At 40.3% G+C, this 59657-nt stretch overlaps 1 protein-coding gene across 2 annotated transcripts; it reads left to right on the forward strand.

The window, feature by feature from the left end:
- The first annotated feature begins 3911 nt into the window (after window positions 1-3911).
- Window positions 3912-56149, forward strand: NUP155 (nucleoporin 155). 2 transcript variants are annotated; one of them, XM_059694918.1, is made up of 35 exons: window positions 3913-4214; window positions 7002-7139; window positions 7932-8028; window positions 8753-8823; window positions 11196-11288; window positions 12041-12207; window positions 13724-13829; window positions 15146-15219; window positions 17854-17945; window positions 19507-19604; window positions 20083-20235; window positions 21571-21671; window positions 24302-24472; window positions 25659-25769; window positions 26128-26222; window positions 27260-27348; window positions 27800-27862; window positions 28542-28683; window positions 30164-30230; window positions 31233-31348; window positions 32977-33074; window positions 35494-35624; window positions 36806-36997; window positions 38215-38353; window positions 38996-39131; window positions 40264-40417; window positions 40614-40718; window positions 41473-41627; window positions 43311-43440; window positions 44320-44433; window positions 45600-45720; window positions 46390-46500; window positions 48890-49026; window positions 53467-53573; window positions 54165-56149. In XM_059694918.1, exons 1-35 carry the CDS (start codon window positions 4058-4060, stop codon window positions 54301-54303), a joined length of 4170 nt encoding a protein of 1389 aa, XP_059550901.1. In that variant the 5' UTR covers window positions 3913-4057; the 3' UTR covers window positions 54304-56149. The 2 variants fall into 2 exon arrangements, with proteins under 2 accessions (XP_059550902.1, XP_059550901.1); XM_059694919.1 differs by lacking the exon at window positions 27800-27862 and having other exon boundaries at window positions 3912-4214.
- Window positions 56150-59657: the final 3508 nt, after the last annotated feature.

The raw sequence follows: 59657 nt of genomic DNA on the forward strand, positions 1-59657 counted from the left end.
AACGCCCTGCATTCACTTCATTGAATTTTCACTTTTCGTTGGTTTTAATTACTTTATAACATGATTCCTTGTCTGTGCTCTGAACGAATGGCATACTACGTATCTCTGTATTTCTGAATTCTAGCAAAATCATGTCTAATCCTACTCGATGCTGCTGAATGCAAATATTTTCATGAAATTACTCCTTCCTCCCAGCACTACCTTAATCTATCTCAAATTATGCTTTACCTACAAACCCTAACTGTTAATGATCAAGTGTACTATCCTTTCCTTTGTTCTTAAAATAAAATACAAAATTAGCATGCCCTCCAAAGTGTTTCCAGCTTCAGTTTTTCTATTCTCTACCAGGTGAGTCTTCTTCAGCTGTAGAAGCAGCCCCAGAACAGGACATCCTGAATGAAAGTTCTGACTCTTCACCAATCCCCATGCCCTTCATTTAACCCTATTCACCTTCCAGGACTCAAATCTCAGTCTCCTGTAAGCACTTTACAGACCTTTATACACCCCAAGTTAGGCCCTCCATCTGTCACGTAATCTAATCCTGGGTCTCAGTACTAGTGAAACGAATAAAAGAATGAATGAATAAAAGAAAGTAGGTGTGAAAACAAAAGCTACTCCTCTTATCTGCGGGATGTTATGTAATTTGGCACAACAAAGTTTGGTTTCATCCCAACAGATTACTGAACCACAAGTGTCAAAAGTCTATGTGACCTCACATTAATAAGGCTAGTTCATTGCACCTGTAACAAAATAAGCTATTATTAATGCCACTGTCTCTTTTCTGACTTCAGATAAACAGGCCTTAGGCAATAGAACAGAACTTTATGAATACAACTTTTGTGTATTCCACACCCCAAGTTTATAAATAGCTATTTCAGCTCCTCAGTAGTCAAGGACTTGAAAGGGCTTAAGATGATACTTTCTTTTCATTAAGACTTTCATTTTTAGAGCAGTTTAACACTCACAGCAAATTGAGCAAAAGGTGCAGAATTTCCATTATCAACATCTCCCACCAGAGTGATACCTTTGTTATAGCTGATGAACCTACATTGGCATGTCCTAATCACCTTAAGTACATAGGGTTCACTCACTGTGTACAAATGTATAATGACAGGTGTTCCATCATTATGGCATGATACAGAACATTTTCACTGCCCCCAAAATTGTCTGAGCTCTACCTATTCATCTCCCTTCCCCACATCACCAAACCCCTGATATTTGTACTATCTCCATAGTTTTGTCTTTTTGGATGTCCTACAGTTGGAATCATACATGTAGTCTTTACAGATTGGCTGATCTCAATAATATACATTTAAGGTTCCTCCATGTCTTTTCATGACTTCATCGCTCATTTCTTTTTAGCACTGCATAATATTCCATTGTCTGGATGCACCACGGCTTACTTATCCTTCACCTGCTGAAGGACATCTTGGTTGCCTCCAAGTTTTGGCAATTATGAATAAAGCTGCTATAATCATCCATGTGCAACCTTTAGTGTGGACATCTTTTTAGATCCTGTGGGTGATCGAAAGGAGCAAGGTTGCTGTATCATATGGTGAGAATAATGCTTAGTTTTGTGAAAAAACTGGAAAACAGTCTTCCAAAGTGGCTGCATCATTTTGCATTCCCATCAGCAATGAATGAGAGTTCCTATTCCTCCACAGCCTCACCAGCATTTGTTGTTGTTAATGTTCTAAATTTTGGCCCTTGTAATAGGTATGCAGCGGCATCTCATTGCTGTTATAATTTGCATTTCCCTGATGACATACCATGTGGAACATTTTCCACATGCTAATATGAAAGACTTAGTATTACCATATGTATACTTTGTCAAGGTGTCAAGGTCTTTGGCCCGTTTTTAAATCAGATTGTTTCTTATAATTGAGTTTTAAGAGTTCTTTGTATATTTTGGCTTGCTGTCCTCTGTCAGATGTTTTTCCAAATATTTTCTGTTTGTGACTTGTCTTCTCATTCTCTTGACATTGTCTTTCACAGAGCAGAAGTTTTTAATTTTAATAAAGTCTAGCTTATCAATTATTTCTTTCCTGATTTTGGTGTTATATCAAAAAAGTCATTAATTTACCCAATTTCATCTAGTTTTTTAGATATATTTAACTGAAAATTATATGCAGAATTTATCTCAAAAAGTCTCTAGAGCATTTTATGTAGGAACATTCTTTGGACCATCCACAACTAATTTGTTTTATAGTTGTGCACTATACATTTAGGTCTGTCACCCATTTTGAGTTAATTTTTGAGAAGTGTATACAGTTTATGCTTAGATTTTTTATTTTTTGCATGTGGATATCCGGTTGTTCTAGCACCATCTGTTGGGGGAAAAAATCCCATTGTAGCTATATAAAATTTTAAACTACTAAGTGCTAGCGGGGAAAAAGAAAAGAAAACTGGAAATCATCAACCAGTGGGAATGATCATGACCATTAAAGAAAAGTCACAAGAAGATGTATTTGCTTTTGATAAAAAGGTCGGGGGAATAATTGCACTACTGGAGACTTCCATACTGAACTATTTTTTTCCTGTTTTGTTTGCTGAAACATCTTCAGAAGGAAATTGTTAAGTATACCAGGGCAACGCTGATTTTCTTGCAGCAAAGTGGATTTTTTCATAAATTTGAGAAGCAGAGTAGCACAGTGTTCAGAAAATGAGTTCCAGAACTAGAATGTCTAGGTTCAAACCTGATTCTGATCATGTGATCTTAGGGGAGTTACTTGGGCTTTCTGTGCCTCCACGATCTCATCTGTTAAGCGGCTAAGGGGAATTAAATGAGGAGGACTGCGGGAAAAGCCTGCTTTCATGTAACCTCCCACGTTGCCTTCTCTATCCGATGAAGCCTATCCTGCCCCTCCCTGCTCATTACTCCCGTTTCAAATGCACGCCCTAGACAAGTTCCGGTGCTGCACTTGATTGCTTTGCTGGAGTGCCTCTGCCCGAGGCACCCTTCGCGGGGGAACGCTGTCAGTTTGATGTTGCGGGCACTGGGCCACAATGCCCGACACAAGCGAATTTCGTTTCTGCAGGACTGGGGGGTCTTTTTGGTAGCGTTAAAGCTGCCTCTCTGCTATGAATGCAACGACGGATTAGAACCGTCTGCTTCCTCTCTGTAAGGAGAAATAAGGCAAGGCAGCAGCGCCCTGACCGCCGCGGACGATTCTTCACGCACATCATTCTTTTTTAAGTGTATGTTTTTATTGATTTCAGAGAGGAAGGAAGAGGGAGAGAGAAACATCAATGATTAGAAGCCTTGATCCGCGCGGGGGACCCAGCCTGCAACCCAGGCACGTGCCCTGACCGCCGGGTTCACAGGTCGGTGCTCACCCACTGAGCCCGCATCCTTCTTCACAGTCACGGGCCACAAGGCCAATAGCAGCAACGCACAAACAGAGCAGCCTAATCCATTTCAATTTACACTGAAGCCCGTAAGAAGTAAGGTGACATTTTGGCTCCTATGTGAACTGTCTCCGACAACGCGGTACCCACCCCCGTCCACTCTCAGCTCCTTGGGGCGCCCAAGACATGGGCGCGCAGACGCTCCTCTCCAACAGCTGCAGCTGCACCCGCGAGGCTGCAGACCCCCAGACCCCGCGCGCGCCTGGGCACCGGAACCGAGCCGAGCGCACGGCGCGGCCCCTCCGCCCGGCGCCTCCGCCCCAGCCCGGCCCCTGCCCCGCCTCCCTCCCGCCCCTCCCGCCCCTCCCGCCCCTTCCCGCCCCTTCCCCGGCCTCCCTTCCTTCCCCAGACCCCCTCCTGCTTGTCCCCTTCCCCACCCCCTCCCCAGCTCCGCGCCGCCGCCGCCTTTCCTTCCCTCCCCGGCCCCGCCCCCAAGGCCCAGCGCCCTTAACGACTTCCCGCTCCGGAAGCCGCGACGGAGCCTGCGAGTCCCGCCCCCGAGGAACCGGAAGTGCGTCATGCGCCAGCGCCGAAGCGCTCGTTTGGCGCGCGCGCCGTCCGTGCCGGGGCTGCGCTAGGGGCTTGGTTTCTCGCCTCTTTCTCCGCGGTGCTCGGCCTCCTCGGGACGCTGGTGTCTTGGCTGTCGGGGATGCCGTCTTCCCTGCTGGGCTCGGCGATGCCGGCCTCCACGTCGGCCACGGCCTCGCAGGAGGCGTTGGAAAGCGCGGGGCGGTTCATCGACCGCCAGTTGCAGGATGACCGCATGTACCCGGACCTCTCCGATCTGCTCCTGGTGTCGGCCCCGAGTGAGTGATGGGCGACTCTCGCCGGTCCCCCTCCCCGGGTCCTTACCCCCCTGGCGCCGTGTGCTGCCCATCGAAGAGCGAGAAAGCGCCCATGGGCAGCCCCCTCCCCCCCCTCCCGCCTCCCCTTCTTTACTGCACACATCGGAGAGGGTAGGAGTGGGGAGCCGACGCGGGGAGGCAGAGACCCCCACCTTCATCGGCCGCTCCCGCCTCCTCGTGCTTCTACCCCAGGCGGGGTGGGCAGGAGCGCCAGGTCCAAGCCTCGGCCTTGTTCATTACTCGTGTCACTATTAGGGAGAGCAAACCAAGTTCATCTGGACGCGGGTCATGTCCCCTCGGAGACGTGCTCTGCCGTGTGTAGAGTTAGTGTAATAGGAAGTGCCGGGAGGTGGTAAAAGCTGCCGGTGGAATGAAGGCAGAGAAATCAACCAAGATGATGGGCGGGGAGGTTAAGGGGAAGCATGTGCCAGTAAGGAAAGGGGCTGGGAAAATGTTTAACGGTTCATGGCTCCTCGAGGCATGTGGAGTTACATAAATGGCTAGAACAAAACAAAAAAAGTGGCTCCTGGGTGAGGTGGAAATGAGAGAAAAGCAGAGAAGTGTAAGTAAGATAGAGACAAGATAGTTGGTGAGCAAGAACCAAGCTAAACAGGATGATCTGTGCGGTGTAACCCTAAAAGACACCTCTGGCGATTTATACGATGTGTTAGTTGAGTTAGACTTGTAATCAGAGAAAAGACAAAAAAAAAAAAAAAACACCAAAACATAGCAACGGTAATATTGGTTCCTGACAGTTACTTACCAGTGGGCCTGTCCTCTAAGAGCTGAGCGGCCTCTTGGCAAGTCTGCTCCTGCACAGCATGACGCACCTTGACCTCCTTAGGTGTTTGTTTGAAGGCAAGATATTAATAGTCTGTACATTCTGGCCTTTCATCATATCTGAGCCTCATCTTCCCTCTTCTCCGATACACACACCTGCCTCTTCCATCTCATCTCTTCCCCTCCTTCCATTCTGTTCTCAGCCACAGGGTTCCCGCCACACTGAATGCAACCGTTTTCCACAAGAAGCCCCCTCTTTGGGATTTTATTTTGCATGCACTCTTCATCATTTCCGGAATGTCCTTCCCTCTTTGACAAACAATTCTTGCAGACTCCCTTAAATATCACTTTCCTGCCTGACCAGCGAGCTGCCTGCGAGGTTGAGCCTTGCCCCCTATGAACCAGGAGGTCACAGTTTGCTTTCCTGTCAGGGCTCCTGCCCAGGTTGCTGCACTTGATCCCCAGTAGGGGGCGTGCAGGAGGCAGCCGGTGGATGATTCTCATCATTGGTGTTTCTCTCCTTTCCTCTCTGAAAGCAATAAAAATATATTTCTTTAAAAAATATATGTCCCTTTCTTTGTGAAGGCTTTCTTAACCATTTACATCTTCACCAGAGCTATTAATTCCGTTCTTTGCACCTCCACTGCCATTTAACAGGTGCCATGTTCTATTAAAATCGGTTTTAAGACTAATTGGGATGTCTAGGATTTGCTTCAGAAGATGCATTCGGGAAGGAGCAGACAGTGATGTAAATGAAATGTGATCGGGCATGATATTGGTAATCGTTGAAGCTAGGTAATTAGCACATAGGAATTGCTTGCATTTTTCTCTCTGGTTGCATATATTTTTAACATTTCTAAATACGTTTTAAAATTGTCTCACATGTGAGTTTCCCCAACATCTTTGTACTTTAGAGAGCCTGAAAGGGTGCCTGAACGAAATGGTCATCAGATTTAAACGCTTTGTTCAGGACTAGGAAATACAGGCTGAAGGGACCAACCTGCTCCTCAGTGTCTGGCTCCTAGAGTAAGAGACATGACGTGTTTGCAGGGAGAACCCTTTGTGGGGCAGTCTGTGGGTTCTGCCTCAGTAAAATATTGCTTCTGTCGTATTGTTTGTATTTATCTTGTTGGTCTAGGGCATTGGTCGGTAAACCGCGGCTCGTGAGCCACATGCGGCTCTTTGGCTCCTTGAGTGTGGCTCTTCCACAAAATACCACGTGCGGGTGCACACTTACAGTACGATTGAAACTTCGTGGCCCATGCACAGGAGTTGGTTTTCGGAAAGGAGATAGACGAAACAAGTATACAAGACGAGTGTGGATGGGAGAGTTGGAAGGGGTCGACCTCAGCGAACGTACCTCAATCAGATTGAGGATGTTTTTAGCAAAGGCCAGCTTAGGAGTACCCTAATTAAGTTAATAACAATGTACCTACCTATATAGTTTAAGTTTAAAAAATTTGGCTCTCAAAAGAAATTTCAATCGTTGTACTGTTGATATTTGGCTCTGTTGACTAATAAGTTTGCCAACCACTGTTCTAGGGGGAAATCTAGTGGAAAGGGCGTGGATTATTTTAATCCATAAATGTTTAAGTGAGAAAGGAAGTAGCTATTTTTTCTCCCAATCTATATTTTATTTGCCCACAATTGTTAGAGCTAATAATCACAAAGCAGTTTTTTATATATCCCATTTTAGATTAATTAATAATAGAAAAACACTAAAATATTGAACCAACCATTTTCTTGTTTATGGAGTACCTGGGAAAGATAGCCTTGTTTGGTGCCCCCACCTCAACACTGAAATTTCTCAGGTCTCCTTTGCATCAGGTTATAATTGCTTTATTCTCTCTATACTTTCAGAACCACCAGAAGCACAATTTTGTTGTAGCTTGCAGTGCTTTTGTATGCCCACTTGATGCCCAGACATGAGTAATGTTAAGTGAATGCTGCATTTGTTTATTTCTTTAGATAGTCCCACTGTTTCTGGCATGTCGGACATGGATTATCCTCTACAAGGACCCGGCTTGCTGTCGGTACCCAACCTTCCAGAGATCAGCTCCATCCGAAGAGTTCCTCTCCCACCTGAACTTGTTGAACAGTTTGGACGTATCCTATTACTTTGTATTTAATGCTTAAAAACACTTTTTAAAGATGTTTTATTGATTTTTAGAGAGAGAAGATGTGGTCAAATAGCATTATTTAGAAATGATAAGTTATACGTATTTCTGTCCTATACTATGACTTTCATTAAACTCACCACTCTTTGATAGAATGAAATATTCTATCAAAGAGTGGACAGGTCATGATTTTTTAATCATAAATTTTAAGATTTTAATGTGTTTTTTTTTTGTTTTTTGGTTTTTTTTAAATATATTTTATTGATTTTTTACAGAGAGGAAGGGAGAGAGATAGAGAGTTAGAAACATCGATGAGAGAGAAGCATCGATCAGCTGCCTCCTGCACATCTCCCACTGGGGATGTGCCCGCAACCCAGGTACATGCCCTTGACCGGAATCGAACCTGGGACCTTTCAGTCCGCAGGCCGACGCTCTATCCACTGAGCCAAACCGGTTTCGGCAGATTTTAATGTTTTAAAAAATATGTTTTTATGGATTTCAGAGAGAGGAGGGGAGAGGGAGAGAGATAGAAACATCAGTGATGAGAGGCAATCATTGATTGGCTGCCTCCTGCACACCCCCGACTGGGATCGAGCCCACAACCACGGCATGTGCCCTGACTAGGAATTGAACAGTGACCTTCTGGTTCAAGGGTCGACATTCAACCACGGTGCCACACTGGCCAGGCAGTCATACATTTTATATCAAAGTCTTTTGAAACAAGTTTAAAATAGAAATATATGAGATGGAAATATTTTTACCTTACATCAACACAACTCAGATATGCAGTGTAACTGCATGATGGGTGTGTTTCCTCCTATCAGCAGAGCTTGGCTCACAATTGACAGTGACATATTCATGTGGAACTATGAAGATGGGTATGTATTTAAGGCTGGCCTGCGTTAGCATGATGAGAATTTAGATTATCGTATTGCACTTCGTGTTCTTATTAGACCTTGCCTGATGGATGTTTCATTCATCTAACATCTGGGTCCGTGCTCCTCAGTGTGCGCCCCGCCACCTGGGGGTAGGGTCAAAGTAGGGACTGCTGGAGCAGTTCTGGATGAGGTTAAGAGTTCATTTGTAATAAGCTCTGGTTGTCAGTGTAGGTGCCACTCTGAGTGGCAGGGGTCTAGGTCCCAAGCTCTTGATCCTGCAATAAAGATGATCTATCAATACCTCTTTGAAAAATGGTTTGACATTTTTAAAGACTTCTGTTTTCCTTGCATTTCTACAGAATGGGAGACTTGATTTATAGAAATGACTTTTGTGGTTCTGTGCTTGACCTGTGTGTAAATTAAGCGTATGTAATAGAGTCTGAGTGAAGGCCCAAGGCTTTTTGTGTAGTTTGTTGATCTCGTAACCTCGCCCATAACTTTTTGGTCCTCTCTACACTCCTATCTCTGCCCCTACAGTAGATTGCTGTTAGAGACCTACAGCTTGGGTGGATTGTTTGGAATGGGGAAATCCATTCCTGTTTTCCTGGTATCTGTGTAGCCTTAGGCAGGCCTCTGTGCCTGGGTCTTGGAACTGAAACAGTTTGTTTGCTCATTTATTTTCCATTATGTTCTGTATAACATGTTTTTCTTCAACGATCGACAGAGGAGACCTGGCCTATTTTGATGGACTTAGTGAAACTATTCTTGCTGTGGGGCTTGTGAAACCAAAAGCTGGTAAGAAATAAAGAACAAGGATTAAAGTTATGTTTGTATACACACAGACTTCAAATACTTTAGGATTAAGTGACAACACATTTTAAGTCGGTGAATTTCCTATTGAAATTTTTTCTAAATTCTTATCTATCTTCTCTCTATATAAAAGCCTAATATGCAAAGTGTCCCCTGAGGACTTCGATCACTTGCTATGATGTGTGCAGGCCACCAGGGGGTGGCGCAGCATGAAGGAAGGCCCTGGACAACAGCCAGCAGCTGCTAGAAACCCTACCTTGCATGAATTTTAGGCATTGGGCCTCTAGTTAGAAATAAAGTAATTAGGAATAGTTAACGGTTTATTTACTTTATGATAGCATAAATGAGTCTGCCTCTAAAGTTACTAAATTATAGTTCTTGAATTTGACCTTGCTTACCATTTGTTACTCTTGATTTACCTGAAGTTTTTTGCATTGTACATTTTTCATTACTTACTATAAAAACCATTTTTGTCTCTGCATTTCTCTAGTAGTGGTAGCCCAGAAAAGTAAGAACAGAGTTCAGAATAAATCTTAGATAAGTCACAAGCATTGTTTAACTTATAATCTCATTATGGCAGATCTTTTATCAGAGCTATTGCCAAGCAGAATTGATTGATTGAAATTTAACATGCATCTCTTGAAGGTACCTTCCTACAAAAGGAATAGTAGACAAAATTAACTTGTTTACAAGGCCTAAATAAAACTGTTCTAAGGTCACAGAAGTTTTGAGATTACAGTAATTCACCTAAGAACAAATGCAGTTTTATGCAATTTTTAGATGATTACTTTGGAAATGTATTTTTTTTACATAAAACTCAAAAGCATTCTTTACCCAGATATGTGTATCTCTGCATTTAAAAATTATTAATATAAATGTCAATAGCTGTTCCTGCCCCCTATTTAATAAATATCAATTGTCCATCTAAAATAAATAGTAAGATTTTGTTTTACTTAAATAGAAATTTCATCGCAAAATTGAAATTATGATGTAGTCTTTGATTTGGCAGCAAAGGTGTCATCTTTGATAATTAAGCAATTCTGACTTTGCTGTCAGCAAATCCTGAAAATTCTGACTCTCAAACATATGTTAAAGTCATTAACTTTGAGGTCATTAAAGTAGAACATAGGACTTCTGTGCCTTCAGCTTCATGGTCTTGAATCTTGATACACAGAACTGGCTTTTAAGCCCCTTGATATTCATTAGTGAAAGTAAAACCAAGTCATGAAATTAGCTTTATTGTATTTTATATGACATTTAACCCCCTTAGGTAGGCTAAATGCATATGTATAAAGAGTTGCCCATAATCATAACATAAGATATTCATTTTATTCCTACCAGTGGGACACTATTTTTGGACATCATAACATAATTCCAGTGACACTTATGCATAGCATCTCATGCCATGCCACACTTCTCAAGTTAAACAATACCTTAGCAAGCATTAACCAAAAAAAGTTGTACTTAGGAATGTCCCCTGTGTTACTGTAAATTATCCGGTTTTGATATATAATCTCACTTGGGAAACCCATTGACATATAAACTCATTTCTGTTTCTATGAATTTGACTACTCCAGGTACCTGATACAAGTGGAATTATATACTCTTTATCATTTTGCCACTGGTTTATTTCACTTCGCATGATGCCTTCAAGGTTTATCCCTGTTGTAGTATGCCAGAATTTCCTTTTTTATTTTTATATTTTTTAATTTTTTAAAATATATTTTATTGATTTTTTACAGAGAGGAAGGGAGAGAGATAGAGAGTTAGAAACATCGATGAGAGAGAAACATCGATCAGCTGCCTCCTGCACATCTCCTACTGGGGATGTGCCCGCAACCCAGGTACATGACCTTGACCGGAATCGAACCTGGGACCTTTCAGTCCGCAGGCCGACGCTCTATCCACTGAGCCAAACCGGTTCTGGCAAGAATTTCCTTTTTAAAAAAAAAAATTTTTTTTATTGATTTTTTTTACAGACAGGAAGGGAGAAGGAGAAGGATAGAGAGTTAGAAACATCGATGAGAGAAACATTGATCAGCTGCCTCCTGCACATCTCCTACTGGGGATGTGCCTGCAACCAAGGTACATGCCCTTGACCAGAATCGAACCCGGGACCCCCCAGTCCGCAGGCCGACGCTCTATCCACTGAGCCAAACCAGCCTCGGCACTATTTACTTTTTAAGTGGTCATAGGTAGTAATATTTTTACAACAAAGTGAACTAAAGTGGGTGCAGACTTTTCATATACTATTTAATAACTAGCGCATTGTAATGGCAAAACCTTATTCTATAAATGCTTCCATACTGGATTTTGGTGGGGAAAATAATCCCAAATCCATGTCTACTTTATCTTAGGCATCTTTCAACCTCATATACGACACCTCCTGGTTTTGGCAACCCCTGTGGATATAGTGATTCTTGGACTCAGCTATGCTAATTTGCAAACAGGTATAGCCACCCACATACTGTGTTTTTTAAAACAAAAATATGTTGGTGAATTTAATGTTATAATTAAAAACCAATTCATTAATTTAACTTTCTGTGCTATTTGCTAACCAAAAAATCATATTTCCCTATAAATATGGCTTATTTCAGGATAGTAGCTCCACAAAGTATTTTGGATGTATTTACCACATTAATGTGCACATTTTAAATATACAATATAAATGGAGGGCAGTAGAAGAAGAATAGTCTATGCTAGTGAGATTTTCAATAATGCCTTCAATGTCTTCATTTCTGATTCATTGAATGGCCATTTTAACATGAAACACTGAAATATAAGGCACTATTCTTTACCTTGAGGTAAGAAGCTCTCAATTTATTACAAGCTCATTCAGTGGTTTCTTTTTCATTGTTTTGGGTGAAACAATATTGAATCAGTGACTCAAATTTTATTACTGCCACATTCTTAGACTCTTTTCTAAAATGTAATAATTGGTTTAGTTTTTTTATTGATGTGTTATAATGCTATGTGTTATAATTATATGTATATAGAACCTATATGCTATAGGTTCTATTTCACTTGAATCATTGTATCGGACTTTTTATACTACTTTAAAAATGTATGTCATAGAAGCTTTTAAGTATATCAGTAAGAATGCAGTAAATATTTCAGTTCTAAAGATAATTCAGTGACTATTTTCAAACAGCTAAAAAGCAGATAAAGTGATTCCTGTATTTTTTCTTTTAAAACAAAATAGGTCCTGGAGTTCTTAATGACAGTATGTGTGGTGGAATGCAGTTGCTTCCAGATCCTTTGTATTCTCTTCCCACTGATAATACTTACCTTTTAACAATAACTTCCACTGATAATGGCAGAATTTTCTTGGCTGGAAAGGACGGCTGTTTATATGAAGTAGCCTACCAGGTAAGCCTGGCATTTATAGACATTTTTTTCTCTCTTTGGATGAAGTAGGGGTGGATTTTGTTTTTAATTTGTAATTATATAAGAACATGAATATATTCTTGTAGAAAGTATTCAACCATACAGTTAAAACCATAGTCTTGCATGACTACACCATACCTACAAAACCCAGTCCTCTTTCCAGAGGTAAAAGCCATGATGATCAGTTCTGAGTATGTCTGTTGAGAACATGATACATTCATTGATAAGTATCTATAAATGTCTATATGTGTGTTCATGTGTATATACACATATAAAAATACATAGTGTACTTTTGTGTGTGTATGTTTTTACTTGAATTATTGTTTTGTTACATAATTGGCTTTTCACTTCACTGTGTCTTGAAAGTCTTGTTGGTGTCTGGTGGATAGATACATGTTATGTTTGGTGATTGATGCATAGTTATCCATGAAACGGTTATACGTGGTATACTTAACAATTGCTTCCATGATGGATGTCTAGATTTTCTGCTCTTCTTTTTACAAATAAAGTGTCAGTAAGTGTTCTTTTGTAGGTCTCCTTGTGCACAAATAGATTTTTGTGTGTAGAATCTTAGAATTCTAGTAGTTGAATTATGATGTATTTGCATTTAAAATTGTATTTAATATTTTCATATTGCCCTATAAAAATTTTAGACTCTTAACAGACTTCTATGAATGTATTCCACCTACACCCATTCTCACTGACACTGGTATTGTCCAACAATTTTGGCCAATCTAATGGAGGGAAGTTATTCTTTTTATGAATGAGATTATCAAATCTTTTCATGTATTTATTGGTCATTTATGTTTTTTCTTTTTTTTTTTTCATTTATGTTTTCTATTCTGAAATGCCTTTTTGTGTCCTTTTCTCGTTCATCTTCTCCCTCCTGTTGCCTTTTGCATAAGGTAAACCTTAGAAAACTTATAAAGTAATATTTTCAATCTAATTAGTGGCAGAACTAGGGTTAGAACCCAGATCAGGTGTGTTTTAATATTACATTATACCTCTTTCTTGCCCAGTTTCTCTTAGCTTTGTTCATTACCAGGAAATGGTTTTGTATGGCAAAACTCAACCATTGAAAAGTAGATTATAGATTATGATGGTGGTGGCTGCTCTTGTTAAAATTTCCTTTTAGCAGAAGTGGGATACGATGATATCGACCCTATGTATTTGGGCACTTACAAACTCTGCTTATTATGTTCTTTATACTTCCAGATAGTTTTTAAGAGAATTAAAATGTGAGTTCACTAGCATAGCACTATTGAGGTTTCTGGAATAGACATAGATTTCATTGAGGGCAGTAATTTAGTTATAGCTAACTACATGTTCTATTTCTAATTACAGAACTAAACTCAGTGCCACTTTTGAGTATTATGTCTTCATTTACAATTATTGGTATTTCACTAAGATCTGAGGTTTTTGTAAACGTGGGCATGCAATAGTTGCTATGACGGAGGTATCCTCATTTACGAGTCTTCTCTCAATTTTTTCTTTTAAGGCAGAAGCAGGTTGGTTTAGCCAAAGATGTAGGAAAATCAACCACTCAAAGAGCTCACTTTCTTTTCTTGTTCCTTCATTGCTTCAATTCACATTTTCAGAAGATGGTAAGTAGAAAACAAATAAACTTGCCAAAATTTTTTAGCAGATCAGTGACCTAACATTTCTTAAGAAATTCTTATTCTTAATTGAAATTTTGTCTTACTAAATACATTTGTTATATATCCATAAAATCTCTTTTTTTTTAAATCTTCACCTGAGAATCTGTTTTTATTGATGTTTAGAGGGAGAGGAAGGGGAGCCGGGAGAGAGAGAGAGAGAGAGAGAGAGAGAGAGAGAGAGAGAGAGAGAGAGAGAGAGAGAGAAAGAGAAAGAGAAAGAGAAAGAAACATCAATCAGTTACCTCCCGTATGCACCCCAACCAGGAATCTATTGGGTATTAAACTCGAAACCTATGCCGAAACCGGTTTGGCTCAGTGGATAGAGCGTCGGCCTGCGGAATGAAGGGTCCCAGGTTCAATTCCGGTCAAGGGCATGTACCTGGGTTGCAGGCACATCCCCAGTGGGAGATGTGCAGGAGGTGGCTGATCGATGTTTCTCTCCCATCGATGTTTCTAACCTCTATCTCTCTCCCTTCCTCTCTGTAAAAACTGTAAAAAAATCAATAAAATATATAAACTCGAAACCTACCTATAGCCCTGAACAGTAATCGAACCTGTAACATTTGGCATAGGGGACGATGCTCCTACCAACTGGGCCACTGGCCCAGGCTTCACAAGGTCTCCTGAAGGAAGAGGGGATTATAAACATGGAAACAGTGTGGGTGTATTCCCAAGTTCCTATATTGTAGCATCACGGAACATGTTCTACAACAGTTGTACATAAGCTGTTAAAAGCATAGCATGTGGGTGTTTGTGTGAGAGCTAGACAGTCACACATCTAATATGTTTTGCCTGGTCTAGAACAAGTTCTGGCACAAAATGAATATGAGTTTTTAATAAAAATAGAGGCCAGTGAAATAATTTTAAAATGCTTCAGTGAGATAAGGTAAAAAGTTTTTATGACTAAAATAAAGTATTGCCCTTCACACAGTGAATCATCAAACTAAACTGGCAGTTTCTTGATGGAATGGACTGAGGAACAGTTGTTTCATGTGTTCCTAGCATATAGCAAACACTCATTAAATGTTAGCTAAATGAAGAAATAACATAGAACTTGTTTTAGGTTTGGTTTAACATTTATTTAGATAGAACAACTTATTTTTCATGCTCTTAACCCAGTCACAGTATTTGACGTCTGCTTTTACAAAGCAAGAGGAAAGCCTCTGAATGCAAAGTTCTAATTTGACAATTTTAATTTAAGTGGCTACTTACTGTATTTGATTTGTTAATCTTTGAGGGGTTTTTTTTTGTGTGTCTTTCAGATCCTATTGTTCAAATTGAAATTGATAATTCTAGAAACATTTTATACACACGATCTGAGAAAGGAGTAATACAGGTAAATGTTAATATTATACTACCATTTAAGGTGGGAATAAGCCTCCCTTTTTTGTTTTGTTTATTAATTTTTAGAGAAAGAGAGAGAGAAACATTGATTTGTTGTTCCACTTATTTATGCATTCATTGGTTGCTTCTTGTATGTGCCCTGCTGGAGATGCAGCCAGCAACCTTGGTGTATCAGGACGACATTCTAACCAACTGAACTACCCGGCCAGGGCCTAACATCCCTGTTTTTAAAAAAGATGATTTAGTCGCTCTTTACACTTTTCCTATGGACTGTGTGATTTAAAAAAAAAAGAAAATCCAGATCACTTTTTAATGAAATTTCAAATCTGTGAATGTTTCCAAACCTATACGAAGTGCCAAAGTTAAAAGATCCCCAAAAGGGAAAAGTCTGTTTAATAAAGTTGTAAAAAAAAAAAATAACAACTGACATACAAAATAGAAACAGAGGCAAGGGTACAGCTGTCAGAGGGGCAGGGAGTGGTGGGACTAGATGAAAGAAGACGAAGGGATTGGCCAAAGAACATTTATGCATAACCCATGGGCACAGACAACAGTGCGATGATGGACAGAGGGCAGCGGGGGCTGGGTGGAGGGAGTGCAAAGGCGGGGAATCTGGGACATCTGCTATAGTGTCAACAGTACAGATTTTAAAAACTGATTTCACCAGTTACCATTCTGAATTTTGTATACTACTAGGCTAGAACCTTGTTAACCCTTTATAAAATGCATTTACATGAATAAGTACTCAAATTGTTGGATTTTTTAGAAACTATATCTGACATGACTTTTTTTTATCAATTATATTACACATTGAAGTTAGATTTTAAGCCCAGATTTCAAATATTGGAGGAAGAAAGAAACTATATTACAGGGTAAAACCTCCTAAAAGAAAATAGAAAGAATAGTAAACACACATGCTTGCAAACAAACATTAGTCGTGATATCCCTAGCAACAAGTCACTGAATTTTTCTGTCAGTGCGCATGTCAGCTGCCAAAGAATATATTTAACCGAAGAAGTGCCCACACGCTGGCAGGGGCCAGCCAGATTCTGCTAGATTTGTAATATTTAATGTCAAATTTCAACCTGTAGTACATAGCTGTGCTGTGGCGCAGTCCGCAAACTCAGAAGCCTGAAAAACAAAACACACAAAAAAGAAAAAACGTGGCGCCTGTTTTGTCTGTGAATAGTGAATGTAAAAGAAAAAAGGAAAAACTGAAAGCTTGTTCTATCACAGGTATGAGCTGCTGTGATACATGAAGAACATTCCATGAAGTCTGTTTTAAAACATATCTGAGAGGCTTTAAAAGCTGATTTAACTGTTTCAGGACAGGCGCAGTACAGAAGTCTGAGACTTCCACCTGACTCAGTTTTAAGTGGTAGGAACATTGTGCATTTAATGTGGAAGGACAGTCTGCAATAATAAAGTAGCCAACATGGGTGTCCAGCAGTGCTGAGGCCTGGCTGCTCTGTCATAACCTTTTTTTTTTTTTAAATATATTTTATTGATTTTTTACAGAGAGGAAGAGAGAGGGATAGAGAGTTAGAAACATTGATGAGAGAGAAACACTGATCAGCTGCCTCCCGCACACCTCCCACTGGGGATGTGCCAGCAACCAAGGCACATGCCCCTGGCCGGAATTGAACCTGGGACCCCTCAGTCTGCAGGCTGATGCTCTATCCACTGAGCCAAACAAGCCAGGGCACTGTCGTAACCTTTGAAAACAATTTATGCAACAGATGACCAGATAGGATTCTACTTATGGAAAAAGTTTATGTGTGTTTTACCCTCTTCTATTAAGATGACCTTTTGACAGGTGTGCACTGTTTTGTCTCCAGTGGGCACATACCATGTGGATTTTACATGTACATCAGTAGTGTGAACTCACTGGCACAGTGTATATAAATGCCAAGTAAGGTGAGAGTCTTTCTTATAAATGTGATCAGATAAAATAACTCGCCAAATCCGGTTTGGATCAGTGGATAGAGCGTCGACCTGCGGACTGAAAGGTCCCAGGTTCGATTCCGGACAAGGGCATGTACCTGGGTTGCGAGCACATCCCCAGTGGGGGATGTGCAGGAGGCAGCTGATCGATGTTTCTCTTTCTCTCTCATCGATATTTCTAACTCTCTATCTTTCTCCCTTCCTCTCCGTAAAAAATCAATAAAATATTTAAAAAAAAAAAAAAAAAGAACAGCTTTATTGAAAAAAAAAAACTGGCAGAAACTAAGGAAACCAGCTGAATGCTTGACCTGATGACTGATGCTATATGGTGTGTGTTAAAAGTATATTTTTTTTTGTAATTTGTTTTGTTGATTTTTTGAGAGAGAGGAAGGGAGAGGAATAGAGAGATAGAAACATCAAAGAGAGAGAAACATCATTGATTGACTGCCTCCTGCACACTCCTTTCTGGGGATGGAGACTGAGCCCGCAACCCGGTCCATGTGCCTCTACCAGGAATTGAACCGTGACCTCCTGGTTCAGAGGTTGACGCTCAACCACTATGCCATGCTGGCTGGGCTAAAAGTATATTTTTTTAAATTAATGAGTAAAGCATTAAAAAGTGAAAAAATTATTAAATAAAATGTATACAGGTTATAGTCATGGGTACAATTTCTGTTTACAGGTTTATGATTTGGGCAGCGATGGACAAGGAATGAGCAGAGTTGCCTCAGTGTCGCAGAATTCTATAGTCTCTGCTGCTGGAAACATTGCGAGGTGATATGTAACTTATTGTCAGACATTTCATTTGCAGGCACAATTATACTATTTATGTGCAGCATACTAAAATTACGTCTCAAAGTATCTCTAAAATAGGAATGTTGAAGGACGTGAAACTGGTATACCCTGGATCTAAATTCACCAATTAACATTGCCTCAGTTGCTCACTCTGAGCCATTTGAAAAGTCAGTTGCAGAAATCATTACTTTTATCTTTAAATCCTTCATCTTCTATCTCCTAGCTACAATATCAATTCCACACCTAAAAATTAATAATATTACAATTATAGTAGAGGCCCGGTGCACAGATTTGTGCACATTAAAAGTAATTAGAGCCCTGACCGGTTTGGCTCAGTGGATGGAACGTCGGCATGCGGACTGACGGGTCCTGGGTTCGATTCCGGTCAAGGGCATGTACCTTGGTTGCGGGCACATACCCAGTGGGAGGGGGTGCAGGAGGCAGCTGATCAATGTTTCTCTCTCATCGATGTTTCTAACTCTCTATCCCTCTCCCTTCCTCTCTGTAAAAAGTCAATAAAATATATTTTTTTAAAAAAGTAATTAGAAGGTGGCCTGGGGGGCAGGACTGGGTGAGATGGGCTGGACATGCCTTGGAGCCAGCCTCCCGTTGTCCCTCCCTGGTCGGCCACACCTGGGGCGGTACTGGGGCTTGAAGGGCGTCTGTGGAGTGAGCGAGGGAGGTCCCTCTGGCAGGTGGGGTCCCTCGGCCTGGCCTGCGTGGATCAGGCTGAAACCGTCTCTCTGACATCCTCGGAAGTTGTCCCAGAGTGCGAGAAGACACTCTGCAAAGGTGCTGTCGCTCGGCAGCTCCTCTGTTGAGCGTCTGCCACCTGGTCAGTGCGTATCATAGCTGTTGGCCAGTCAGCCGGTCACTTAGCCTTTTGTATAGATGGATAGTTCATATTAAATTACTCACTGATTCCCAAAACTCTCTATAGCTATTTTTTTCTTCCTATTTTTCTCCAGGTTCAGTCAGAGCTCATGAATCAAATTGGTCATTACTCTTTTTAATATAGAACAGAACTTCCATTACAGTTCTTTCAAAATGTTCACATTTGGGAGGGAGGGGCAGGAGTTTTCTGAATTTGTATTTTTTTCCATACTAGATTAAAGGTAATTTTTCTTTAGCTAATATTACATAGGTAATGTGAATTTCTTATAGCATTACATCAGGAGGCATAACACCAGTTTACCATTCTTGAAGAGTTGGTTAAGATGGTGTTCACCAGATCTCTTCATTTAAAGGTTCATTTTTTTCCCCCTTTTTAATTAGTGGTAACTTTTACAATGCTAATTTGATGCTCTGAGAACATCTTGTTCCCCATTAGCCTTCTTTTATATCTTTGAAAAAAGGTTACTCTTAACAATATTAACTAATGTAAACAACACACATTCAAGGGATTTGCCAGTTCTTGCTGCTGTTGTGTTACTTTCCTGTATATTTTGACTTGTAAAATTGCTGGTGGAAAATGTTCCTTATAATTTGGTAGACACATTTTAAAAATATACTAGTGTGGTTTTTTTTTTCTTTCTTGTAGGACTATAGATCGTTCTGTTTTTAAACCAATTGTTCAAATAGCAGTGATTGAAAACTCTGAGTCATTGGACTGTCAGTTATTGGCTGTCACACATGCCGGTAAGTTTTTATTTATATGTTTGTTATTGCTTTTGTAATTTAATAACCCTCAGAATTGGAAATCTATGATTAGAAATATGAGAGAAATTTTTACTTCTGTATCAACTATAAAGCCATATTAATGATTTATAAAATTAAGGATTTGGAAAATTAGAGGACTCCTCAGTTCTGTTTGCTCATTTTATAGATGTAAAACCAGCTGGAAGCTAAGGTGGCCAACAGTCAGGGACGGAGCCTGAGGCTCAGCACTTAGAGTGGCAGGCGCTTCCTGCTGAGATTTGTTGATCCACCTCTCCATGTCAAGTGATATTGTCATGGAAACCCACTTCTCCTGTAGTAGCCTGGTAACTTAAGATCAGTCAGGAAAGTGACGTGTGGCTTTAACAGAGTTCTCTGTTTCTCTTTGGAATTGCGTTAATAACAATGCATATGTACCTTTTATTTTCTGTTACTGATATATGATTTTACCCATCATCAGGTGTAAGGTTATATTTCAGCACCTGCCCATTCAGACAGCCATTAGCACGACCTAATACATTGACACTGGTTCATGTCCGCTTACCTCCTGGGTTCTCAGCATCTTCCACAGTGGAAAAGCCTTCAAAAGTACATAAAGCTCTCTATAGTAAAGGTAAGTTCTAAAACACTACCATATTGAAGATTGGGTGCTTAAAATTATTATAATTAGGATGCACTGAAGCATTTGGAAATAAAGATTTTTCAATAAAATTTAGAATGTTTTGATTTCTTATTCAGGAACTTTTTTTAATGTTAACATATTTTAAGCATTTTCAATTGGTAAGTATACTAAATTTTAAGAAATCTTTTCTACCACTTTAAATTAAATTACTCTCAGTTTTTCACAAACTGGTTATACATTTTAATTAATTATGGTCCCATTAACTATCACCATCCAATGAACTTAAGACTGATATCTCACCCTAACTGGTTTGGCTCAGTGATAGAGCGTCGGCCTGCGGACTGAAGGGTCCCAGGTTAGATTCTGGTCAAGGGCATGTACCTTGGTTGCGGGCACATCCCCAGTAGGAGGTGTGCAGGAGGCAGCTAAGAGATGTTTCTCTCTAATCGATGTTTCTCTCTATCCCTCCCCTTTCCTCTCTGTGGAAAATCAATAAAATATATTTTAAAAAAAAGACTGATATCTCTAAGGTCACTATAAAGGGAGCAAATTAGTGGGAGGAGCTGGAATTGAGCACAAGAGAATATATTTAAAAATTATATATCTCTGCCGTCCACTGGGAGCTTCATCTTTATTATTGATATGTTTCAATTAACCAGTATATGAACTGCATTTCATTGAATATTAGATTGATTGTAAGTCACAGAATTTATGTTTTCAAAATTGGTAATTAAACAGATAAATCCATTGATGGCAGAATATATTCTAACTTTAAAAATGTCAAAGTCTGAAAAAAAGTAAGTGTTTACTTGAAAAAAGTAAAGTAGAAGATCTGGAACATTTAATGATCCTACCAATAATTATAAGTTCTTTTAGAGCAGTGGTTCTCAACCTGTGGGTCGCGACCCCTTTGGGGGTTGAACAACCCTTTCACAGGGGTCGCCTAGACCATCTGAAAACACATATATAATTACATAATGTTTTTGTGATTAATCACTATGCTTTAATTATGTTCAATTTGTAACAATGAAAATACATCCTGCATATCAGATATTTACATTACGATTCATAACAGTAGCAAAATTACAGTTATGAAATTGCAACGAAAATAATTTTATGGTTGGGGGTCACCACAACATGAGGAACTGTATTAAAGGGCCGCGGCATTAGGAAGGTTGAGAACCACTGTTTTAGGGGATTTATTTTTATTTTTGTAACTTATTTACCTTTAATGATTTATGATGTATGTATATTAATGTTAATTGCTAAGAATATTTAGGATGCATATTATTTGGCATCATAAGGTTTTGTGTATTAAACTTTTAGGAATTCTATTGATGGCAGCCTCAGAAAATGAAGATAATGACATTTTGTGGTGTGTCAGCCATGATACATTTCCTTTCCAAAAGCCAATGATGGAAACCCAGGTAAGTTATCTTGAGAATTGTAAAGAGTTTTTTATGTAATTTTAAGTGAAGAATAAAATTGTAAGAAATTTCACCTTTTGATTTATTACTGTTTGCATCTAACAATCTCATGATTAGAAATCATAATGGGGAAAAATGTATCCTGTTAATTCTTTGTTTTTTGTGAAGTTAGAAGTCATAGTAATCATTAAAAATATCTTTAAAGTAAACTTTGAAACCCTTGTAGTATATTTTTTATAGTGAATCCAAAAGTGCATATATCCATATAAGCATAACCAATGGACATAAGACACTGGGTGATAGGGGAGGCTAGGGGACTGTCTAGGGCGGGGGGATAAAATGGATACATATGTAATACCCTTTGTAATACTTTAAGCAATAAAAAAAAAAAAAAAAAAAGTGCATATATCTTTTCTGAATTATCTTTGCCCCATTTAAATGTATTTTTAGTTAACATGAGGCCATCCATTATAGTTACGACTTAGGAATTTATACTAATCTAATTTATAGTCCTTCCTAAACTAAAAAAAAAAAAAAAATTTATTATAGAAATTTGCAAATGTGCACAAGAATAGAGAAAAGGGTAACTTGAACCCCCATTAGCAAATTACCAACGTTTTCCCCATCTTGTTTTCTTTCTTTCCTGCATAACCAAACGTATATACACACACACACACACACACACACACACACACACACACACACTTGTGTTTTAAAAGCAGATACCACCACGTACTCCATGAGGTCAATGTCCAGGCTCTGAGTGAGGAGGCGACCCCGCTGTCCTTGCCCAGCCCCGCATCTGGCCTGCATCCCAGCCCCTGAGGACTTAGGGGAGGCTGGTGCTGCCAGGGGTGTGGCCCGGGGAAGCCATCCACTCCCTCCTCTTCCTGTCCCCTATCCCACCCCCATCTGTCCTCCTAGATGCCCTAGCACAGTCCATGTTGCCTGCCCCAGAGGGTGCTGATCAAACAGATAAACCAACTCCCACTGGGGTGTGAATATGGGCTTTTTGGTTCCAGCTGTCACTGCTGCTTCCTGGTTATCCTCCAGCTTAAGCCCTTTTGATCAGAGCAGTGGGAAAAGGTGTGTAGATGGGAGGAGGAGGAACCCAAACCCCAGGATGGGTTCATGGTTTGTAACGGCTTCTCCAAGTTTCTGGCCTGGACCAAGTTTCTGCTCCTGGTAGGAGCAGAAGGTTGGTTTGGGGTCAAGGAGCACCTTTCCCAAATTCTTTCCTTTGTTCTTTGGACTTTACTGAGCGCCTACTGTGTTTCATCCTGTGATAGATGAAGGATTCAGAACTTAGTAACATATAAACCCTTTCCTGATGGGAGTGCAATGTTAGTGGTTGCAGGTTTGCATTCTGGCTCCATTTTCTCGAAGCTATGGTTCAAAGGACTTAACATGTCTCTGGCCCTCAATTTCCTTGTCTGTAATAGTTATAGTTCCTACTCTATGGGATTATTGTGGGATTAAATGAATTCATGTATGTAGCACTAAGAACACTGCCTGGTACATAGGAAGCACTCAACAAATGCTAACTATTTTTTAAGCAAATACTTTATATCTTTTTCGTTTATATGATGAGTGATTCTTAAACAAGTATGGACTTGTTACAAAAACAAACAAATATAAATGTAGTTCATAAATTTTAGCCCAATTCTAATCTCCCAAAAACAGCTTTAAAAGACATTGGAACCATGGGGAAATTCAGTATTGGCTGGTCATTAGGTCACAGAATTGTTAATATTCTTAAATGTTATAATAGTATCATGGTTATATAAGAAAACTTCCTTACTTTTAGGAGATGCATGCAAAAGTATTTAGCAGTGATATATCCATAACTTTCAAGTGGTTTAATAAAAGAGAGAAAGCAGATATGGCAAAATTCTAACAATTATTGAATCTAGGTACTGGGCATATGGATGCTTGAAATTTTTTATAATAAAAGTATTGGCCGAAACCGGTTTGGCTCAGTGGATAGAGCGTCGGCCTGCGGACTGAAAGGTCCCAGGTTCGATTCCGGTCAAGGGCATGTACCTGGGTTGCGGGCACATCCCCAGTGGGAGATGTGCAGGAGGCAGCTGATCGATGTTTCTCTCTCATCGATGTTTCTAACTCTCTATCTCTCTCCCTTCCTCTCTGTAAAAAATCAATAAAATATATTTTAAAAAAAAAATAAAAGTATTGTAGGAGAAAAAAGAAAACAAACAAACAAAAATATTTTAGGAGATTAAAACATTTTTTTAAAAGAAATAGCTTTGAAGAGAGTAGAAATCTACATGTCAGCAAAATGTAAGCACTGAACCTACATATAGATCAGTCGGTCCTGGAAAGATGGTGGAAGGTAGTTAGTGTTTGGTTATGGAAAGAATTGTAATTCTAGTAAATACTACTTATAGTTTACCAGGAAAAATTTCCTTTATCCTTTGGTATTATAGAAGATGCCTGATTGAAATAATTAGACAATAGAAAATTAACACAGACTTTTGAGAATATTTGTTAATGTATTTATTAAATTCTACACTTAATTACAGATTAAGTCTATATAACTTTTCCTTTTTAAAGGTTTTCCTTAGTATTAACTTTAGTACTATTAATATTAAAAGTTTGTTTCTTTTATATAGATGACGACCCGTGTCGATGGTCATTCCTGGGCTCTTTCTGCAATAGATGAATTGAAAGTTGATAAAATAATTACACCTTTAAATAAGGATCATATTCCAATAACTGACTCACCAGTTGTTGTACAGCAGCACATGTTGCCTCCAAAGAAATTTGTTCTCCTCTCAGCACAGGTATGTACATACTCTATTAAGGTGAAGACAAAAAGAAGGGAACCCATATTTAATGTTTTTATATTCAGAATAGTTGCTTGGTAGTCATTTACTTAAGTAATTGGGAATGTTTACTCTTTTTTTTACTCCTCACCCGAGGATATTTTTTCATTGATTTTTAGGGAGAGTAGAAGAGAGAGGGAAAGACTGAGAGAAACATCGATGTGAGAGAAACACATCGATTGGTTGCCTCCTGAATGAACCCTGACCAGGGCCCTGGTTGGGGAGGAGCCTGCAACCAAAGTGCCCTTGACCGGAATTGAACCTGGGACACTTTGGACCGCAGGCCACCGTTCTATCCACTGAGCCAATCTGGCTAGGGCAGGAATGTTTGTAAATCCTAGAAATTCAGCAGAGGGTATGTGCATTTATATTGGGATGGGTGTTGCCAGACTTCCTGTGTGCGTACACAATGCTAAGTGCCTGTGTCCCTGCATCCTGTCCCAGTACAGTATGCCATCTTGTTGAGAGTGAGACCCACTGTCATTTTCAGAGCTCATTTTTCTGTGAACTAGCTTTCTATTTTGTACGTACTTTTCTGTTGAATTGTCTTTTTCATTTAATTTATAAGAGCTCTTGGTGTATCAAGGAGTTTGATACATTTATAAGTAGTTGAAATTTTCAGGTTATCTTTTAGGGTTTATGTGATAGTGAAAAAAACTTCCCACTCTGAGGTTCATAAAAGCAATCACCCATAGTTTCTTTTAATGCTATTATATTTTTTATTTTGTCCTTTAAATGTTTGATCTGCTTGGAATTTATCCCGATGTAAGGTATGAATAAGAATCCGGCTTCATTTTTTTTTTTCTTAAATGAACATGCTTGTGCCAACATGACTAATGGGTAATCTAACTGTAACCTTCTAGTCAGAAGGACAGCTGCCTTCCGCATGGTAATGGCACATGCTGTACTGATGTGTGTGTGTGACAGATCAGTGTTTTCTTATTAAATTCATTATGGATATATAGATTTAGCTTAGGTTGGGAGTTGAAATATAGATGCTCTTTTTGACTGGTTTACTTTGTATTGTATTTTTGTTTGTTTCCTTGATTTTATTAAATAAGATAACAGGGTCCATTGTTATCAAACTTGGTAAATTTATTACCTGTATTCATGTTCTTTTTATTTTTTTTTTTTAACTTCATAGGGGAGTCTTATGTTTCATAAACTTAGACCAGTAGATCAACTGAGGCATCTACTTGTGAGTAATGTGGGTGGAGATGGAGAAGAGATTGAAAGATTCTTTAAATTACATCAGGTAATTATTTGTACTTTTTTTTTTTTACTGTGATGATAATTTAAATAATGGAAAGATAGCTAATTTTTATATGTTAGGACCAAAAATACTGTAATTAACAGGTAATCTTACCAATCTTTCTTTCTTTACATTGACCACTACATCTGTACTGATATTTGGGAGCAGTTCTAATACACTCTAAGTTTAAAACCAATACTTTTTTATTTCTCCTTTTTTATATCAATTGATTTCATTAAGTCAGCAAATATTTATTGAGACCTGCTATACACTAGGCACAGATTTGAACACTGGGTACAGCATGAAGCAACACTTTTTACATGTTACGTTTAATCTAAGGGAAGATACTCTTTTTAAACAGGAGGACCAGGCTTGTGCAACTTGCCTTATCCTTGCGTGTTCCACCGCTGCCTGTGATAGAGAAGTGTCAGCGTGGGCCACTCGGGCTTTCTTCAGGTGTGTGTCAGTTCTCTCTTGTTCTCGGCCACTTTTTAAAATGGTTGCTGTGTTGGTGAATGTGATGGTTGAAGGGCTTGCCAGACAGTTGAGTTACAAAACTTTGTTTGCACAAAGGTGAACCCTGGAAAGATTATAATGCTAATAGAAGCAGCTAATTAATTAGCAGTTTGTACATTGTTACCCATTCTTCTGTCTGGTCTTCTTTTATACCTCTTTCTACCTTAGCTACTATCTCATCTCTCTTTTCTGTTTCCCCATTGAGTCACTTCTGCTGCATAGGTCTTATTGGCACTGAGATTTTGAATCACTCTAAGGAAACTTGGTATCAAACAGATACTTTTATTTGGAAAACTTTTACCTAAGGATAAGAATTTGAAATGTGACTTGTTTAAAAGAATTTTTTTAAAGGTCTGTCTAACTGTAATCTCATATGAAAATTACAGTGCCCTATCTCATTAAGTAAATTCTATGCTCTGCTAACCTTTTATTAGAAATTGCCAGTCCCTTATAATACTTCCTGATAGAATTTCAAGTCAACTTTTACTAAATAAGTATTTTTTATTTTTTTATTTTTTAAATACATTCTATTGATTTTTCACAGAGAGGAAGGGAGAGAGATAGTTAGAAGCATCGATGAGAGAGAAACATCGATCAGCTGCCTCCTGCACATCTCCCACTGGGGATGTGCCCGCAACCCAGGCACATGCCCCCGACCGGAATCGAACCCGGGACCCTTCAGTCCGCAGGCCGACGCTCCATCCACTGAGCCAAACCGGTTCCGGCATAAATAAGTATTTTTTAAATTTATCTATGTATATACAGGGTGGGCAAAAGTAATACAAGAAAAACTCTGTACTCACAACTGTAAACCACCTTTTGCTCCACCCTGTATTTCACTGTAAACACAATACCTGTATATTAAAGTCTCTTGTGTTTGAAGCTCTATTTTGAAAGCTAAGCAGTCCTTACAACAATTCCAGCCTTTAAGGTGGACTGTTTCACTGGATAAACTCGGTCTGTGTTGTTATCGACAGGTACGGCGGTGAAGCGCAAATGAGATTTCCAGCCACTCTCCCCACCCCCAGTAATGTTGGTCCCATCTTGGGCTCCCCTGCCTATGCTAGTGAGTATGAAACACTGAAATGAAACTGTTCCCAATAGACTGAATTGTAGAACCTTTAATAAAGCTTTTCATTATATTTTATTTGCTGCTACTGTATTGGTGAATAGTTATAAAGATATCTGACTCTTAAAAGTAATGGTATAATGAGTTCTTAATGTATATTAGGGAACAAAATAAGATGTGACCAAAAGTGTTTACAGAACTCATTTGTTATTTATTCAAAAGGAAGGAAATGAATGATTTAATAATAAGCAAACTCCCACCTCAATGTTTTCCAAAGTAGAGATGTTCAAAATCACTGGGAAATGAGTCGAGTCCCTGATTCTAGAGCACAGTATGAGTGGTGCCACTCCTCACTCTTAGTTTAGAAACAACTTCTGTGTGTAATTTTGAACAAATTCAAAAATTGGGGGAGTTACTTTCTAAATCTTTATTTTCTTATTTCCTGTAGGTTCTCCTTTTCCTGGTGGTGGTCAGTATCCAAACCCCTCCTTTTTGGGAACACCAGCTCAAGGTGCCTCTTTTCTTTAGATCACTACTACTAGTACTGTTGTTTATGAAGGGCTAGCATTCTGTCTTATCACTAATGTCCTTTCTGTCAAAATAATGTGACTTCCAAGAAGTGACATGCAGATCCTGGCTGGGTAGCTTAGTTGTTAGAGCGTCGTCCTGATTACGCCAAGGTTACAGTTTCTGTCTCTGCTCAGGGCACGTACAAGAATCAACCAGTGAATGCATAAAGAAGTGGAACAATGAATCAATTTCCCTCCACCCCCACCCCACCATACCCCACTTTCTCTTTATGTCTTTCTAAAATCAATAAAATAAAAGAAGTGACATCCAAACAACTATTGCATTTGGCTGCGAATGCCTTTACTTAGGAAATCTTGAACAGTACCCGACAGTACCTGGAAAGCCCCTTGTTTGGGTACCAAGATTTAATTACCAGCCATGAAATCTGTACAGTTAGTTTCACTTCCAGCATTAAGGAGCAGTGATGGCAAGCTGTCTGTCTTTCCATCCTGCATTGCCCACATGGGAAGGCCTCTGTCAAGAGAAATCAAGTATCTGTTTATTCCAGTATTTTTGTAAATGCCTATTCTTATGGGTTTAGATAGAGCAGACTTGGGTTGTTGAGAATTCTGAATATTTATCGTTCGATGTTAAGGTCTGTTTTTCTTATGTGTGTGAAGGTGTACACCCTCCTGTCGTGTCTACCCCAGCTTCAGGGAACCCAGCCATTCAGGCCCCAAGTATGAGCTACATGGCTGGGCCAGAGGTTGTGTACTCCGGAAAGCACAATGGCATATACATTTACTTTGCTCGAATCATGGGGTAAGTTTCTCATGGAATACCTGACAGTTGCTCATCTTAGCCTAGTTTGTGTCATTGAATATTTTTTTAAAATATATTTTATTGATTTTCTACAGAGAGAAAGGGAGAGAGATAGAGAGCTAGAAACATCGATGAGAGAGAAACATCGATCAGCTGCCTCCTGCACATCTCCCACTGGGGATGTGCCCGCAACCCAGGTACATGCCCTTGACCGGAATTGAACCTGGGACCCCTCAGTCCACAGGCTGACGCTCTATCCACTGAGCCAAACCGGTTTCGGCGATATTTTTAATTCTATATTTGGGACTTCTTTTATTCCTATTGTACCTAAAGTTTAATTCACTTGTCTATTAATAAGATTGTTCTCTATTATGCAACTCTTTTTTTTTTCTTAAATATATTTTATTGATGGTTTACAGAGAGGAAGGGAGAGGGATAGAGAGTTAGAAACATCAATGGGTGAGAAATATCGATGAGCTGCCTCCTGCACGCCCCCCACTGGGGATGTGCCCGCAACCAAGGTCCATGCCCCTGACCGGAATCGAACCTGGGACCCTTCAGTCCGCAGGCCGACGCTCCATCCACTGAGCCAAACCAGTCAGGGCTGCAACTCTTTTATTATCTAACCATCTATGTTTCTATATTTGTTCATATATGTGTATATATATTCTACATAGCGCAACAAACCCCATAACTCTGTGACGTGTGCCTGCAAGTCAGTCAGCTAGATGGTTCTGGTCATGGCTAGGCTCACTCTTGGTTGTGCAACTGCCGTGAGGTTGAAGAGAGCTCTTTACCCATTGGAAAGAAGTATCTCACACGCTTACGGTCATGTTTGTATGCTGGTCTGGAGTGACCTCAGCTGGAGCAGCTGGGCTGTTCTCCACGTGCCTCTCGTCCTCCAGCAGGCAGCCAGGGATTTTCACGTGGTGGTAGCCAGGTTCCACGAGAGCAGAGACTTGCAGAGTCTCGTTCTGCCTCTGCTCAGCACCGGCCGACCACCATTTCCACGTCATTTACTTGGCCGACCCAGGCAAACCCAGATTCAAAAGGTGGGGCCTGGACCCTCATTATGAGAGCAGCATTGAAGTTAGACTGAAAAGGGGATAGGTATAGGGAGGGGTCAAGAATAACAGCCACTTTTGCAATCAGTCTACCATATTATCTAGTTAATTGTTATGTATTTTTCTTAGATTTGAGATGTACGCTTTCGTTACAGTGCACAACCCCTTTATAAATTTGTTTTTGCATTATAAGCTTCCTTGTTTACAACTTATTATCCAGAGCCTTTTGACTTAGTTAAATAAGTTAGATATATCAGCTTTTTAAATTTTCCTGTTTTCATTCTTTCCAGATAACTTAGTACAGTGTTAAATGAAACCATGACTACATTTTAATGAACACATAGGAGAAATTTACTACATATTGTAATTATTTTTATTCATCTGCAGCATAATTATGAAAACATTTTTTGTTGCAGAAATATCTGGGATGCTAGTTTAGTTGTGGAAAGAGTATTCAAGAGTGGCAACAGAGAGATCACCGCAGTAAGTGTGGTCCATTGTTGGTATGTAACCAGGTTGTTATTGATGAGTGATTGTCATGTTGCACATTTCTTGGTGTGATACACAAGATGTAGTGGTTATTCTTTTACATTTGTGTCCTTGTCCAATCCCTGGGTTAAGTCTCTGCTCTAACCCTTATTAACAGATGAGTAAATTTCTTAGCATTTCAGAGCCTGATACCACTCTGTGAAATGAGAAAAATAATATATCTCCCTCATGAGGTTTTTGTGAGGGTTAGAGTAAGTCCTACTCAATGTTGCTTAAAGCTAGTATTTAAATACTTTGTTTATATATCCAGTCATGGACCGAGTACTAATTTCTATGTACTTGCCTACATTCTAGATTACTTTGAGAAAGAATCTTATACAACTATGTATTATCATAAATTTGGATAGTAAGATTTTTTTTTTGATGTGGAATATGAATGCAATTTACTTTAAACTTATTCTTTTTTAAATGAAAAGATATCAAATATCTTTTCGATTCTGATAATTTTTTTCAGTTCACATTTCTAAGAATGGCATGTACTTATAGAATATGATTCCATTTATATGAAGTTTGAGAACAGGCTAAACTAATCTCTAGTGATAGAAGTAAAAAAAAAAAAGTAGTTGCCTGGGAGAGGGAATGAATAAGGGGGCATTAGGGAGCTTTCCTGAGTGTTGGAAATGTTTTATACTGTAATCTGGCTGTGACTGTATTAAAATGCAAAAAGTTAATAAGATACTCACTTAAGATTTGAATGTTTTACTGAATGTAAATTGTATCTCAATCAAACCAGAGTAGGAGGGGAGGGATGTGGTACCTAGCCCTTGATTCTGGTCACCAACAGTGAATTGATATAAGAAATAATTTTACTGCTTATGAAGTTAGGGTACTTCAAGATTAAAGTTTACATTTGGTTATAGATATACAGTGTATGTTTTTCATATACTAGTATATGCCTTTTCACTGTTTTAAACTTTTGAAAATTCTTTCTTACAGATTGAAAGTAGTGTTCCCGCCCAAATGCTGGAGTCAGTGCTGCTGGAACTAAAAGGCTTGCAAGAATTTCTAGACAGAAACTCCCAGTTTGCGGGAGGACCACTAGGAAATCCAAAGTAAGAATAAAAGGAATTTATTTATTTTTTTCCTTTTCTTTTTTTCTCCTGAGGTATGATTCACATATTATAAATTCATCCTTCTATAATATACAGGTCATTGGTTTTTAGTGTAGTCATAAGGGTTTGCAATCATCATCCACCACTATCTAAGATTCGAGAATATTTTCATTGTGCCAGAAAGAAACCCTATACCCATTAGTAGACACTCCCTGTCTTAGTCAGGCTGGAGTAACAAAAACCCCATGGACTGGCTTATGCAGCTGACGTTTGTTTTTCACGGTTCTTGGGCTGGAAGTCTGAGATCGGGGTGCCAGCACGTTCAGGTTCTGGTAAGGACCCACTTCCTGGTGTACAGGCAGCTGTCTTCCTGCTGTGTCCTTACATGGCAGAGAGAAAATGGGAGCAACTCTCTGGTACCTTCGTATGGGGGTACCAATCTCATCATGGGGCTCCATTTTCATGGTCTCATCTAAACCTCATTAGCTCCCAAGGCCCCACCTCCCAACACCGTTACTTTTGGGATTAGGGCTTCAGCTTAGGAATTTGGTGGGACTCCAACACCTAGTCCATATCACGCCTCCCTTCCCCTCCCCCAGTCCCTGGCAGCCACTAATCTGGCTGTCTCTGTGGATCTGCCTCAGGTAGTAGTTGCTCCTTATATTGTCCGAGGTTTCCGGGTACTGTCAGTGAGGGAGGCCGCAGCAGGCTTGCTCCATCTCCGCCCCTGCTGTCAGTTGAGGTTTTTATTTAGTAACAGTAACAACTTACGGTTTTATTATTTCAGTCTGTTGTAGGTGTTTCATGCAAAACTGTTCCGTATTTTGCCTCTTTGGGTTGCTCTTGAATCATTCTGACAGGAGTCTTTGGCAGCTTCTTTGCTTTCTAGTAGGAAAAGAGCTTCCAGTCTCATTTGGTAAAATTCCTGCCCTAGACCTGTAGTTAGCCATTTCTGCAGGGAGCCCTGGTTGCTTGTAGCAGAGAAAGGTATTGGAGACTATAGCAAGGGCTCTTCACTGCTCCTGGTCAAGCTGTATATTGTTTAATTTTTATTTTTTAATAAAACAAAATTGTTGCCCAGCCTGCGTGGCTCAGTGGTTGAGCATCAACCTATGATCCAGGAGGTCACGGTTCTATTCCCAGGCAAGGCACGTGCCCGGGTTGCAGGCTCCATCCCCAGCCAGGGGCATGCAGGAGGCAGCCGGTCAATGATTCTTTCTCATCATTGATGTTTCTGTCTTCCTCTCCCTCCCTCTCTGAAATCAATTAAAAAATATATTTTTTAAAAAACCAAACACTTTCAGTTTAAAATATCATTGAATTGCCAGTGCTGTGTCACTAATCTACAGAGGAAAAGTATTTACATTTTCTAGTTCACTTACATGAAATATTCAGAAAGGACAAGTTCATAGACACAGCGGGTAAGACGAATGGTTGCTCAGGGTAGAGGTGGGAGAAGGGGGAATGGGGATTGATGGTTAATCAGGGTGTTCTAAAATTAGATTGTGGTGATAATTGGGCAATCCTGTGAATTGTACGCTGTACATTGCTGAATTATGTGGTGTATGCATTACATCTCGATAGCGCTGTGAGAAACACAAATGCACATTGTGGAGTTTCTGTTTCAGCACTGCAGCCAAAGTGCCGCAGAGGCTCATGGGGTTCCTGCGTCCTGAGAATGGGAACACCCAGCAGATGCAGCAGGAGCTGCAGAGGAAGTTTCATGGTAAGTTACTGCTTCTGCTCACTGAAATGTACACAACCCTTGTAAAGAGTTTTATCAGTTGAGTAGAAAATAAAGATCTTGTTTGTGGCAACATATTTTTTATTAAAATATCAGTGTGATTGGGGAAAGTGGACAGTATGGATGTCACCTATTTTCATAACTTTCAGCCCATACTTTTTTCCCCTTCCTCCAGAAAACATGATACACACCCTTTTTTTTTATGAGTTTTTTAATTGTAAGATATATAAATTTACCATTTTAACCACTATTATGTGTATAATTGTGGCTTTTAATACATTCACATTGTGCAAACATCACCACTGTCCATTTGTGGTACTTTTTTCATCTTCCCAAACTGAAACTGAACCCCATGAAGCAGTAGCTCCCCACTTTACAGGGCCCCCAGCCCCTGACAATCAATCCTTTTTTTTTTTCTGGCCCTTGAATCTTACTACTCTGGGTCCCTCCTGCAAGTGGAATGATACAGTATTTATCCTTTTGTGATTGGCTTATTTCATTTAGCATAATGTCTTCAAAGTTTATTCATGTTGTTTCGCATGTCAGAATTCCCTTCTTTATTTAAAACAATAATGTTCCAATGTGTATATACCACTTTTGTTTATCCAGCCATCCTAGTGGATACTAGGATTGGTTTAACCTTTTGAGTACTGTGAACAGTCCTGCTGTGAACATGGTATACAAACGTATGTTTGAGTCCCTGCTTTCAATTCTTCTGTTAAATACCCAGATGTGGAATTGCTGGGTCATAAGGTAATTCTATGTTTAGTTTTCTGAGGCACTGACATAGTGTTCTCAATAGCAATGGCACCATTTTACATTTCCACCAGCAGGGCACCAAGGGTTCCAGTTTCTCTTCATTGCACCAGTTATTTTTCAGTTTTTAAAATAATATCCATCCTTATGGGTGTGAACTGGTATCACTGTGGTTTGATTTGATTAGTGACACTTCTTTATAGAGTTAAAAATGGGAATCAAGCCCTGGCCAGCGTGGCTCTGTTGGTCGGAGTGTTGTCCCTATACTGAAAGGTTTCAGGTCCGATTTTTCTGGTCAGGGCACATGCCTCGGTTGCAGGCTCATTCCTGGTCGGTGTGTATGGGAAGGCAAGCTGTAGCTGTCTCTCACATTGATGTCTCTCTTCCTCCCTCCCCTCTCTCTAAAATCAATAAGTATGTCCTCAGGTAAGGATTTTTTTAAAAAGTGAATCAGGTTTTTGGATGTGTTTTTATCTATTTAATAGTAATAACTAAAGAAAGTAAGGCAATTAAAAAGTTTGCATTATCATCAGTTATTCCAGATATGAATTGGAGAAATAATAAATTATTGCTTAAATTTTGCCTGAGATTTAATTTTTTTGTTATCTTGTCTTCTGTTTTTTGAGCCAATTATTATATTTGCTCATGGATACCCAGCCGTTACACCCCGAGGTACTTTCTTTCCTTCGTGCTGGCCCCTGTTTTCTGTTCACTATTTTGTCAGTTCTTTTTTCAGTACTTGAGTAAGGCCTTCAGCCTGACAGTGCACGCATTCTGCTAAGGATTTACACAAACAGGAACATTCAGGTTGCTGGTGATAATCGTGGAAATGACCACTTCGTAGAGCATTTGGTCACACCTAGAGAAAGCTGAGAAAGCCTGTACACTCACAGCCAGCCGTTTCCCTTCTAGGTGTACATCCTGGAACCGTCTACCAGGCTTTTTTCTCACAGTAAAAAATACATTTTACATTATGACCCAGGTGATTAAAAGCAAACACACGCAACTGAAACAAATTTTAGGAAAAAACTCTACCTATTTCACACTCTAAATTTTTCCCTTTTTATTACATTTCCTCTTTAAGAAAAAATTAAAACCTATATTGACTAACTGAATTGATTTTATGACTCATCAATGCTTCCTAGTCCAGGTCTAAGAAACTCATTCCTAGCAAAACCTCACTGCACTTTCCTGGAGACCTTTTCTAAAGGTATTTATTGCTATAGTTTTAGTAAGAAAACTGGAAAAAATACAAATATATGTTAGGTGGACAATGGACCTAATTGTAGCCTCTTTACACGATAGAACACTCAGCAATTAAAATAAACATGCTAGATTTGTATTTATTGCTATGGCTAGCTTGCAAAAATAGAACTGATGGAAAAAGCTATGTTGTAAATAAATTATTTAAAAGCAGCAGTGCTGTTATTGTTTATGTGCACACACACACACGCACATGTATATGATGATAGAGGATGAGAACATGAAATCAGCTTGTGCTCCTGGTGGCCTATGATGGGGGAGGAGAAGAACAACGAGGATTTCACCTTAATAGTTGTTTCTATTTGAGGTAAAGTATTGTTGTACTTGAAATAAAACAACCTATGTCGTTTGAAAAAACTTTATTAATTGTATTTGTAATTAGAGGCTCAAGTGAGTGAAAAGATTTCACTTCAGGCGATCCAGCAATTGGTCCGAAAATCATACCAAGCTCTGGCTTTGTGGAAACTTCTTTGTGAACATCAGTTCACGGTCATTGTAGGTGAACTGCAGAAGGTAGGGTGTTTTTGTTCCTGCAAGACCATACCGTTAATCCTCTGCTCGGTTTGTTTTCTTTGGAGTGAGCTTTAATCTTACACTTTGGTTTGGTGGGGATCATTTCAGAAGCATTTAGGTTATGATAAAGTTAGTATGTCATAGGAAGATTGCACTAAAGATTGAGAATGGATTCACTTTGTCAGAGCCTCTGTTTTTTTGTTTGTTTTTATATTTTTTTTTATTTCAGAGAAGAAGGGAGAGGGAGAGAGAGAGAGGGAAACATCAATGATGAGGGAGAACCAACTGTTGATTGGCTGCCTCCTGCAAGCCCTACCCTGGGCATCAAGCCCGCAACCGGGCATGTGCTCTGACCAGGAATTGAACCATGACCTCCTGGTTCATAGGTTGATGCTCAACCACTGAGCCACACCAGCCAGGCAATATCTGACATATTTTATATCAAAATAATTTTCTCTTATGCTTCAAAGTCATACCCCTCTTTCTTTTCAATAAAGTCCAAAGTGTTGTTTTGTTCGGTGCTTTTATTTCTTTTAAATACATACTTTAAAAACAAAACACCCGTATGATAATTATGAAAACTTTTCCATACCAGGTAGAATAAGTTCTGTTGGGAGGTAAAAGGAAGTCTCAGCCCTGGCCAGGTGGCTCTGCTGGTTGGAGTGTCATCCCGAAGGTCTGGGGTTTAATTCCTGTCGGGCACGTGTGAGAGGCAAATCACTAAACAATAATTTATTGTAGGAAAAATTACCTCAACAATTTGGAACTCATTTTTAAGCAGATTTGTTGAAAAGGAGATTAAACTCCAACACTAGAAAGCCTTGAATAATAGAATGCTAACTTGTTTAGGAAAAAGACGTAAGCCCGTGTTTTGATGTAGCTAATTGACCGTTTTTCCTGGTCATGACTGAAGTCAGGAGGCCTGGCTCTGGCTCTGGCTGTAGCTCTGCCGGGTTTACTTTCCTCCTTGGTAAAGTGAGCGTTTCAGACTGTGGGATCTTTCTCAGTTCTGTATGGTTCTATGATAATTTCAAAAATGTGTTTGTATAGTTTTTGTGTATTCTCTCTTTTGAATTATGAAGTCTGTTAATGTTTTGGTTAAATTATTAAATTTGATTCTGTGAGGAACTATGATATTCTTGTGTAGTGGATAGAAAAAAGGATTCTTTTTATGCTCCTAGGAATTTCAGGAGCAGTTGAAAATCACCACCTTTAAAGATCTGGTCATCCGGGACAAAGAGCTGACCGGGGCATTAATTGCTTCTCTGATCAACTGCTATATCAGAGACAACGCTGCCGTGGACGGCATCAGCTCGCACCTGCAGGACATCTGCCCCCTTCTGTACGGCACCGACGATGCAGTCTGTTCTAAGGTGGGAGGCCTGGGTACCTGTTTCAGTGCTTCCTACAGAAGAGGCTCCCCCGTGTGATGAACAGCATGCTAGAATTGGAATCAGGAACCACCTTCTTTTTTTTTTATTTATTGCTTAAAGGAACCACCTTCTTTCGCCTAATTCATACCTTTGATAGGTTTCTGAACCTCTCCTGGCCTCAGAATCCTCATCTGTGTAAGAAAGGGGTTGGAATACCTGGTTTCTTAAAGTCCATTATATTTAAGTTTTTCATAAAGAATCTTTGATGGTATTTCTAGGCCATATTTTAAAAAACGATGGTTACATATGCCCCTCCTTAGAAATTAAGGAAATTCTCTAAAACCTAAAGTTAGTCTGTAATGAATCGGAGTTAATTGGGCAATTTTTATTGATCCTTTCCTACAGGTGGAAGTAATTTAAAAAATCAGTACCGTGTGGACTGCCTGCTGACCAAATAATGTATTGACTAGACAAGAGATTTACCAGAAAAAAAGGCTATCTTGCTTAACATATTTGTCAGAGGAATTAAGAATAGCTAGGATTTTTTTGGTCAAAAACTTTTCTGCCTAAAATTAAGAAGAAGTAAGTTTATAGAGTTGTTTTTATTATTGATTATAATAAACCAGATGTAAATTTAGACATAGACTAAAACTCATGTTGACAGCATCATCTATATCAGGGGTGGGCAAAATTTTGACTCGAGGGCCACAATGGGTTCTTAAACTGGACCGGAGGGCCGGAACAAAAGCATGGATGGAGTGTTTGTGTGAACTAATATAAATTCAAAGTAAACATCATTACATAAAAGGGTACGGTCTTTTTTTTTTTAGTTTTTTTTTTTTTTTACTTTTTTTAGTTTTATTCATTTCAAACGGGCCGGATCCGGCCCGCGGGCTGTAGTTTGCCCACGGCTGATCTATATGCTTGATGTGATATCTTTTTTTTTTTTTTTTTTTTTTTTTTTTTTTTAATATTTTATTGATTTTTTTTACAGAGATGAAGGGAGAAGGACAGAGAGCTAGAAACATCGATGAGAGAGAAACATCGATCAGCTGCCTCCTGCACAGCCCCCACTAGGGATGTGCCCGCAACCAACGCACATGCCCTTGACCGGAATCGAACCCGGGACCCCCCGGTCCCCAGGCTGACGCTCCATCCACTGAGCCAAACCGGTCAGGGCTGATATCTTTTTTAAGTTCTTCTCATTTCTCCTTCAGGCAAATGAGCTTCTCCAACATTCCCGACAAGTTCAAAATAAGATTGAAAAGGAAAGAATGTTAAGGGAATCACTAAAGGAGTATCAGAAAATCAGCAATCAAGTGGACCTTCCTAATGTCTGTGCTCAGTACAGACAAGGTGAGAAACGCACTGCTCTTCCTACCTTACCTGGGACAGGTCCTGTCTTCCTTCAGCTCGTTGGCCCCGGGATGGCAGGAAGTTCGTTCCTTGTGTCTCAGTTTGTGGTGGCTGCACTGGCCCCTGAAAAAGCTATAGTTTCTTTTATATCTTCGGATATGTAACTTTCTAACATCGGTGTTTCAGTCCCTGTCCAGTTACACTACTATCTGTATAAGGTTGCTTTCTGGGTTATGTTTAATTTTAAGATGCTTAAAAGTTTTGATTAATTCTTAAAATATCACCTTCCTACTCTCTTTAAAATTTACTTAAAAAGTAAATCTAACATAAAAGTAGGAACTCTTAGCCAGGGGTATTGTTTTGAATCCCAGGATTTTTTTCACAAGAAACTAAAACTCTCTGGTTGGATCTTTTAAATACAAAGATTTTTTTCCAGTGAAGAAAATATACTTATAGCTGCCTTTTAGGAATGGTACAGCCTTATTCTTTGACAGACTCTTCAGAAATATTTTGTATGATATTGTCACGAGGGTGACTAATGTATAATAAAAACAAAATGATCTTGGTCAGCATTTTATAAGGGAGCTGAGAACAAAGCGTGTCCAGCCTAACGTGCCCGTCTTGTCCGTTTCTTCCCGTCAGTGCGCTTCTATGAAGGTGTGGTGGAGCTCTCTCTCACTGCCGCTGAGAAGAAGGACCCGCAGGGCCTCGGGCTGCACTTCTACAAGCACGGAGAGCCGGAGGAGGACCTCCTGGGGCTCCAGGCTTTCCAAGAAAGGCGCGTCTTAGTACCTGCGAACATTTGACTGATAGTATTGGGGAAACAATATTCCAACTGCCACCCTTATAAAATTCAACTATACTTTCACTTTATTCATTTAATTTATTTGTGTATTATGCTTTCACTTTAAAATGACTTCTTTTATCAGAGGTCTGAACCAGGAGTATAATTCCTTGTCTAGGGGTAAAACTTTAGTCCGGTAAAAATTCCTAGGAATTTATAAATGTTTTATTCTGTGGCTTTTCTGAGACTCTATTAGTGTCCATTTTATTTTTTATTTATTTATTTTTTTAATATATTTTATTGATTTTTTTACAGAGAGGAAGGGAGAGAGAAAGAGAGTTAGAAACATCGATGAGAGAAACATCGATCAGCTGCCTCCTGTTCATCTCCTACTGGGGATGTGCCCGCAACCCAGGTACATGCCCTTGACCGGAATTGAACCCAGGACCCTTCAGTCCGCAGGCTGACGCTCTATCCACTGAGCCAAACTGGTTTCGGCTATTTAGTGTCCATTTTAAACTAGATAACTTGCTTGGGAACAACACTGGCTTCTTCCCCAACCCCATTTCTGATTCTGAGTGAAGTATTTTATTTCGTAAAAGATGATTTTTAAATGTTCACAAATTAGTAGAGACAAAAGAAAAAAGTGTATGTCCATAAAAGAAATACATATTCTGTCTAAGACATGGTTTTTGTTAATACATTCATTTTTATGATTTTACCCTTTTATGTTTAACCAAGTGCTTCTCAAACCTATTGAAAAAGTATATGAGGCCTAGCCGGTTTGACTCAGTGGATAGAGCATCGGCCTGTGGACTGAAGGATCCTGGGTTTGATTCTGGTCAAGGGCACATGCCCAGGTTGTGGGCCCAGTGGGGAGCATGCAGGAGGCAGCCAATCAATGATTCTCTGTCATCATTGATGTTTCTGTCTCTCTGCCTCTCCTTTCCTCTCTTAATGAATAAAAATATGTTTTAAAAAAGAAAGTATATGATTTCTATTAATTTTAATTTCAAATATATACATATATTTATTCTCCAAAATAGTCTTTCAATCCTTGTGTGTACTTAAAATTAAAGAAGATCAATCAGTTACTGTGTAATTAATGGGATTGCTCCTTTTTCAGATTAAACAGTTACAAGTGCATTACCGATACCCTGCAGGAGCTGGTGAATCAGAGCAAAGCTGCTCCCCAGTCTCCCAGCGTGCCCAAGAAGCCCGGGCCTCCGGTGCTGTCCTCTGACCCCAACATGCTGAGCAACGAAGAAGCTGGGCACCACGTAAGGGACACAGCACATTTTCATTCTAAGAACACGTGTGTTTAGGCTCCTGTGTGGTAGTACTAGCCTGACCATCTTGGGAAAGGTGGTGACTCTCAGAACATGGAAGGATTCTCGATTTCTTACCAGGGGTTAAGCTCAGGGTTCATGGTGTCCAGAGCCTTGATCGTGCTAACTTTTTCTTTCTTTCTTTTAGTTTGAACAAATGCTTAAATTGTGTCAACGATCCAAAGATGAGCTCTTTAGTATTGCCCTTTATAATTGGCTAATCCAAGCTGACCTTACAGATAAGCTGCTACAGGTAAAAATGGTTTTTTATTCCAATATTATTAATTTCCCAGTGGGTAAAGTAGACCATAGCTCCGATTTTCTTGTGGGATGGGAATCACTGGATTGTGAATTAGGAGACATAACCTTTCTTTTAGCTCTACCGTTAAGTCGCTCTGACATCATACCCTAAGTCTGTGCTTCTCATTCTGTAAAATGAATACATGGCATTTCATCATTTCAAAGATGCCTTTTAGCTCAGAATCTGAACTCAGTAGCTGTGTTCTCAGGGATTATTAGGGGACTTAAAATTGGCCACTGCTGGTTTGGTTCAGTGGATAGAGCACTGATCTACGGACTGAAGGGTCCCGGGATCGATTCTGGTCAAGGGCACATGCCTGGTTGTGGGCTCGATCACCAATAGGGGGCGTGCAGGAGGCAGCCGATCAATGATTCTCTCTCATCATTGATGTTTCTATCTCTCTCTCCCGCTCCCTCTCTGAAATCAATAAAAATATATTTTAAAAAAGATTTATAATTGGATTACAGTAAATTCTTTTTATCAGCCTAAGTAACTATCATAACAACTCTTTCATGAACTGTGATAAAACAAAAATCATTTATAATGCGAAAAATTCACCCTCTCTTTTATCTGTTGTTGGATTATAATTTTGCTTATGTATCCATAAAGTAAGGAACACCTGTCGTTATCTTTAAATGTTATATTTACTACGGAAAGAGCAAGTGGGTGATGAGAAAATGTCTCATGGTTACTGTACAATTTCCAGTTCACATCCCCATTTCTGGAGCCACATCTCTCCCGAATGGCCAAAGTTGATCAAAACAAAGTCCGTTACATGGATTTGCTCTGGAGGTACTACGAGAAGAACAGGAGTTTCAGCAATGCTGCGCGTGTCCTGTCGAAGCTGGCTGACATGCACAGGTATGGCAGTAGCCTCACTGTGAAGCATGGTTGTAACCCAGCTCTGTCTAGTTACATTTAGATTTCACAGTTTAAAGAAAACTTCAATCAGGTTATACATCTATAGAATTGTATGCTTTTATTTGAATTTATCTAAAGTTTTCTCTTTACCTAAGACGTTTTCTGTTGAACTGTCTTCTAAATTCTCTAAAGTATGTCTTTGGATTCTTCCTACCAATGAGTTAATTATTATTATTCTTAATTAAAAGGACAAAAACTACTTCTTAAAGTGGTTAAATGTTTTACCAGTTCCAGACTAATTTTCTGTACTCTGACATTGAGTTAAGTTACTGAAAAGGTCCTGGGATACTGTTGCCCGGCTGTGTGGTTGAGCGTCGATCCATGAACCAGGAAGTCATGATTCTATTCCTGGTCAGGGCACACGCCTGGGTTACTGGCTTGGTCCTGAGCAGGGGGCATTCAGGAGGCAGTCGATGCCAATCAATGATTCTCTCTCATCATTGGTGTTTCTCTCCCTCTCCCTGTTATTCTGTAAAATCAATAAAAATACATATATTTAAAATCCTATTAAGAAAGCATTGGAGCGTTGGTGGTATAGTGGTGAGCATAGCTGCCTTCCAAGAAAGCATTGGGGTTTTTAATTAAATTATTATATCAGAAGACAATGTAGCCCTAACCAGTTTGGCTCAGTGGATAGAGCTTTGGCCTGGGGACTGAAAGGTCCCAGGTTTGATTCTGGTTAAGGGCATGTACCTTGGTTGCAGGCACATCCCCAGTAGGAGGTGTGCAGGAGGCAGCTGATCGAGGTTTCTCTCTCATTGATGTTTCTAACTATCTCTCTCCCTTCCTCTCTGTAAAAAAATCAATAAAATATATTTTTAAAAAAGACAATTTAATAAAATTGTGTGTATGTGTGTGAAGTAAATGTATAATTAGAGAATTTCTCAATATTTTGCAACAAAAATTAATCACTGCTTTAACAGGGAAAATATTAAAATTCAAGGAGGGGATATAGAAAAGACAAGGGAGCGAGTGGAAGGAGATGAGGTTGGAAGAGTCAGAGAAGGCTTTTGGAGGGTTTATAAAAGCATGTGATGTCTGTTCTTTGTTTTTAAGTGGTCACTCTAGCTCTATAGAAGATTAAATGTAGTCTTGGCCATGTTAAGGCAAAGAAGTGAAGACTATGAGGAGCAAAATAGGATAGATATAGATATAGATATTTTTTTAATCCTTGCCCCAGCATATGTTTATTGATTTTAGAGAGAAACAGCGATTGGTTCCCTCCTGTACGTGCCCCAACCTGGGATCCAGCCTGCAACCTGGGTATGGCCCCGACTGGAAATTGAACCCACCACCTTTTGGTGTACAGGACGATACTCCAACCACCTTACCCACCTGGCCAGGGCATAAGGGATATTCTTAATTGAATTCTAGAAGAATTCAAGTTTTACTATCCTGAACTGAAGTTTTAAAATAGGAAGTTACTTCTTCAGATACAAACATAAATATTTATTTGTTGCCTTCAGTTGTAGATCTCTCTTATTAGAAATCCTCTAATAATTCTTTTCAAGTTTCAGATTGCGTTTTATGTCCATGTGGTCTAAAATAGTACATCAGACTAATGTTGTTTGTATTTTGAAACCTTAAGAATTCACATAATAAATATCAGTGCTTTTCCCCCAGCACAGAAATTTCACTCCAGCAGCGACTAGAGTACATTGCTCGAGCCATTCTTAGTGCCAAAAGCTCCACTGCCATCTCCTCCACAGCTGCTGATGGGGAATTCCTTCATGAAATGGAAGAAAAAATGGAGGTAAGTGAGGAAGACGGTTCAGCTTTGTCCACACTGAACAGCATAGTCACATGTTACTCCCTTCTTCCCCTAGCTTGCGATAGGTCTGTAGCAGTCAGTATTATTAATTTTAGTTTCTTCTGCCTTTATTTTTCATTTATTTTCATACCAAGGTGTAAATTGTAAAAGATTTTAATGACACAGCATTTGGGTCACAGGATATTGCTATAGTTTAAACCTCTCCTCTGTGGCACTTCTAAAGGTTTCTTTCCCAACGATTCCAACATGAAGCAGATTATGTCACATTCGCCATTTATTCTGGAAGCTAAAAAGTAGGTACATGGAGTAGAGTAGGCTAAACGGCCTTAACTAAGAGACCCCAAATGTATCATGGTCCTAATACAAACGCTTTTTTCTCAGTCACAAAAATCCAGAGTGGGTTTTTCTGGTTGACAGGTAGGTGGCTTTCTTCCTGGTTGATTTTGGGATCCAAGTTCTATTCTCTGCTATTACCTGCGGCTTTACCTTTTCTTCAGTCAGAGGGAGGAAGGGAAGAAAGCATGCAGGAAGCACATTCACTCTCTTAAAAACCTTGGCTCTGACATGACATGCTTCATTTTTACTGGCGTCCTTCGCAGGGAACTGAGGCTCATGTTCAGACCACCTTGCGAGGAGGCTGAGAGGTCTGGCTACAGTTCTGGGAGAGCAGTGTGGGTGGCAGTAAAGACTGTGAAATCTTTCATGTTGAAGATTTTAGTGGAGCTGCTAGTCTGTTATGGTAGAAGTCTTCATTAATACAGTAACGTTATCACATGAAGTTAGATACTAGGAGTCATTTCTTTGAGTTCCTGTTGATTTTTCGTAGTGAAATCAATACTTCCTTTTTTCGAACCGAACTAGGTTGCTAGGATCCAACTCCAGATACAAGACACGCTACAAAGGCAGTACTCCCATCATTCTTCTGTACAGGACGCAATTTCTCAGCTGGATTCTGAGCTAATGGACATAACTAAGGTAATGAAAAAGCCAGCGAAATTCCTGTAGCAGTCAAGCAGCAGCCACCTAACACCTACACCTTCCTTGCTTCTTCTGCGTTGTGTGTTTTGTCCCATGGGGAAGGGGAACCTCCCCCCACAGGGTAAGATGAGCCCTCCTCGGCAGCATGTCCCTGGGCAGATCACTGCTGTGGTGTTTGACTTGGAGAAAGAGCCGAGTTCCTTTCCAGGCCAGTAACTGTAAAGAATCTGTCGGCGTCGAGGGGCTTGGGTAAAACGCAAGCCTGGTCTGTTATTGCCTCGCTTCTTGTCTTGAACAAGAAGCATCTTTATCTCCCCAAGCCTCTCTGTGTCTTCTAGCGGTTCTTTCCTCATTTACTCTTGGACATGGCTTCAGCACCCTTAAGCACCCTGAGATTTGCCAGTGTTTCTGCAAACCTTGTTTTAGACAACACCAATTCTAAAAGAAAAGTTGCTCTGGCTGGTTTTGCTCATTGGATAGAGTGTCGTCCTGTGGACTGAAGGGTCCTGGGTTCGATTCTGGCCAAGGGCACATGCCCGGGTTGTGGGCTTGATCCCCAGTAGGGGGCATGCAGGAGGCAGCCGATCAATGATTCTCTGTCACCATTGATGTTTCTATCTCTCTTCCTTTCCCTTCCTCTCTGAAATCAATAAAGAAATATATTAATTAAAAAGAAAAAAGTCATTATGACCTCTTCCAGCCAAGAAAAAAATGCACACGTGCTGAATCTCTTTGGATGTTCTTGCCATTCATTCACCACTTTTAACCCATAGCTATGACCAGCTATACATCATCATATTTTTTTATATACATATATATTTTATTGGTTTTTTACAGAGAGGAAGGGAGAGAGATAGAGAGTTAGAAACACCGATGAGAGAGAAACATCGATCAGCTGCCTCCTGCACATCCCCCACTGGGGATGTGCCCGCAACCCAGGTACATGCCCCTGACTGGAATCGAACCCGGGACCCTTCAGTCCGCAGGCCGACACCCCATCCACTGAGCCAAACCGGTTTCGGCCATCATCATATTTTTATTTCATATTTTAGGAACTTCAGATAAAATCTATGGTTGTTTTGAACTTTCAAGTAGTTTTTCACTATTAATTTCTGGACCCTGACCTCTGATTGGATGTATAACGTTGACATTTTCTCCTACAGCTTTATGGGGAATTTGCTGACCCGTTTAAACTTGCAGAGTGTAAACTTGCAATAATTCATTGTGCTGGTTATTCAGACCCTATATTGGTGCAGACACTTTGGCAAGATATCATAGAGAAAGGTAAGTGTGCGCTTATAGGTGCATGTAACATACATCACTTAGTGACTTGGTAGAGGGACACAGGCTGCTAGTGGCTCAGGTGGGCAGGGCTCAGGCAACTTGTATGTGCTAAACAGAGCGAGCATGGAGGGAACCTGGACATGGGGGAGGGTGGTCCTTTAGAGCAGTGGTTCTCAACCTTCCTAATGCCGCGACCCTTTAGTACAGTTCCTCATGTTGTGGTGACCCCCAATTTCATTGTTACACATTGAACATGATTAAAGCATAGTGATTAATCACAAAAACAATATGTAATTATATATGTGTTTTCCGATGGTCTTAGGCGACCCCCGTGAAAGGGTCGTTCGACCCCCAAAGGGGTCGCGATCCACAGGTTGAGAACCGCTGCCCTAGAGCATGATCCCCGTGAACATTGGGGAGGACTCTCCGAGAGTGTCATTTCAGGTTTGTGCTTCTTAGTAAGCGAGACTGGGACACTTCTCTCAGAATCTCCTCGCCACTGCCCTGGGAAGACGAGAGTATATCAGAAACTGACAGAATACAGGATCTGCTCATTATATTACGCGAATGTCAGTTCTAGGGTTTTTTATTCCTTGAAACAATCAAATAGCCAGTTTGAACACTTCACATTAAAAGTCATCTGGGTTTCTAAGGACATGTCTCTTTCAGAACTGAATGAAAGTGTGGCACTGAGCTCTTCCGATCGAATGCACGCCCTTAGTCTGAAGATTGTCCTCCTTGGCAAAATGTATGCGGGCACACCTCGCTTCTTCCCGTTAGGTGAGCAGGAACCACAGGCGCTGGCCTGGGTCTTTCTTTTCTTTCGATGGTTTTCTTCATTGACGTGGAAAAATAATTATCTTTAGAGTGAAATTGCATTTTGTTGCTGTTTAGTTGAGCAGTTTACTTCTACTTCTCCTAAAAGAAAGCCCTCCACAGAACAGCAGGGTTTGTTGGTGAATAGCTTGGTGTGGGACTTCCTTTATGGCTAGTCTCTGATTGATTCAACTCTTGTTATATTGAGGGCATATTTTTCTTTAAAATAGTGGGTAGTTGTCTTAAAAATGTAATATGCTAAATGTAATCATGATGTAGGTAGCTGTAACTGTTACGAATCATTTGTCAACCTGTCGTATTTCTTCAGCTGTTAAACAATAGAATCAACAAATTTATCCTCACCTGAGGATATTTTTTCATTGATCTTTAGAGAGAGTGGAAGGGAGGGAGAGAGATAGAGAGAAACATGGATGTGAAAGAGACACATCAATTGATTGCCTTCCACTCACACCCTAACCGAGGCCCAGGATCGAATCTGCAACCGAAGTATGTGCCCTTGACTTGGAATCAAACCCGCAACCTTTCAGTCTGGGGGCCAACTCTAATCACTGAGCGAAACCTGCCAGGGCAACCATCTCTGATTTAGTGTCCCTTAGGCATGGTAGGAAAGAAAGCCATTATAAGCATACCCTTATTTCTTGTAAGTGTAGTGCTACCTGCTCTAACATTTGATTAGAAAAAGAAAAAATAGCCCTGGCCGGTTTTGCTCAGTGGATAGAGTGTCGGCCTGCGGACTCAAGGGTCCCGGGTTCGATTCCAGTCAAGGGCATGTACCTTGGTTGCGGGCACATCCCCAGTGAGGGGTGTGCAGGAGACAGCTGGTCAATGTTTCTCTCTCATAGATGTTTCTGATTCTCTATCCCTCTCCCTTCCTCTCTGTAAAAAATCAATAAAATATATTTTAAAAAAAGAAGAAAAGAAAAAAAAAAAAAAAAATATATATATATATATATATATATATATATATATATATAGTAAGTATATGAAACTTGACAATTTTAATATTAAAAGGCCACATTCTGCACAGTTCCTCTGGAGGGTATTTCTGCTTTGACTCCGGTTTTAATTTCGGGCTCTGTAAAGTGCAGGGTGGAGGAGGCCTTCCTTTTTCTGTCCAATGGCAAACGGGCTCCACGCTGGAACAGGACTGGAGTTTTTAGAATTTTTATTCCCGTCCAAAATCTGTGGTAAATTCTAGGGGAGACACAAGCCCAGCGGCACCTTTTCAGTGACTCTTACCCATGGATACTCACATTGGTAGGTCTCAGATTTCAGGTATCATGATATGAATTTGAATGTTACTGTTATGTCTTATGATATGACAGGCAGTAAAAAGTGAAAACGGGTTAGCACATTAAAACAATCAAAGTAAATAACTTGTGAGTTGGGGGAGATGCATTTTAAAAACATATTTAATATTTCTGAAGTAGGATGCAGTAGCCTTTCTTTTCTGAAAAGCTATTAAATCGAGGCTATTTCATTAATATGTTAAAGAAATGTCAACAGTAGGTTCTCTCCAATAGGTGGATTGTGAATGGTCTCTATTTTCTTGTACCTTCCAGTATTTTCCAAATTTACTAAATGTACTTTTTTCTTAATAACTTTAAAGTGTATAATTCAGTGGTTACAGCGTATTCAGAGTTTTGTAACTGTCACCACAATTAAACTTCGATCATTTTCATCACCCTAAAAAGAAACCATGTAGCAGCTACTTCTAACTTCTTCAGCCCTAGGCAACCACTAATCTGCTTTCCATCTCTGCAGACTTGCTTATTCTAGTAAAGGTCTTACTTTTATTACAAAAATTTTTTTGAAATTTGATTTTTAAAGGATTCCCCCTTATAAACTGCTCATTTATAAATAAGGCCTACTTTAATTTTTAAAATAAATCTTGATTGTTGAAAGTAACACATATGTCCCCTTTTTCCCTCCATTGACCCCCTCCAGCTTGCCTCCACCCCCCACTGCAGGCCCTCACCACCCCATTGTCTGTGTCCATGGGCCATGCATATATGCATACACCGTCCTTGGTTGATTACCGCCTGCCTACTCACCCTTCCCTCCAAGATTCCACACTCTGTTCCATGCTTCCATGTCTCTGGGTTGGCCTACTTTTTAAAATCAAGAGTTAACAATCCTACAACAATACAAAAGTAATTATGTGACATGAAGCTTGTAATAACTAACCTTATTGTAGTAAATATTTTACATTATATATGTATTAAATCAAATGGTGGCATTGTGCACCTTAACCTCCACATGGTTATATGTCACATCTCCTAAAGCTGGGGAAAGACTTAACCATCCTGATCTGATCTTTTTTCCTCCCCAGACTTTATCGTGCAGTTCTTAGAGCAGCAAGTTTGTACTTTGAACTGGGATGTGGGTTTTGTAATACAGACAATGAATGAAATTGGAGTGCCCTTACCTCGGCTGCTGGACGTCTATGATCACTTGTTCAAGTCACGGGTAAGGAAAACATGAAGTAAAATTATTTAAAGTTCAGTAACTATAGGAGTGGCGTCTTCTGATTGCATGTGTATAAGTCTCTCATAATCTAATACATCAGAAATTTCTTCATTGGTTTAGTATGAGAAATTATCATAATTCATACTTTTAAAACCAATGAGAATGACTTTGCTATATATCATGATAAAAACTAAATATTTTTTTAATATTAACATAATAAATTCTTTACTCTTGGAATAGGCTAAACATATTACATTGAGAATCATCATGTACTTTAAAGGAAATAACTGACATGTGGGCTTGGGGTGCAGACTTTTCTTCCAGAGGGTTCTTGTCCTCGTGAAGTTTGAAGAGTAAACTCGTGGACAAAAAGGCTTCTTTAATAAAAAATGTAGAAGTTTATTGGAAGCAGATACAAACTCTATCTGGGCATGGGTGTCCCCAAAGGGGCCCTCATGGAGAGAGGCCCCCTCAGTGGGAAAAGCCTGCTCTCTCTCTCTAATGGGAAACTCAGAAAATCCCGCCTCATGTCCCTTTGTCTCCAGTTAATATATGCTGCAGTTCTTTGTTTGAATCTGACCTTTTTATTGGTCCCTTTCCTTAATTTGGGATGCCCCTGCTTTCCTCATTGGTCATTCTGCTACATGGTATTAGTTTCTTTTTTTTTTTTTTTGATTAAATCTTTATTGTTCAGATTATTACATTTGTTCCTCTTTTTTCCCCCCCCATAACTCCCCTCCTCCCAGTTCCCGCCCCACCCTCCGCCCTCACTCCCCACCCACTGTCCTCATCCATAGGTGCACGATTTTTGTCCAGTCTCTTCCCACATCTCCCACACCCCTTTCCCCCCCAAGAATAGTCAGTCCATTCCCTTTCTATGTCCCTGATTCTATTATAATCAACAGTTCATTCTGTTCATCAGATTATTTATTCACTTGATTCTTAGATTCACTTGTTGATAGATGCATATTTGTTGTTCATAATTTGTATCTTTACCTTTTTCTTCCTCTTCCTCTTCTTAAAGGATACCTTTCAGCATTTCATATAATCCTGGTTTGGTGGTGATGAACTCCTTTAGCTTTTCCTTATCTGTGAAGCTCTTTATCTGACCTTCAATTCTGAATGATAGCTTTGCTGGATAAAGTAATCTTGGTTGTAGGTTCTTGGCATTCATCACTTTGAATATTTCTTGCCACTCCCTTCTGGCCTGCAAAGTTTCTGTTGAGAAATCAGCTGACAGTCGTATGGGTATTCCCTTGTAGGTAACTGAGTTTCTTTCTCTTGCTGTTTTTAAGATTCTCTCTTTATCTTTTGCTCTTGGCATTTTAATGATGATGTGTCTTGGTGTGGTCCTCTTTGGATTCCTTTTGTTTGGGGTTCTCCGCGCTTCTTGGACCTGTAAGTCCATTTCTTTCACCAGGTGGGGGAAGTTTTCTGTCATTATTTCTTCAAATAGGTTTTCAATATCTTGCTCTCTCTCATCTTCTGGCACCCCTATAATTCTGATGTTGGTACGCTTGAAGCTGTCCCAGAGGCTCCTTACACTATCCTCGCATTTTTGGATTCTTTTTTCATTTTGCTTTTCCGGTTGGATGTTTTTTGCTTCCTCGCATTTCAAATCATTGACTTGATTCTTGCGCTCCTCTGGTCTGCTGTCGGGCGTCTGTATAATATTCGTTATTTCAGTCCGTGTATGCTTAATTTCTAGTTGGTTCCCCAATATAAGATCGAGGGTCTTATTAGTTTTCGTGTAGATCTCATTAAGTTTATCGGCAGCTTCTAAACAGTTCTTGAGAGACCTTAAAAGTGTGGTTCTGAACTCTATTTCTTCCATTGACAATTTTGTCCTGTTTCTTTGTCTCCGCATTTTGTTATGCTTCCTTGGTGCACCCCCTAGTGGTCTTTGTTCGCAGTCTTATAGATAAATCTTGATTGTTGTAGCTAATTCCAGGGAGGGTTTGACCTCCAGGCCAAGTGGCTATGAGAATCAGCTGTGTCAGCAGTGAGAGAACTTCTGTCCTCTAGGGAGGTGCTAATCTAGCCTTTGCCTGAGGCTATCTGGCAAATGCCTCTGTGCAGGGCTTGGGCAGGGCGGGTCGCACAGGATCAACAGGGTGGGCTGGAGAGAGCAGTTATGGCGGCTCTCAGTCCTGTTCCCAGGGGCTCTGCTTCTCTGAGTCCCAGCACCCGCTGCAAAGCTCGGAGAGAAAGCTGCACTCGCTCTGACCGAAGCCAGACAGTCCACTTCTCCCGTTTGAGCCTGGGTCCCTAAAGACTCGCCCGGATCTGGTGCTCAGAGTCTGCGACTCCCTCCCGATTGAAAACAACAACCGCGCCCTCCGCCGCCAGCCCGCTCCGCACACTCCGCACCTCAGAATTTGACTTCAGCACTGCGCCTCCTCTGAGTGTCCGTATGCGTTTCTCTTTCCTCCTAGTTGTAGGACTTCCACTCAGCCAGCGTTCCTGTGTTTCTGGGTGATGTCCGTTCCGTGTTTTAGTTTCACTTTTGAAGTAGTTGTTCAAAGCAGCAAACTCCGGCGTTAACCTATGCCGCCATCTTGGTTTCTCCTGGTATTAGTTTCAAAGCCCACGTGGTGCCCCCCATATTCTCTCCCCCTTATCTTGCTGGTTGGAGTTGCCTTAGATCTCCCAGCTGCTCAGGCCAGAGATACCCCTGTCTGTCTTTGGTTTATGGCTGTTTTAATTGCTCAGACCAGAACTACCCCATCTGTCCTTGGTTTATGGTTGTTTTAATTGCTTAGGCCAGAAATGTTTCCATCTGCCTGGACCCCCCTCTTCCTGTGGCTTTTCTCTGTCCTCTGTACAAGTAAAATAAGCACCCTGGCGTCTTCAAGTCTCCATCTTGTCTTCCTCTCCCATGGACCCTCCTCATTCCCTAACCCTTCCTAGTTAAGCTACCTAGCTAACCCTTTCAGCTCTATTAACTAAAATACTAGTGCTTAAAAGGCCTTCTCACTGATTAGACCAGTGATTTTCAACCTTTTTCATCTCATTGGCACACAAAACGAATTTTTTAAAATTCATCAGCACACCAAAAAATATTTTTTACCAATCTGATAATTTTTATTGGTTTATAAAAAATAATCATAGTACTTACCTACCCTTTTGCTCCAACATGACTTCTTAAAAAAAAATTTAATATGTTTTTATTGAATTTAGAGAGGAAAGGAGAGGAAGAGAGAGATAGAAACATCAATGATGAGAATCGTTGATCAGCTGCCTCTTTTATACCCCCCAGTAGGGATTGAGCCTGCAACTCAGGCATGTACCCTGACTGGGAATAGAAACATGACCTCCTGGTTCATAGATCAACGCTCAACCACCGGTGGGGTCAAAGTGACATTTTAAAAAAATCAGGTGCCTATACTTGTATATAAAGATTTCTGGTTCCAAGACTTAACCAATCAGATGCAACCTTATTATGCAACATGATCAATAAGATGAAACTCTGTTATGACCTATATAGTTATGGTTCAAGACAGGGCATGCAGACCAGATGGCTATTGTGTTGACTGTTGTCATTTTTTTTGTTTGACAGTCTAAGGGAAAAGAGGTCAGTGCCCCTGACTAAATAGCATTGTGACACATGGTTTGAAAATCAGTTATTAGACTATACCTTGTAATTTTTGTCCTGTGTTAAAAGATCCAAATAAAACCTTGTGAACTAGATCATGTCTTTTATAGTAGCATCATAAAAATGTCCATGTGCTTTAGAAGGTATTTGTGTATCTCATTTAAGCCTCACAATGAATGTGTGATAGAAATGAGCAAGTAGTATTATCCCCTTTTCTACTGCATCTGACAAGGGCAGAAATCCTATATAATAAAAGCATAATATGCAAATTGTCCCCTCGACCAGGAGTTTGACGAGGGGGTGGGGCTGGCTGGGGGAAGGGAGTGAGGCCCAGGCTGGTGATGGCAGAGGCAGGTGGCTGGGGAAGGGAGTACCTGGCCGGCAGCCGCTAGGAAACCTACCAGTGCATGAATTTCATGCACTGGGCCTCTAGTGTTAAATAATCTACTCAACTCACATGGCTAGTTAACAGGTAAAGCCAGAACTAGAACTGAGATTCTTTGACTACTAATTGAGTCTCTTGTTTACAATATCAGACTAAGTCTTGCGTAGGTCAAAGTAAAAGTGATGTCACAGATGCTAGGAAGAGATGGTTGTTTCACCTCTGGTTCCTAAACAGGACATTTACTAGTACACGCTCTACAGAGTAGACTGGTACATCCGATATTCCTCGAAATAACATCACAGTGCAGTTTTCAATATTGTTCAAATGTGAATCATAACCAGAAAGTAGTTTAGTAACCACATGATTTGCCTTGGACTCTGATGGCTGTTTTAACTAACATAAATGGTTGAGCAGTTGACACAGTTTGCTTTATAACTCACAATGTGTATTTCCTATATAGGATCCATTCTGGAACAGAATGAAGAAGCCACTGCACCTTTTGGATTGTTTACATGTACTATTGACCAGATATGTTGAGAATCCTAGTCAGGTTTTAAATTGTGAGAGGTAACTATGAATTAGATATTGCATTATTAAATGCTTCTAATAAATACCTAGATAACAAATTTGGAGAGAATGGGGAAAGATACTGTGATTATAAAGAAGTATAGGAGATTTAAGCTCTTTTTATGTTGAGAACTATTTGAATGATACTAATCAGCATATATGAAAGAAAGGTTAGAGTTTTTTACCATTTTTCAACCTGTATCTTAAATTCTTTCTACAAGTGAAAGAATATAATTTATGAACTACTAATAAATTCCTTCTGCTTTGAATTATTGACCAAGGACAGTTTAATTATGACTTTGTGATATTATTGGCCATTTTAAGGTATATTTGTTTGAAAGGCCAAAAGACTATAAAAAATACTCATTTATGGAATCATCCTTTACTGCCTCTTAGTTATAATCATCTTTAAAAGAAAAATGGTGGTTGTGTGGTAATCCACCTACCCCCTGAGTTTCCTTATGTGTTTGCCATTTACTTAAATGGCATGATCCTTGCGCTTCTGTGGGGGAGGTGGGTAAGGTTAGCAGAAGTTGGAGGGAAGGAATGTGTGTAAATGCACAGAGTTGATGCGGTGTCTTCGCCTTGCAGGAGAAGATTTACAAATCTCTGCCTGGATGCTATTTGTGGTTACCTGGTTGAGCTACAGTCTATGAGCCCGTCAACAGCAGTACAAGCCATCACGGGGAATTTCAAGTCTCTTCAGGCTAAATTAGAACGGCTTCATTAATTATCTTAATGTATTTTTATCCACATGTTTTGACCTGTAAAATAAAATCTCAGCGTGGTTTAGATATCAAGTGCTCTAAATCTAAGAAATTGAGAACAGTTTTAATAGAAATGTGTTTTCAATAGATGGCTAGTGTCTACAAACAACACATTTACCAGATGAATTATTTTTTACTACTTTGTTTTATAATGAGGTTAAAAAACAATTGAGGTTAAGATTTTTATCTTCTTATTTCCACAGGGATAGGAAATATTTAGAAACTCTTAATTTGAATTTTACTGCAGGCAGAAATTTTGAATTTACAATATTCATTTTTAAGTTAGTCCAAAGATGTTGATAGCAAAATTTAGATAGGCTAGCTGAGCAGGCCATTCGCATAACACTGGATTCTGCAACAATCCTTAAATAGGCACACACACACACTCTCTTTAAAGTTTATTAAGGTTTGGGTTTATCCTTGGAAAGAAATTTACTCCAACTACTAATTTTTTCAGTTACAATCCTTGAAGATTAATATATACCCCCTTGTTTTTTGAGCAGGTGATAAACTTGTAAATAATGTTCTGTCTTGAAAACCTATACAGGGAGGTTCTGTTTTTCCTAGCGTCTACCTAGTTCAGTGATGGCGAACCTTTTGAGCTCGGCGTGTCAGCATTTTGAAAAACCCTAACTTAACTCTGGTGCCGTGTCACATATAAAAATTTTTTGATATTTGCAACCATAGTAAAACAAAGATTTATATGTTTGATATTTATTTTATATATTTAAATGCCATTTAACAAAGAAAAATCAACCAAAAAAATGAGTTCGCGTGTCACCTCTGACACGCATGTCATAGGTTCGCCATCACTGACCTAATTCTTTGGCCTTGTGACTACTGACTTTATTAGAATAATGGTTCTCAAATAGTGTGCACCAAACCAGTACATCAGCACATCCGGGAATTCGTTACAAGTTCAGATTATTGAGCCCATTCCCAAACCTGCTGAATCCATAATTCAGGGAAGCCCAGCACTCTGTAACCAGCCCTCTGGGCCTGCAGCACGTCAGGCTGAACCACTGCATTACAGGATGCAGCTAGCTGCCGGATTGTGCTTCCTATCAGTCCTCCCCCTGCCTCCCCCATCAGTAACCACACCCACGAGTTTACCCAAGGCACAATATGTAAAGCAGAGTTGTTAGTAATGTAGTTTTTAGGCTTTAAGAAAATTGGAATAACTAAACCAGGTGCCCCAAAGTCATGGCAACGACGAGGTAAGAGAGGACCAGGACTAAGACACAGACTCCTCTCCTCACGTTTATGCTACCAGGAATGTGATTGCCTTCTTTCTGTTGTCACTAATGCATGTCTAACAATTTTTAAAATATATTGTGGAAATATTTTTCCTTCCACTTTTATTTTCCCCCCAAGATCATGAGTTGTCCTTCACATATTTATTCTCTTAGAATTTAGCTCCCTTTCTCCTATAACCTCTAATTTATAATATTTACTAGAATGTTAAAATATACAACTACCTCTCATATTTTTTAGATTTTCAATTAAATTTTTCAATGTGGATAATGAATGTATGAATACTTGGTTCATTTTGTAAATTCAAGATTCTGTCATGTCTACTTAAACTGAAAGTCTCTTAATCACTATGCTATGAGCAAAGGTGTGCGTAAATGCCATTCCCTCTATGGTGTTGCCGAATCTGCAGTCACTTGCTACTCAACGACAGGACCAAGGACCAGCAACACTGGCCTCATCTGCATACACTGCCCCCTGCCCTGAGTCAGAATCGACATTTTAACAAGATTTCCAGGTGGTTCGTAATACATTAAAGTTTGAGAAATACTGCTCTAAGCCATGCTTTTCTTTAAGTTCGTAAAGCATGTTCCTTATTCATTGCTAGTTAAATATTCATCTGTCTCCTCACCAAACCTGTGATATTCTTGAAGGCAGGAAATATATATTATTTTTTGTATTCTAACCACTGGTACTAAAAACTAATTGCCTGCCCTAGTCAGGTTGGCTCAGTGGATAGAGCGTTGGCCTTCGGACTGAAGGGTCCCAGTTTTATTCCTCGTCAAGGGCACATGTCGGGGTTTCGGGCTCCATCCCCAGTATGGGGTGTGCAGGAGACAGGCAAGCAATGATTCCCTCTCATCATTGATGTTTCTATCTCCCTCTCTTTCTTTCTGAAATCAATAAAAATGTAAGAAAACAAAACTAATTGCCCATTTTAAAAACATTTTTTTGCCCTGACTGGTTTGGCTCAGTGGATAGAGTGTCGGCCTGTGGGCTCAAGGGTCCCAGGTTTGATTCCGGTCAAGGGCATGTATGTGCCTTGGTTGTGGGCACATCCCCAGTAGGGGCCATGCAGGAGGCAGCTGATTGATGTTTCTCTCTCATCGATGTTTCTGACTATCCCTCTCCCCTCCTCTCTGTGGAAAAATCAATAAAATATCTATTTAAAAAAAAAAAAACATTTCAGCTCGGCCTGCATGGCTCAGTGGTTGAGTGTTGAATTATGAACCAGGAGGTTATGGTTCCATTCCAGGTCAGGGCACATGCCCGGATTGCAGGCTCAATCCCAGAGTGGGGCGTGCAGGAGGCAGTTGATCAATGATTCTTTATCATTAATGTTTCTCTCTCTCTCTCTCTCTCTCTCTCTCTCCCCCTCCCTCTCCCTCTCTCCAAAATCAATAAAAAAAATTTAAAATTATTTTTTCAGTCTTACAGGGCACATTGCTAACCTACATTTCCCAACCTCCCTTGCAGTTAGGTGTGACCACAGAATTAAGTTCTCTCCAAAGCAACATAAGCTGAAAAACTGTTATTTCTGGGCCCAGGTCTTGAGACTGTGCACGCTCTCTTTCTCCTTCCCTTGGGCTGGAAGCCTCTATGGCCGACTTGGTTATGCACCAAGACTCAGAAACCCAGACAAGCCCTCCGCAGCCATTTCTGTACTGTGTCATCTAGACTTAGCCATTGCTGGCCAATCCCGGAGAGAACCTCTTACCCAAACTGCATCATTTGTGTGTTCCCTCCAAGAGATTTGCAATTTTGAACTGAGACAGAAGCTGAGAATAACTGCAGCTGAGTCGCGTTAATGGCAAAGCTCTAAAGGTACACCGTGCATCACAAGAAACACTAGCCCCACGTGGCTATTTGAATTTCATGACAATAAAACAAAAAATCCAGTGTCTCAGTTGTACTAGCTACATTCCAGGTGCTTGATATCATTTGTAGCTTATGGCTGTGTATTGGACAAGCAGACATAGAACATTCTCATTGGTAGACGTTTCCACTGGACAACGCTGCTCTAGGGAGAACACCCGTCTTTCCTAGTCCCCGTCCTGCAAAAAGGCTGGTTGGTGAAACCATTCCTTGGAACCTGTGGGATTCACCAGGATCTCCACAGCAAGCATGTCAGACTCAAAAGCTAACATGGGCCAAGTCAACATGGGGGAGAATCATTGATAAAGCCTGCAACCCAGGCATGTGCCCTGACTAGGATTCAAATCTAGACCTCTTGCCCTGACCGGTTTGGCTCGGTGGATAGAGCGTCGGCCTGCAGACTCAAGGGTCCCGGGTTCGATTCTGGTCAAGGGCATGTACCTTGTTTGCAGGCACATACCCAGTGGGGAGTGTGCAGGAGGCAGCTGATCGATGTCTCTCTCATCAATGTTTCTGACTCTCCCTCTCCCTTCCTCTCTGTAAGAAATCAATAAAATATGTATTTTTTAAAAATCTTGACCTCTTGGTTCATAGGCTGATGCTCAACCATTGAGCCACGCCAGCTGGGCTCCCATTCTCTTAAGAGTTGGTATTCTCCACTACATTCTTACTCATCAGAATATATTATAGAGCGGTGAGCCCTGGCCTGTTTGGCTCAGTTGGGCGTCATCCCGTGCACCAAAAGGTTGCTGGTTCAATTCCCCATCAGGGCACGAGCCTGGGTTTCAGACTCAACCACTGATAGGAGGCATGTAGGAGGCAGCTGATTGATATTCTCTCTCACATCGATATTTCTTTCACCCTCTCCCTTACATTCTCTCTAAAAATCAATTTAAAAAATAGTTTTTAAAAAGGGAGAGTGCAGCCCTAGCCGGTTTGGCTCAGTGGATAGAGCATCATAGGCCTGCGGACCAAAGGGCCCTGGGTTCGATTCTGGTCAAGGGCACATACCTCAATTGGAGGCTTCACCCTTGGCCCAGGCCCTGGTCGGGCTCGTGCAAGAGGCAACTAATTGATGTGTTTCTCTCACATCGATTGATAGTTCTGTCTTTCCCACTCTCTTCCACTCTCTCTAAAGGATCAACGGAAAAATATCCTCTGGTGAGGATTTAAAAATAAATAAATAGGGGTTGGGGTTGGCGGGAGAGGTCAATGGGGTAAAAGGGAGACATATGTAATACTGTATGTAAGACTTTAAACAATAAAGAATTAGAATAATGTAAATAACGTGTTTAATTTTAAAAAGAGAGAAATTTCTTTTTTAAAGAAAAGGGGAGAGGTGAGCTTCCAGGGAGGCTGAAGGAGAGGCCGAGGCTTAGGAGCTGCAATCCTCGCATTGGGCTTCTGAACCAGGCCCCTAACTGCACCTCCAGATGCACCTGCTTCGAATCGAGCTGCTCTGTTTAAGCCTTAGCTCAGCTATTTCAGACCCCGGCCTCGCAGGTGGAGGAAACGCAGTCTGCATGCTGCTAGTCCGTACTTGGAACTTATCACTGCACTGTGATTTGTGTCTAAAAATCTCTTAAATAAATAGGGGCCATATTGGCTCCCCCTCTTTGTCCCTAGCATGGTGTCTCCCACGTTATAGACATTCGATAATGTTAGCAAATTGCAGTCATTCCCGTCATATTTAAAGAATAAGTAAATGCAGGGCACGGTGGACCTAGAATTACACCAACGCCTCTAGGTCGTCGGCCATCCAGCAAAACGTGCCGCAGCGCCCACGATCACCCCGAGAAACCGGAGCGCAGCAAACGGGCTGTGTGAGGGTCTCCGCGTCCCTGGATGTTCTCCGCTGGAGACCTTTTGTGCTGACTCGACTAGGAGTTATGGAAGCTGTTCGCGACGCTGGGAGAACCTGAAGCATCCGTTCTCCAACCTTCGGATGAGCGGTCCCCGGGGCCGTTCCCGCGGCTCAGTCACACCATCAGCAGAGGGGGCGGGGGCGGGAGGCCCGGGGGGTTCTCGCCCCGCACCTTCCGCTGCTGGGACAGCGACCTGACGCTCCGCATCCGGGCGGGCGGGACGACCCCCCATCACCCTGCGAGGGTGACCCGCCGCCGCCCCCAAAAGCCAGCCCGGGACATGCACGCGTGCGGGGCGGAACCGGGAGCGCGCCGCTGCCCGCGGC

Source organism: Myotis daubentonii, chromosome 4 (assembly GCF_963259705.1).
Source record: "Myotis daubentonii chromosome 4, mMyoDau2.1, whole genome shotgun sequence".
NCBI lineage: Eukaryota > Metazoa > Chordata > Mammalia > Chiroptera > Vespertilionidae > Myotis > Myotis daubentonii.

Excerpts from the sequence above, each read along its gene's own strand:
- NUP155 (XM_059694918.1), top strand. The coding sequence starts at position 4,058 with ATGCCGTCTTCCCTGCTGGGCTCGGCGATGCCGGCCTCCACGTCGGCC. Across the intron at positions 25,770-26,127 it reads GATTCTTTAAATTACATCAG|GAGGACCAGGCTTGTGCAAC; the intron begins GTAATTATTTGT and ends CTTTTTAAACAG. Across the intron at positions 44,434-45,599 it reads AGCTAATGGACATAACTAAG|CTTTATGGGGAATTTGCTGA; the intron begins GTAATGAAAAAG and ends TTTCTCCTACAG.